Here is a 69675-nt window from a genome sequence, read left to right as displayed (position 1 = left end):
GGGTGGCTCAGCGGGTTAAAGCCTCTGCCTTCAGCTCAGGTCATGATCCCGGGTGATCTCTGTCTGTCAAATAAATAAATCTTTATTTTTTTATTATTTTTTTAAAGATTTTATTTATTTATTTGACAGAGATCACAAGTAGGCAGAGAGGCAGGCAGAGAGAGAGAGAGAGGAGGAAGCAGGCTCCCTGCTGAGCAGAGAGCCCGACGTGGGGCTCGATCCCAGGACCCCGGGATCATGACCTGAGCCAAAGGCAGAGGCTTTAACCCGCTGAGCCACCCAGGCGCCCCAAAATAAAATTTTAATAAAATAAAATTTAAATAAATAAATAAAATAAAATAAATTAAATAAAATAAAATTTAAATGAAATTTTTAAAAAAATTAAAATAAAAAATAAAAAATTAAAAAAAAAATTCTCTCTCCCTCTTCCACTGTCCCCCTTCCCCCACCCCCACTTTCTCTCTCTCTTTCTCTAAAAAAAAAAAGAAAAAAATAAATTATTCCTAAATATTACGACTTTCATTGCTATTGTAAATGTTATTGTTTTTTAATCTCATTTTCAATTGTTAATAACTGATGTATAAAAATACAATTCATTTTTGTATTTGGGCCTTGAATGCATCTGTTTTGCTAAATTCACTTGTTCAGTTTCGCTTCTCTGCTGAAATTACCACATCATTTGCATACAGACAGTTTTATTACTATACTATACTAGTAATATACATATACTAGTCTATGACTTCCCTTTTTTAAAAAAAAATTTAAAAGTTTTTATTTATTTATTTGAGAGAGTGCTTGCGCACAGGCGGGAGAGAGGGGCAGAGAGGGAGAAGCAGGCTCCCTGCTGAGCTGGGAACCCCGTGCAGGGCTCGATCCCAGGACCCTGAGATCATGGCCTGAGCCAAAGGCAGAGGCGTAACGACTGAGCCACCCAAGCGCCCTTCTGTTTTTCTTTCTTTCTTGCCACGTTGCCATCACTCAAATCTCCAGTATGTAGTGCTTCACAGAAGTAGCGAGAGCAAGCATCTTGCCTCATCCCGTCTTAAGGAAGCGGTCAGCATTTTACCCTGGAGTATAATGTTAGCTGTGGTACTTTTGTAGATGCACTTTCTCAGATTGATGAAGTTCTCTTCTGATCCTAGTTAATGGAGAATTTTTGTCCTAAAATAGATGTTGAATTTTACTTAGAGCTTTTTCTGCATTAACTGAAATGATGCAGTTTTTTCTCCTTTATTGTGTTCATACGGTGAGTAACCATGATTTTGGATTTTTGTATCTGCTTTTCATTCCAGATATATGGCCTGTTTGATCATGATCTGTTATCTCTGTTCTATACAGCTGGATTTTGTGTGCTAATGTCTTTTCAGGCTCTTTGTATCTGGGTTCAGGACTGGTACTGACCTATATACTTCTATTGTCATCAATAAAGACTTTACCCCCGCCCCCCGTTAATACTATTTAAAATCTTCCCCTGTCTTCATTAGTGGCAGGTCCATATTTTCAGTTGCCTAGGCCAGAAACCTCAGTCAAACTCAATTCTTGTTTTCCTCTGACGTCCCTTGTCTCATTCCCACCCCCACCCCCACCCCCGCCACCTGTGCTCAGAGTCCGTACCTAACCACTTACCAGTTCCGCTGTTGCCCTCTGGTCAGAGCCACCGTCATCTTCCTGGTCTCTACTTCTCTCTTCCTTCAGGCTGTTCCTAATGCAGCAGCCAGGCTTAACCCTGTTAAGTTAGATGATACTTATTTTCTCAAAACCTTCCCATGGGTTCCCATCCTAGAAGCATCACTGTGGCTTACGGGGCCGTGTGCTTGCCTGTCCAGTTCATGCTCACATCTTTACAGTTCCAGCCGGATGGCTCTCCTGGTCCTGTGAGTACACCTGGCACGGTTTTCCACAGGAGCCTTTTTGCATTGACTTTTCCTTTTTTCTAGAACACTCTTCTTCCAGATACCTGCATGACTTGGTCCCTTTTTTTCTGTCAGGTTTTTATTTAAACTTACTCCCCTCAGAATGAGGCCTTCCCTAGTTACCCTGTATAAAATTGAGTTCCTGCCACCACCACACAGCTCCCTTCTTAACTCCCTCCTCTGTTTTCTTTTTCTCCTTGGCATGAGTCCCCTTCTGCATACTGTGGTTATTTTGTCCTCCGTCCCCTTATCCCTAGCACATCAGCTCCATGGAAGGACGGGGCCTTGTCGGTTTTGTTCTCTATCCCAGCCCCTAGCCTAGTGCTCAGGATCCCGGAGGTGCTCAACGTACATTTGCAGACCGGGTAGATGGCTTGCCTTGTGGCGGCCCCTTCTGAGCACCTTGCCCTTCATTCCCAGATCCTGTACAACCGCACCATGGTGCAGCTGGGCATCTGTGCTTTCCGCCAAGGCCTGACCAAGGATGCGCACAATGCCCTGCTGGACATTCAGTCGAGCGGCCGGGCCAAGGAGCTGCTGGGCCAGGGGCTGCTGCTGCGCAGCCTGCAGGAGCGCAACCAGGAGCAGGAGAAGGTGGAGCGGCGCCGGCAGGTGCCCTTCCACCTGCATATCAACCTGGAGCTGCTGGAGTGTGTCTATCTGGTGTCTGCCATGCTCCTGGAGATCCCTTACATGGCTGCGCACGAGAGTGACGCCCGCCGCCGCATGATCAGCAAGCAGTTCCATCACCAGCTGCGGGTGGGCGAGCGACAGCCCCTGCTGGGTGAGTGTGGGCCCTGCAGTGCAGCGGACTTGCTCACTCGTCCCTTAATGCCTTTTCTTTAATTTTTTTTTTAAGATTTTATTTATTTATTTGAGAGAGAACATATGTACACAAGCAGAGGGGGAAGGAGAGAGGGAGGGGGCTAAAGCAGGCTCCCTGCTGAGCCTGGAGCCTGATGCGGCGCTCGATCCCAGGATCCTGGGACCATGATCTGAGCCAAAGGCAGCCATTTAACCAACAGAGCCACCCAGGTGCCCAGAGGCTTTGTTTTATGCTAATTGGAAAATTGAGAAAGTCTGTATCTCCAGCATCGCTTAGGGCTCTCTGTCTCACTGCAGTCCCTGCCTCTTTATGACTGCCAGGGGTCAAAAGGCAGTTTCTAGTTCGGGTCTGTGCTACTGTTGGTTTTGTAGGGAAATAGTCTTTGAGCCTCTAACTTTGTCTCTTTTAAAAGTGACAGAGTAGAAGCTGATCGGAAGGGTTGTGTTCTCTTCCTTACACTTACCCTTATTCATACGTTATTCTCTGGGGCTGATCTGTTACACCTTCGAGCTTGCTCCCTGTGCTAGGGCCTGCCGTGTTCATGTTTCTTTACGCCTGCCATCCATTCCAGTCGTAAAGTTTTTTGCACTTTTGTTGTCTACTCTGAATTCCAGTTACTCTTGCTTGCCATGTTTTCTTTTCCTGGGTTGTCTTTAAAGAAAAACAAATTGAAGCAGTGATACACAGGTATGGTTAAGTCATGAAGAGGGGGGTATAAGAAGGAATGAAGTTTGGTTGATACAGTTCCAGCTGAGATACTAGAAAATTTTTTTAGGTTGGGACGCCTGGGTGTCTCCGTTGGTTAAATGTGTCCCAACTCTTGATCTTAGCTCAGGTCTCGATATCAGAGTCCTGACTTCAGCCCCCATGTTAGGCACCATGGGTATGGAGCCTACTTTAAAAACAAGAAGGAAAGAAAAATTTTTTAGGTCTAGGGAAATGAACCTCTGAGGATAGACACAATAATTGCTGTTGTTTTCAAGGGGCTCACCAATCCCCTGAAGCATGTCATAGACTGATTTAGTCTAAATAAGTGTATTTTTTTTTTTTAAAGATTTTATTTATTTGACAGAGAGAGAGATCACAAGTAGGCAGAGAGGCAGGCAGAGAGAGAGGGGAGGAAGCAGGCTCCCTGCGGAGCAGAGAGCCCTATGCGGGGCTCGATCCCAGGACCCTGGGATTATGACCCGAGCCGAAGGCAGAGGCTTTAATCCACTGAGCCACCCAGGCGCCCCTAAATAAGTATATTTTGATATTAAGTGATTTATACAATCACGTGGCTATTTAATGGAGAGCTGGGAGAGTCCCAGTCTCGTTGGTTGCTCTCCTGTCCCATGTTCCTCCTTGAGTGGTGCCTGAGGCAGGAGCCATGGTCCCATGCTTACCCCAGGCCCTGCCGTATTCCCAACCTTTCAGGTCCTCCTGAGTCAATGAGGGAACACGTGGTTGCTGCCTCCAAGGCCATGAAGATGGGCGACTGGAAGACCTGCCACAGCTTTATCATCAACGAAAAGATGAATGGCAAAGTGTGGGACCTTTTCCCAGAGGCTGACAAAGTCCGAACCATGCTGGTTAGGTGAGCAGAGAGGAGGGCCTTGGTGGGTAGGGAAGAAAAGGTCTCCTTCCCTGAAGATTTACCCCCTTTATCCTCTTCTCCTCCGCAGGAAGATTCAGGAAGAGTCACTGCGGACCTACCTCTTCACCTACAGCAGCGTCTATGACTCCATCAGGTAGGATGGGCCCTGAGATGGCAGAGGGGCCCCAGCCTTGTGGTCCAGGCTCCTGATTGCTCCCTGCTCTCTGCCTTTTTTCTCCCCAGCATGGAGACTCTGTCTGACATGTTTGAACTGGACCTGCCCACTGTGCACTCCATCATCAGCAAGATGATCATTAACGAGGAGTTGATGGTAAGGGCCAGGGCGGAAGATGGGCAGGTGGATTTGTGGGGAATTGGGAGTGGCGATCTGTGTCATGGCCGTCCTCGCCGCGCTTCCACCAGGCCTCCCTGGACCAGCCGACGCAGACGGTGGTGATGCACCGCACCGAGCCCACCGCCCAGCAGAACCTGGCCCTGCAGCTGGCGGAGAAGCTGGGCAGCCTGGTGGAGAATAATGAGCGGGTGTTCGACCATAAGCAGGGCACCTACGGTGGCTACTTCCGAGGTCAGTGGTTCTGTCCCTCTGTTCTCCCAAGGTCCTGGCCCCCTTCTCGCCTCTTTGTGGTCATTCACGGCCTCCTCCCCTTCCCTCTCCCCTGCAGACCAGAAGGACGGCTACCGGAAGAACGAGGGCTACATGCGCCGGGGCGGCTACCGCCAGCAGCAGTCTCAGACAGCCTACTGATGGCCTCGCTTCTGTGCCTCCGGCCTCTCGGTCGTAGTACAGGCCCCGAGTTATTAAAGTTCTGTTTAGAGTCGTTACAGTGCGTGCTCATCTGCATGGCGCCACAGAGGTGGGTGGGACACAGGCGTTTGCTTATTCTGTTTCTGAACTTCTACCACATGGTAGGCACAGGGCTCAGGATACGGAGATGACTTGTGCGTATCCCTGACTTAAGCGAGCCTGCTGCTCTCTGACTGTGACAGAAAATTGTAGTAGCACGTGAGAAGTTCTGCCAGGGGCTTGGACGGCAGTGGGTGCTTTGGAGTGAACTGCATAGAACGTGGAGGAATGGGCAGTGGCTGTGTAGACGAGGACGTGACTCTGGAGGGTAAATATCAGGAACACGTAATGGCGGCAGCGGCGGTGGTGGGTTGCCCTTGCCAGGGCCTGGCTGGCAGTTCTCCAGGCGGGGGAAAGGGAAAGTCAGTGTTGGCCTGTGAGAGTGTGGTCCTTGGACCGGTGTGATCTGCTGTTAGCCTGGACCTGATGAAGACAGGCAGTGTAGTGAGGAGTCAGCGCTGAGAAACACGCCGTCCCTATGACATGGAAATGTGCTCGCGTATTTCTTTTCTTTTTTTTTTTTAAAAGATTTTATTTATTTATTTGACAGACAGAGATCACAAGTAGGCAGAGAGGCAGGCAGAGAAAGAGGAAGGGAAGCTGGTGCGCTGCTTCGCAGAGAGCCCGATGCAGGGCTCTATTCCAGCACCCTGGGATCATGACCTGAGCTGAAGGCAGGGGCTTTAACCCACTGAGTCACCCAGGTGCCCCTGCTAGCGTATTTCTGATTTGTAACGTGTTTCCAAAAGTAGTGATTCCCGGGAAACTGGAGAATTTTTGTAAATGGTCCTCCACCGCACTTGAGAAGCAGGGAGGTAGGCAGAGGAGAAAGAGCAAGCGCAAAGCATGGAAAGGGTGACGGGATAGCGTGCTTGCTGTGGAGTGTGTGCGGAGGGCGTGCCGGCAGCTGGATGGGCTCGCCTCTCAGAGACTTAATGCCTTGGGCTTCTGGAAACAAAATACAGGAATGGATCCAGTTTAAAGAAGAGTCATGGAGTAGCATTGTAGACTATGGGATTGGAGGCCGGAGAGCCAACCAGAAAGTAAAAAACATCTGAAGCCAAGGTGGTTAGATCTGAGCTGAGGGAGGGGTCAAAGAGGGATGTGTGGAACCAGCTGCGGTGTCTGCGGCCAGTTGAATATGGGGGTGTAGAAGGCAAGAGCGAAAGGCCTTCCTGGGTGGGAATAAAGAGCTATGATAAGGCTGTTAACAAGAAGTACTTGGGAAGTCTCTGTTCAGGAACATACAAACAGCAGGGTCTGTGAGGCAGACCAAGAGTGTGGTTAGATGTTAAAATGTTGAGTTTGAGACCAGTTTGGGACATAAGCGAGGCAGCTGGAGATTAAGAGTTTGGATTGCATATAGGCTAAGTGGCTGTACACAAGGGGATTCCAGAACAATGATTCAAACAAAGCAGTTTACTTCTCATGTGACAGTGCAGAGGTAGGGGAGTGGTCCAGGCTTGGGGTTAAGCCGTTGTGTTCCACAAGGTCATCTAGGGACTCGGGGGTCCCACTCCCTTACTGGTCCACCATCCCCTGGGTGATGGTTCTCATCCACATGATGAAAGCTGGTGCCCCAGCCCCACATCCTTGTGCAAGCAGATGGGGGAAGAGGAAGTGGGAGGCCTGGAAACTGCGCTGATCCCATTGGCTAGTACTTAAGTCCCATATTCTTCCCATCCTGTGGGGAAATCTGAAATACTTTCGGCTGGACAGCTGTGTGAGTTCATTCAGACCTAGGGAGTCCTCGTACTAAAAGAAAGAAGGGGCAAGTGGACATTGGGAGACCTTTGTTAGTCTATCATGGAAAAGAACGGGAGATTTCGAAGTGAGTGTTTTATAAATGATTGTCAGAAATAGAGCAGTGGATAACATTTGTCAGAGCCAACGTTATCGACCACTTGTATGCTGGCGTTTTACATGCCTCACTTCATTGAATTCTCTTGAGGAAATTTCTGTTATTTCTATTTTATAAATGGGGAAACCGAGGGCCAAAACAGGTGAAGTGATTTGCCAGAGATCCCAGAACTGGGAAGTGAGGGAAATAGATGCACAACAGGGTAGCCTGATTCTGTGAGCCTGGCTTTTAACCATCAGTGCTAATTTTCCTTCTGGAAAGAGCGGCATAGAGGAGAGGGCTAAGGACTGAACTCTGAACACGTGAGTCAGGGGGTTACAGAGAGGTAGAACCAGGGAGGAGAGGCAACAGAAAGGCTGAAGAGGCTTTGCATCTCTGCTGTGCTGACTTGTACTAAATGTGGCCCATTGCATTCCTTAGCGGAAGGCAGGGCCCTTCACTGCATTGCCCACTGCCCTGGCTCCTTTTTCCCTTCTGGGGTCTATGCGTGGTAACCGCCTGATGGTTAGAGCCAGGGCTAGATAATATTTTAAGCTTTGTGGGCCACATATGACCTGTCACATACAAGTTTACTGCCTTTTCTTTTTTTCTTTTTCTTCTTTTTTTTTCTTTTTCTTTTTTTCTTTTTTTTTCTGAGAGAGAGAGAAAGCAACGGGTGGAGGTGAAGGATGGGGCAGAGGGGGAGAGAGAGAGAGAGAATATTATGCAGGCTCCATGCCCAGTTGGAGCCTGACACGGCTTGATCGCATGACCCTGAGATCATGACCTGAGCCAAAATCAAGAGTCAGACGTTTAACTAACTGAGCCGCCCAGGAGCCCCAACTTTGCTTTTGAACAGCTCTTTAGAATTAAAATCTATGCTTGGTTGATTGTACAAAAACCGTCCACAGACCAGATTTGCCCCAGTCCCTGCCCTTGATACAAAGTGATCGGTGCCCCCCAGAATTGCTCAGTAGGGCATTACCGACCAAGGCCTACAGTATGTTGGGTGTTGTTTTACCTCTGCTCTGGCATTTTGTAGGGAAGAAAACGAGATGACCTCTCCCGATGCACACCCTTCAGTTTTTGTAAAAAAACAAATTCACACGTTTTTTCCAAAAGAAAATTTTCAAAGTGTTTTTTAAAAATACCTGAAACAGTAGCTTTTGTAAGCAAAACAAAAAGTTTCAGATTTACAAATAATTTTCCAAAGAAACCTAATGTGAATTTGAGCACTTTAGATGAAATGTAGCAGTTTTTATTTAAAAAAAAAAAACAAAAACAAAAACTCAGATGCACAAAATCTTAAAAGTATCTTCCCAACAAATGCTTACACAGCAAATTTAGATGAAAAAACATTTTAAAAACAGACTCTGAAGTAACTTCCCAATGTGAGTTTGAGCTTATCTGGCTGAAACCTGATAATTGTACAAATGAGCTCAGATTCAGAAGTTCACAAAATGAACCTCTCAGGGTCAGTTAATTGTACAAATCTAGCTGAAACAGTAGTCTTCTATGAAAACAAGATTAAATTCAGGAGTTTTCAAAACTAACTTCCCTTAGAGGATCAGAAAATTTTTTGTTAAACTCCAGAAGATCATCTCAGAAATACATTCAGGCAGATCTGGGTGAAATAAGAATGAAGCAGCTTTGAAATTTAAGCTCAGATTCATAAACTATCAAAACTAACTTTGTGGGGGGGGGGGGGCGCCTGGGTGGCTCAGTGGGTTAAGCCTCTGCCTTCGGCTCGGGTCATGATCTCAGGATCCTGGGATCGAGTCGCACATCGGGCTCTCTGCTCAGCGGGGAGCCTGCTTCCCCCGCCCCCCCGCCTCTGCCTGCCTCTCTGCCTACTTGTGATCTTTCTCTCTGTCAAATAAATAAATAAAATCTTAAAAAAAAAAAACTAACTTTCTATCATGAATTTGAGAAGTGGAGCTAGTGACAGCTGTTTTTGTGAAAGTAAGCTCAAATTCACTAACTCTGAAGTGTAGCATCCCAGCATCAGTTTGAGCAAAGTTAGATAGGAAACAACAGTAGTTGTGAAACTGTGTGAAAACACAGGTTCATGAGTTTTCAAAATTTGCTTCCCATCTTCTGATACTGGTCGAAAGTTAAACCCAGTAGACCCTACCTCCCACTGCTTACCACTAAAAATGAGGGGTACAAAAAGTTACTTAAGGCCTCTGAAACATAAAAGCAGACATATCAGGGAGGGGAGTTAAAACTTAAGCCCTGTATACAAGAGTGAGATTCCTTTGTTCATGGCTTTTACCTCTGAGGTCAGGCCACAGAAACCCCAGAGGGACCCATCTTAGCTGTGGTCACAGGACGAGGGTAAGGGAACCTGTGATCAGAAAACATAATCAGAAATTCCATTTCTTGTTTCTCCCCCCACCCCACCCCCCGGCCTTCCCACAGGGACAGGTGAAAGTTACAAGGCTGCAGTAGAGAGGCTCTGATAAGCTAAAACTCTTGTCATCTAGAAACCACGGAAAGGGGACAGGAGGTCTGAAGAAGGGAGTCACCATTTTCTTTTTCTCCCCCTGTTTGGGCCCAGGGATGCCCCTGTCGTAGAGCTCTCTCTCTCCTAGCGGCACAGGCAGTTAAAACTTCCACAGAGCCCTGTTTTCCTGCCCAGAGGTTAAAGTGCCTGCTGAAACAAAAATGTTCATGAGGGGACTTTAACAGAATCCAGAGTCTCCCAACATAATAAAAATTGTTGAGGATACAGTCTGGAACTATTCTCCGCATGACCAGTCCTCAGGGGAGACATCCATTGACAGATGACAAAACCAAAACATTTAAAGCACCTATCATAACAGTACTGTATGAAATGTAAACACTGTAAGTGAATGAAAAGCTAGTTCTTCACATAGCCTCCACAAAACACAAGCCGATGAAATCTGACAGTGTATATCCTGCACCATGGCCAAATGGATTTATTGCAGAAATGCAAGGGTGGTTCAACATCAGGAAAATCCATGTAATACACCACATTAGTAGAATAAAGGAAAAACTCATAGGGTCAGCTCAGTTGATGCAGAAAAGGCATTTGACAAATCCAATGTCCTTTCGTGATAAAATACTAGAAAACTAGGAACAGAAGGAAGTTGCTTAATGTGACAAAGGGCGTTTGTGAAAAACAGCTAACATACTTACTGGTGAAAACCAAAGCTTTTCCCCCAAGATCAGGAACAAGACTAAGTTCTCTTTCAACATTGTACTAAAAGTTTGAGCCCAAGGCGCCTGGGTGGCTCAGTTAGTTAAACATTTGCCTGCAGCTCAGGTCATGATTCCAGGGTCCTGGGATCCCAGCCCCGCGTTGGGCTCCCTGCTCAGCCAGGAACCTGCTTTTCCCTCTCCTTCTGCCTGCAGCTCCTGCTTACGTGTGCGTGTGCTCTCCCTCTACTAAATAAATAAAATTGAAAAAAATAAAAGTTTGAGCCAAAGAAATTAGACAAAAAAAGAAATGCATCCAAATTGGAAAGGAAGAAGTAAAACCTTTATTCACAGACATGATCCTGAATATAGAATATCCCAAAGGATCCGCAGGAGAGCTACTGGAACGAACAAGTTCAGCAAAGTTATAGGGTAAAAAAAATCAGTTGTTTGTGCATCAAAGGATATCAGCCGAATGAAAAGGCTATCTACAGGTTGGGAGAAAATTCTTATAAGTCATATCTGATAAAGAGTTAACATCTAGGGGCGCCTGGGTGGCTCACTGGGTTAAAGCCTCTGCCTTCGGCTCAGGTCATGATCCCGGAGTCTTGGGATCGAGCCCCGCATTGGGCTCTCTGCTCAGCAGGGGGTCTGCTTCCCCCCCCCACCCCCCCCCCCCCCCCCCCCCCCCCCCCCCGCGCGCCTGCCTCTCTGCCTACTTGTGATCTCTCTCTGTCAAATAAATAAATAAAATCTTTAAAAAAAACAGTTAACATCTAGAATATATGAAGGACTCCTCCCATCCAAGTACTAACCAGGCCCGACCCTGCTTAGCTTCCGAGATCAGACAAGATCGGGTGCATTCAGGGTGGTATGGCCGTAGACTAGGAACTCCTACAACCCAACAACAAAACTGGATTTTAAAACGATTGAAGGACTTGAAGACATTTTTTCCAAAGATAACAAAGTGACCAGTAGGCACATGAAACATGGCTAATTAAGGAAATGCAGATCACAACAATGAGATACCACTTCACACCCATCAGGATGGCTACTAGGAAACAGTATTGATGAGGATGTGGTGAAATTCACACCCTCCTGCCTTACTGGTGGGCACGTAAAATGGTGTGGCTGCTGTGGGTAGCTTGGTGGTTCCTCCAAAAACTAAACAGAATGAGCATGTTATCTAGCAATTCTTCTAATTCTATACCCCAAAGAACTGAGAACAGGAGCTTAACACAGGGACAAAAGGTACCCCATAGAGAATGTAGTCAGTGGTATTGTAATAGTGTTGTACGGGGACATGGTAGCTGCCCATGTGAGCCCAGTATGTAGGGCTGTGACATCACTGTGTTGTACACCGGAAACTAGTGTAACGCTGGGTGTCGACTATGCTTCAGTAACAAAAGGAAAATGGACTGAAGTTGCTAGCTGTATACCAGCATTCACGGCAGCCTGTCCACAAGAGCCAAAAGTTGGAAACAAGCCAAGTATCCATCAATAGAGAGATGGAGAGACAAAATGTGGTGTACACATGGAACATTGGTCAGCCCTGAAAAGGGATCAAGTTCTGATACGTGCTACATGCAACGCAGATGAAAACATGCTAAAGTAAACCAGACCAAGGGCATCTACATTGTATGATTCCATTTGGAAGTAGTATCTAGAATGGGCGAGTTCATAGAGACAGGAAATAGAATGGAAGTTACCAGAGGCTGGGGCACAGGCAAATGGAAAGTGCTCGCTCATGGTTTACACGGTTTCGGTTTTAGGTGGTGAAAGGTTTTGGAAATAGATTGCGGTGACGGTTATACAACAGTGTGAGTGTATTTAAATGCCACTGAGCTGTGTATTTAAAAATGGTTAAAAATTACCACTGTGCACGTATTTAAATGACCAAAATCCAGAACACTGAAAACACCCAAGTGCTGGCTAGGGTGTGAAGCAGAAGGAAATCTTACTCATTGCTGATGTGAATGGAAAATAGTACAACCGCTTTGAGAGACATCTGGGCAGTTTCTCACAAAACTAAACATACTCTTACCATATCATCCAGCAATCATACTGCTTGGTATTTAGCCAAAGGAGTTAAAAGTTTACATCTACACAAAAATTTGCACGTGGGTGTTTATTGTAGTTTTACTTGTCATTGCCAAAACTTGGAAACAACCAAGATACCCTTTGTGAGGTGAATGGATACATAGACTGGTAAACCCAGACAGTGGAGTAGTACTCAGTGCTAGCATGATCAAGCCGTGAAAAGACATGGAGAGGGGCACTGGGTGGCTCAGGCACTTAAGCCTCTGCCTTTGGCTCAGGTCATGATCCCAGGGTCTTGCAGTCAAGTCCTGCATTGGGCTCCCTTCTCAGTGAGGAGTCTGCTTCTCCCTCTCCCGCTCCCCCTGCTTGTGCGCTACCTCTCTGACAAATAAATAAAATCTTTTTTAAAAAATCTAAATGGACATAATACTAGTGAAGAGATTGAATCAGCAATCAAAATCTTTCAACACAGGAAAGCCCTTGGACCTGAGAGCCTCACTGAACATTTACAGAAAAACTCACACTAATCCTTCTCAAACTTTCCCCAAAAACTGAAAGGAGAGAGCACCTTTAACTCATTCAATGAGGCCAGCATTGCCCTGATACCAAAGCCAGATGAAAACACTCCAAAAACACTAAAGTCCAGTATCCTGTATGAACACTGATGCAGAAATCCTCAACAAAATAATAGCAAGCCAAATTCAGCAGTGTAGTGAAAGGATTATATCCTATAACTAAGTGGAACTTAGTTCCTGAAATGCCAGGGTGGTTCAACATTTAAAACTCAATCAGTGTGATACACCACATTACCAAAACCAAGGGAAAAATCCACAAGATCATCTCAACTGATACAGAGAAAGTATCTGATAATATTCAACACTCAATGATAAAAATAATTTCACAAACTGGGAATAAAAGGAAACTACTTGGGGCGCCTGGGTGGCTCAGTGGGTTAAAGCCTCTGCCTTCAACTCAGGTCATGATCCCAGGGTCCTGGGATCGAGCCCTGCATCCGGGCTTTCTGTTCAGCAGGGAGCCTGCTTCCCTTCCTCTCTCTCTGCCTGCCTCTTTACCTCCTTGTGATCTCTGTCAAATAAATAAATGAAATCTTTTTTTAAAAAAAGGAAACTACTTAAACATAATAAAAGCCATATATGAAAAACCCACAAAGAACAACATGGTCAATGGTGAAAGATGGAAATCAATTCATCTAAGATCAGCATCAAGGCAGGATGCCTGCTTATGCCACTTGTAATTAACATAGTTTTGAAAATTCTAGCCAGAGCGTTTAGTCAAGAAAAATAAAGCATCTCCAAACTAGAGAAGTAAAATTATCTCTGTTTGCAGATGACGTGATCTTATATGTGGAAAACCCTAAAGATCACACACACACACACACACACGCACACGCACACACACACACAGTATAAGCTAATAAAGCTAATAAACCAGTTCAGCAAAGTTGAAGGATACAAACTCAACACATAAAAATCAAATTGTGTTTCTACATACTAACAGCAATTCAAAAAAGATTAAGAAAACAATTCCATTTGTAATAGCATCAAGAAGAATTAAGTACTTAGGAATAAACTTAACCAAGGAGGTGAAAAATTTGTACACTGAAAATTCAGTACAAAATATTGCCGAAGTTAGTAAGACATGGATAAATGGAAATACAGCTCATTTTCGTGAATTGGAAGAGGTAATATTAAGATGTCAATACTACCTAAAGCAAATTACAGATTCAATGCAACTCCTATCAAAATTTCAACAACTTTTAATTTGCAAAAGTAGAAAAATCCACATAAAACTCAAAGAATTCCAAGGGACTCCAAATATCAAAAAAAATTTTTGAAAAAGAATAAAGTTACATCATCGGTCTTGTGTACTCCACATACATTGTTATGCCATAAATGGAAACATTTTGGCCCAATTTCTGGAGGAGGAGGAGAACAGCTCTAATGAGGCCTCCCCTTCAGGTCCTATTATCAAGGCAATGTCTCCCTATTGAAACCCAGGATGCTGTAAGCTTTTAGGTCTTTCTCTTCACTGCCCTCAATTTCCAAGAACCCTATCTCTCCCCAGGTTGTCTGCATCTCAGATGAAGGGTTCCAGACAAATGGACAGAAATGTTCATAACAATAGTCCATCTTGCTCTTTCCCTTTCACACTCCTCTAGCTGCACCCCCATCCTCAATTCCCCACCCCCCACCATCTCCTTGCTCCCAATCCAGGTATCTACAAGGAAGAATACCACTCTTTTCTGCCACTTCAAAGGTTTCTCTGCAGTAGGGGACCTTCAGGCCTGGTGGCTGTGGGATGGGAAGGAACACCCAGGAATGATCGGTGCTGGATTCCCCACACAGACCTGGAAAGCACCTTTGACCTGGAGCTGCCCTATGCCTGACTCTACAGCCCTAAGATCAAGGGACTGAGTTTACTGTCACATGGTCCACCCAGCCATGCGGCATCCCCTGTGGGGGATAACTCTGGTTAAAGTTCAAAAAAAGTGCACAGCTGTTCACTGAGATTGCAGAAGAGGTCAAAGAAGATATGGAAAGGTCAGCAAAGAGTTCACAGAAGGTACAGAGCATGGAAAAGAGGGCGACACAAGATGGTCTGGATTGGGTGTTTGCAAAATAACTTCTCTACTTGGAATTTCTCCTTCTCCAGGGCCTGGAAGCATAAGCAGTCAAGACTGTAAACTCTCAAAAGTATCCTCTCAACTCTGATGCCAGCTCTAGCTTTTATCATCTCTCCTTCCTTTGCTTTGTTGCCAAATGTATAGAGAATACACAACTTTTTTTTTTTTTTAAAGATTTTTATTTATTTATTTGACAGAGAGAAATCACAAGTAGGCAGAGAGGCAGGCAGAGAGAGAGGAGGAAGCAGGCTCCCCGCTGAGCAGAAAGCCCAATGCGGGGCTCGAACCCAGGACCTGGGATCATGACCTGAGCTGAAGGCAGCGGCTTAACCCACTGAGCCACCCAGGCGCCCCAAGAATACACAACTTTTGAACACTTAGTGTGCACCAGACACTTTCTTCAGAGCAGTGGTCCTCAAAATTTTGGTGTCAGGACATCGTACTCTTCATTAAGGGACCCCAACAAGCTTTAGGTTATCTGGGTTATCTCTATGATGTTCATCCCCCTGGAGATAAAAATGAAGAAATTATTTAAATGTCAGTTTCTCATTTAAAAATATCAGTAACAAACTATGTTAACAGAAATAACATGGAGTTAAGTGAAAAAACAATATTAAAAAAAAAAACACAAATTTACCAAGGAGAGCAAAGTGTTCTACATATTTGTAAGTCTCTTTAATGTACGATCTAATAGAAAAAAGCCAACTTCTCATATCTGCTTCTGCATTCCACATGGCTTGATGGGTTGTTTTGGTTGAAATATGGAAGAAAAAAAACCAAACTTATACAGATATATAGTTGGAAAAAGGAAGAGTATTTTTCAGATAATTATTTATATACTTTTTTGATACCACGCCAAAATGTGACAGAATTTTTTCAAGATTAGTTAAAAATGTGGAATGTCTAATCGTATCAATGAATGTATCATACTCTGTTACGGTCTATCTGCCACCAATATCATTGGAAAAAATCTTAGTGTATTGAGAAGCTGTCAGGATCTTGACAACAGATATGTTTTCAAAAATTATAATTTTCACTTAAAAGTTAGAATTTTATCATTGGCAAGAAACATCAGTTTTTTCCCTTGGTGTGACAAGCTTACTTAATTCATTTTTGGAAAAAAGTCTGCTAGAGACAACATAACACTATATATAGAAAACACTAAAGTCTCCACCAAAAAACTACTAAAACTGATAAGTGAATTCAGTAAAATCACAGGGTACAAAATCAATATATAGAAATCTGTTGCATTTCTATACACTAATAATGAAAGAGCAGAGAAATTAAGAAAACAGTCCCATTTAAAATTGCACCAAAAATTATAAAATTCCTAGGAAAAAACTTAAAGTGGTGAAAAATTTGTACCCTGGAAACTATAAAACAGTGATGAACAAAATTGAAGATGATGCAAGGAAAGATATCATTCCATACTCATGGATTGGGATAACAAATATTGTTAAAAATGTCCCTACTACCCAAATCAATCTACAGATTTAATGCAATGCCTACCAAAATCCCAAGAGCATTTTTCACAGAACTAGAACCAACAATTCTAAAATTTGTGTGGAATCACAAAAGATCTTGAATAACAAAAGCAATCTTGAAATGAATAAATCTGGGGGGTATCACAATCCCAGATTTCAAGACATACTACAAAGCTATAGTAATCAAAACAATATGGTACTGGCACAAAAATAGACACACAGGTCAATGAAACAGAATACCCCAGGAATAAACCCATGATTATATGATCAATTAATCTATGACAAAGGAGGCAAGAATGTGCAATGGGCCAATCTCTTCAACAAGTGGCATTGGGAAAACTAGACAGCTACACGAAAAAGAATGAAACCGGACCACTTTCGCCACACCACAAACTCAAAATGGATTAAAGACCTATATGTCAGACCATAAAAATCCTAGAAAAGAGCACAGGCAGTAATTTCTCTGACGTCAGCCATAGCAACATTTTTCTAGTTATGTCTCCTCAGGCAAGGAAAACAAAAGCAAAAATTAACTATCGCAACTACATCTTCTGCACAGTCAAGGAGACAATCAAGAAAACAAATAGACAAGCTACTGAATGGGAGAAGATATCTGCAAATGACATCTCTGATAAGGGGTTAACATCCAAAATATGTAAACAACAGATAGAACACAACACTTAAAGAAAACCCAATTTAAAAACGGGCAGAAGACATGAACAGACATTTCTCCTAGGAAGACATATAGATGGTCAACACACACGTGAAAAAATGCTCAACATCACTCGTCATCATTGGGGAAATGCAAATCAAAACCCCAGTGAGATCCCACCTCACACCCGTCAGAATGGCTAATATAAAAAAACACAAGAAACAACAGGTGTTGGCGAAGATGTGGAGAAAAAGGGACCCCTCATGCACTGTTGGTGGGAATGCACCCTGGTTCAGCCACTGTGGAAAACCGTATGGAGTTTCCTCCAAAAGTTAAAAGTAGAACTACCCAACAATCCAGTAATCATACCACTGGGGTATTTACCCGAAGAATACAAAAACACTAGTTCAAAAAAATATATGCACCCGTGTGTTCATTGCAGCATTGTTTACAATAGCCAAGATAAGGAACCAACCCAGATATACATCAGTAGATGAATGGATAAAGATGATGTGGGATATATTACTCAGCCATAAAAAAAGAATGAAGTCTTGTCATTTGCAAGAACACCGGTGGATCTAGAGGGTAGAATGCTAAGTGAAATAAGTCAGCTGGAAAAAGAGAAATACTAGGGGCGCCTGGGTGGCTCAGTGGGTTAAAGCCTCTGCTTTCGGCTCAGGTCATGATCCCCGGGTCCTGGGATCGAACCCCACATCGGGCTCTCTGCTCAGCAGGAGGCCTGCTTCTCTTCCTCTCTCTCTCTCTCTCTCTGCCTACTTGTGATCTCTGTCTGTCAAATAAATGAATAAAATCTTTAAAAAAAAAAGAGAGAAATACTATATTATTTCACTCATATGCGGAAAGAAAGAAATGAACAAAGAAAAAAAGAGACAACTCAAAAGCAGACTCTTAAATACAGAGAACAAACTGGTGGTTACCAGAGAGGAGGTGGGTAAGGGTGAGTGAAATAAGCAAAGGGAATCAAGAGTACACCTGTAGTGGGTGCCTGGTGGCTCAGTCGGTTAAGTGTCTGCCTTCAGCTCAGGTCATGTTCCCAGGGTTCCAGGATCAAGACGCACATCAGGCTCCCTGCTCAGCAGAGAACCTGCTTCTCCCTCTCCCTCTGCCTGCTGCTCTACTTGTGCTCTCTCTGTATCTCTCTGTCAAATAAATTAAAATCTTAAAAAAAAAAAAAGTTCAACTATCTTGATGAACACTGAGTAATGTATAGAATTGTCGAGGGGCACCTGGCTGGCTCAGTGGGTTAAGCCTCTGCTTGCTGCTCAGGTCATGGTCTCAGGGTCCTGGGATCGAGCCCCACATCGGGCTCTCTGCTCAGCGGGGAGCCTGCTTCCCCCTCTCCCTCTGCCTGCCTCACTGCCTACTTGTGATCTCTCTCTCTGTCAAATAAATAAATAAGATCTTTAAAAAATTGTTGAATCACTATGTTGCACACCTGAGACTAATATGACACTGTATGTTAACTACACTGGGATTAAAATAAAGTCTGCCAGGTAGATACCCAATTCTAGATAAAATAATCTGTTCTTCATTTTTTAAAATTTTATTTATTCATTTGTCAGAGAGAGAGAGGGAGAGAGAGCGAGCACAGGCAGACAGAATGGTAGGCAGAGGCAGAGGGAGAAGCAGGCTCCCCGACGAGCAAGGAGCCCGATGTGGGACTCGATTCCAGGATGCCGGGATCATGACCTGAGCCGAAGGCAGCTGCTTAACCAACTGAGCCACCCAGGCGTCCCTGTTCTTCATTCTTATGAGTAAAAATGGTGCTCCATAAAAGAAAGGTTAGTGCAACTCACACCTCCATCTCACACGTGTCTTTCCTTGAGATAACCATTCTTCATTATGCAACATGACAGCTTCATCCGTACTCCCCATTTTTTTTTTTACACATTTAGTTTTATTGTAACAAAGCAACTTGTACACTTTTAACGTTTAAAACTGAGCATCATCTTTCCTTTCCAGTGAAACAAAAAGAAAATTTAAAAATAAACAGGAACAAAATTACAATAGAGAATGTCAATTCCAAATAAGATCCTACAAGTTCTGCTGATTCTCCCATCGAGTGGCAGGGCTCAAGTCATCATTAGGAGAGAGTTTTATTTTAAAAGTGTCATCTTAAACTGCAAGGATGTCCGTTAAACATCACAATTAAACATGCCAAAGGAGAAGCCATGTTGTCAAAATGCCCACTTAACCCACCCAAACATCTCAAACCCACCCTTTGCTGACCTTCTATAACCCCATTTTTTTTAGTTTTCTTTTCTTTTTTTTAAACAAGAGAAAGTAGACAGGTACATGTTGGTAAATGCTAACTGTCCATATTCACATAGAGACACAGTGTAATCTCTGAGCCCAATATACAGAGAAAGGAGGAAAAAAGCTAGAATTCTATGCACTACTACACAGGGGCCTAGCACCCTCCAGCTTCCAGCAGAGCTAAGGGAGCAGAAGGTTTTTCTTTTTTCCCACAGAGCACGGTGGTGTTGATTCCATAAAGTTTTTGTTTTTGTTGAGACAGGAAGGGACAAAAATGAATTTGGAACAAAAAGGGGTAGAGATTCTTTTCCCACTGTATTCTGCTCAAGGTATTTCCCCCCAAAATAAGCTGAGAACCATGGTATAAAGGGAGAGAAAAAGGAGACTTCAAAAAACAGGGCAAATGAGCACGAGAGGAGAAAAGAAAAAGAAAAAGGAAAAAAAAAAGACGGCAACTTGCTCCCAGGGACTGAAGAAAATTAAAAAAGGAAGGTTGGAATCCATCAGTGTTCCATTAGTCATCTTCTCCTTCATCCTCCTCTCCTTCCTCCCCCTCATCATCATCTTCATCTTCTTCACCTTCATCCTCATCTCCTTCTTCATCAATATCTTCCAATCCTTCTTCTTCTTCATCATCATCATCATCCTCTTCTCCTTCCCCTTCTTCGTCATCCATATCGGGAACCAAGTAGTACTGTAATGGATTTGGCCAAATATCATCTTTGATGACCTCTCCTAACTCATCTGCACCTGCATCAGAATGGTCAGTAAACCAGGTGAAGAAGCTCTCTGGTTCCTCATGCTGTCTCTTCCTGCTGGCTTTATTCTGTGTTTGACTTGAACGTTTCGTCAAATCCTTTCCAGATTTCCATTTGATTTCAGTGGACTTTGAAGATGGATCACCACTCTCATTCAGATGAAATTCTTTGGAGAGAACTTTATTTTCGAAGTAAGGGTTTTCATCAAAATAAAAATCTATTCTGTAACCTGATTTAATATCTTCAAATTCTGTCACTTCAACTCTTGTCAAATAATGCTGCAGAATATTAATAAGATATGTATTCAAGGGTTGAGATTTAATAAGATGGATAATTTTGATTGTTTCAACAAGAACATCCTTAAGGGAAACTGTCCTTTTTTTTTTCTTTTTACTCTAAGTCCATGCTGGTGAAAAAGTAGATGGCTAACAGTACAGTGTGCCAGTTAACCAGTGTATTGCCTCTTGATTCCGAATCTATTAATTGCTTTGCTTGCTACTGGGGTTGGAACTGGTAAACATTTTTTCTTGCCAGTAGAGGGCGTTAGAGGAATACCTTAGGAAGTAGGGGCTTTTCTTGTTTCCTCTGTGTGTGTGTGGTGGGTTTGTTGTTTGTTTTTGTCGTTTGTGTGTGTGGTTTCGTTTGTCGTTGTTGTTGTTCTGCTGGTTGTGGTAGGCAGCAGGGCACGGGACACCCAGTGACATTGAACTGCCAGCTTGCCAGTCCCAGTTGGTGGTTCCCTGCCTGACAGCCTTAGCAACCAGCACTTCAGTAGATGGGTTTCCCCGCTTACCCTACCAGCCCCCGCACCCTCCCCCCTCAACCAGCCTCCACCCACTGGCTATGGGTCGCTCCGCCCTGGGGCAACCCAGCAAACTTCTCTCGACCGTCCACGGTGCTGCGGTCACATCTCTCCAATGAAGTCTGAATCCCAGCTGGGAGGAGGGCACCCACTTTTTAACTTTGTTACTTTCTTCGGTACTCTCCTCAGCCTTTGGTATTTTTTGAGTTCTCTCTCTCTCTCTCTTTTTTTTATTTTATTTTATTTATTTATTTGACAGAGAGAGAGAGAGAGATCACAAGTAGGCAGAGAGGCAGGCAGAGAGAAAGAGGGGAAGCAGGTTCCCCGCGGAGCAGAGAGCCTAATGCAGGCCTCTATCCTAGGACCCTGTGATCATGACCTGAGCAGAAGGCAGAGGCTTCAACCCACTGACTGAGCCACCCAGGCGTCCCTTGAGTTCTCTTTTATTCATACGTAGTAATAATCCCATGTAAATAGTTCATCATTCGTATGTAAAAACTTCCCTGTTTAAATGACTCTTTCTGCCTCATGATTGAATCCTGACTGATAGAGAATTAGTACCAAGAGAGGTGCCTGGAGATAGACCCACAAGTGTGGAATTTCGGGATTTGTTTGGTCATGCCATTGGGTTGGAGCTCCTTGAAAATGGGAAATGGGGGTGAGGGGTATCCCTCGGTGCTCAGTGGGTTGAGGCTCCGGCTCTTGGTCTCCAGTCAGGTCATGACTTCAGGGTCATGAGACTTGAGTAGGACTCCACACTCAGTGGGGTGTCTGCTTCAGACTCTCCCTCTCCCTCTGCCCCTCTCCTGCTCCTGCTCCCTCTCTCTTTCTCTCAAATAAATAAATAAAATCTTTTAAAAAATGGGAAATAGGATATTAATAATCCATGATGTACAGTGGTGTTACAGTTAATCAAAATGTCACCTATGGCTTGTCACCTATGGCTGATTTGATGAGTACATATTAACTAAAGCATGTGTTTTTGGGGCGCCCACGTGGCTATTCCACTTGACTGTTGTATCAATAATGATAACTATGAGAACTGTACTGTGGGACGAGCCCTTCCAAGTGCACTGGTTGTTTACAGAGGGAAAATGACAAACTCGGGTCCTTTAACTCCCAGGTCCTTGTCTTGGTCTCAGGACCAGAGAGCTTCCATGACAACTCTAAAATTATCTATTATTTCCTGTAGCCACAGTGTTGATTTTGCTTAAAATCAGAAATAAAAACTGTGTGGAGGATTTCTGCTTTCAGCCAAGATGGAGTAACAAGGACCAGAATTACCATCCCCAGAAGAAATAAAATTCTTTTTTTTTTTCCCCACAGAATACACAAATCGTCTATGTAAAAAGTCCAATGAAGTCTGCAAAAGCGCTAGTAGAACCAATAAGGGCATTTAGCAAGGTTATAAAACACAATATCAACATAAAAAAAATCAGTTGTACTTCTGTATTCTAGCAACAAATAATTAAAAATTAAAATGTTTAAAAAACATTTACAAAAATACCAAACAATGAAATGCTTGGCGATAAACCTAACAAAAGATATGAAAGACATGTGCACTGAAAACCAAGAAGAATGAAAAATGAGTACTCTCAACAAACTGAGAGCTATACTTTGCTCATTGATTAGAAGACTCAATATTGTTAAGATAGCAATTCTTTTTGGTCTATGTGATCCACACTAAATCCCAACACTTTTTTGTAGAAATTAACAAGCTGTATATGGAAATGCAAAGGACCTGTAATAGTCAAAACACTTTGAAAAAGAAGAACAAAGTAGAGAGCTACCACTACAGTGATCTCAAGTCTTGTTATAAAAGAGTAATTGGGGCACCTTGGTGGCTCAGTCGCTAAGCGTCTGCCTTCAGCTCAGGTCATGATACCAGGGTCCTCGGATTGAGCCCTACATCGGGAAGCAGGGGAAGCCTGCTTATCCCACTTCTATTCCCCCTGCTTATGTTCCCTCTCTCGCTATTTCTCTGTCAAAATCTTTTTTTTTTAAGATTTTATTTATTTATTGGACAGAGAGAGATCACAAGTAGGCAGAGAGGCAGGCAGAGAGAGAGAGGAGGAAGCAGTCTCCCCACCAAGGAAAGAGCCCGATGTGGGGCTCGATCCCAGGACCCTGGAATCATGACCTGAGCCGAAGGCAGAGGCTTAACCCACTGAGCCACCCAGGCGCCCCTCTCTGTCAAAATCTTAAAAAAAATAAAAGAGTAATCAAAAACAATGTAATCTTGGGACACCTGGGTGACTCAGTTGGTTAAGCGTCTACCTTAGGTTTGGGTTGTGATCCTAGGGTCCTGGGATTGAGTCCCACATCGGGCTCCTTGTTCAGCAGGGGGCCTGCTTTTCCCTCTGCCTGCCACTCCCCCTGCTTGTGCCCTCTCTTTGGTAATAAATAAAATCTTTAAAAAAAAACACAATAATTTAATCTTGTAAAGACAGGCAAACTGATCAGTTAAATAGCATAGGAAACGCAGAAATACACACACATATATGGACAACTGACTTCTTCTTTTTTTTTTTAAGATTTTATTTATTTGACAGAGAGAAACACAGTGAGAGAGGGAACACAAGCAAGGAGAGTGGGAGAAGAAAAAGCAGGCTTCCTGCTGAGCAAGGGAGTCTGATTCCTGGCTTGATCCCAGGACCCTGGGATCATGACCTGAGCCAAAGGCAGACACCTAATGACTGAGCCATCCAGACACCCCTGGACAATTGACTTTTGTACAAATTCACTAAAGTAATTCAATGGAGCCAAGGTACCCTTTCAACAAATTGTGCTGGAATAATTTATCCATATCCCCCACCAAAATACTTTGATCCATATCTCATTCCATATACAAAAAATAACTCCAAATGCATCCTAGACCTTAATATAAACTCTAAAACTATAAATCTTCCAGAAGAAAACACAGGAGAAAATCTTTGTGACTTTCAGTTAGGGCAAAGACTTCTTAGATTCAACACCAAAAGGACAATCCATGAAAGAAAAAAAAATGTTTAAGTTAGCCCTCACCAAAATAAAAAAGTATACTTTTCAAAAGGCAGTTTAAAAAAAAATTACTCATTTAAGAGGGAGAGACAGAGGGAGCATAAGCAGGGGAGGAGGCAGAAGGAGAGGGAAAAGCAGGCTCCCCGCTGAGCAGGGAGCCTGACATGGGGCTCAATCCCAGGACCTCGAGATCACAGCCCCAGCTGCCTCCAGCTGGAGGCAGACCCTTAACCAACTGAGCCACCCAGGCGCCCCAAAAGGCACTCAAGATAAGCAATCAACTGGGAGAAAATCCTTGCAAAGCCTATGTCTGATTTAGGATGAAGAACGCTGAAGACTCAAGAGGAAAAGCAAACAATCCAATTAAAAGATGGGCAAAAGATCTGAACAGACTCTTCACCAAAGAAGGTATATGGATGGAAAATAAGAACATGAAAATATGGTTTAATTACAAATAAACCACAATCAGATAGCACTCTATACCTATCAGAATAACTATAATGCAAAGACTGATCATATCAAGCATCAACAAGAATGTGGAGCAAACCGAAACTGTCAGTAGAAATAGTTCAGTAGTTTCTTAAAAAGTTAACATACACTTACCCTATGATCCAGCTATTCCAATTTTAGGTATTTATCCAGAGAAAAGAAATCTATGTCCATGCAAAAACTTACACATGACTGTTCATAGAAACTTTATTTATAAAGCCAAAAAACTGGAAACAACCCAAAGATCCAGCAACAGGTGAATGGTAAGCAAATTGTGATAGTAACATAAAATGGAATACTACCCCACAATAAAAAGGGAGAAACTATTGATATTCAACAACATGGATGAATCTTAAAATAATTGTGCTGAGTGAAAGAAGCCAGATCAAAAACAGTGAAAAGTGCATGATTCCACTTGCATAGAACTCTAAAACGTATATGACTTGTACCTACCTTGACAGGGGAAAAAAAAAAAAGACTGTAAAACAACCATTGAACTCTACCTAATAATATACATGCAGACGTATTTAGGGTGAGGTGTATTGATTTTATTCAGTTAACATTGAAATGCATTGAAAAATTATATGACAAAAAAACTATGATTGATTACTACATCAATAGAAGGATGGATAGATGGGCACGTATGTGGATAACACAAGTCTAGTAAAATGTTTTTTTTTTAAGATTTTATTTATTTATTTGACAGAAAGAGAGATCACAAGTAGGCAGAGAGTCAGGCAGAGAGAGAGAGAAGCAGGCTCCCCGCTGAGCAGAGAGCCCGATGCGGGGCTCGATCCCAGGACACTGAGATCATGACCCGAGCTGAAGGCAGCGGCTGAATCCACTGAGCCACCCAGGCACCCCTAGTAAAATGTTAATGATATAATCTTGTTTGTGGGTACTCAGATGTTCATTAATTCCTTTCAGTGATTTTATATTTTTGGAATCTTTCAAGATACAATTTTGGAGGAAAATGACTAGGACTCTGGGTTTGTATGGCTTATTTTGACATATGCATAGGATCCGAATAGAGATGTGAAGTAGGCACTTGAATATGTAAGCATGAAATTCAGGGTATAGGCTATGGCTTGAGATATATGTTTGTGATTTATCAGTGTGTAGATCAGAGGTTAGCAAACTACAGACTGCAGGTCAGATCTAGCTTCCCACCTGTTTTTGCTGTGAACTAAGAATGATTTGTACAATTTTAGTTGGCTGCAAAAAAGCAAAAGAAGAATGACATGTGAAAATAATATGAAATCCAAACTTCAGTGTCTATCAAGTTTTATAAGAATATACACACACTGGGACACCTGGGGGGCTCAGTACATTGAGCCTCTGCCTTTGGTTCAGGTGATAATCCCAGGGTCCTGGGATCGAGTCCCAGATCGGGCTCCTTGCTCAGTGGGGAGCCTACTTCTCCCTCTGACTGCTGTCCTTTCTGCTTGCACTCTCTCTCTGACAAATAAATAAACAAAATCTTTTTTAAAAATACACACTTTATTTTATTTATTGTCTGTTGCTGCTGTCGAATTACAATAGTTTAATTAAGTATTTGGGAAAGAGACTATACAGTTCTGGCACTCTTGTTTCTTTCTTTCTTTTTAAAGATTCTACTTATAGGGGCGCCTGGGTGGCTCAGTGGGTTGGGCTTCTGCCTTCGGCTCGGGTCACTCAGGTCATGATCTCAGGGTCCTGGGATCGAGCCCCACATCGGGCTCTCTGCTCAGCGGGGAGCCTGCTTCCCCCTCTCTCTCTGCCTGCCTGTCTGCCTATTTGTGATCTCCCTGTCGAATAAATAAAATCTTTAAAAAGAAAGATTCTATTTATTTATTCGACAGAGAGAGAGAGAGCATAAGCGGGGGTGGGGTTGCAGCAGAGGGAGAGGGAGGAGAAAAGAATTCCAAGCAGACTCCCTGCTAAGTGCAGAGCCTGGTGTGGGGCTGGATTGCAGGACCCTAAGATCATGACCCTAGCCAAAACCAAGTCAGGTGCTCAACTGACTGAGCCACCCAGACATCCCTCAAGAATTAACTTCTATGAATAATCTGGGTGGAAGAATGACAGGAAAAAATATTTTTAAAGAAATTAAGGAAACACTAATTCATTACAAACTGAAGTGGAATCTGCTAAGATGTGTTACACTGATGTTGGTAAAAATCTATGTGGAGTAGAAAAAGTCTTAGTTGGACAAATTTACAAAGCTTGTGACAAATGTAAAGTGTTTAAAGCCTGGAATTATTAATTGTATTTCATCCACAGGTACTTTGCCGAAATGATTTGAATGCGTTATACGAACTTAATTTGTTCTTGTGGACTTTACCATTATAAACTTCTACTAGGCATAGAAGCTGAATATTCTGACTTACCCTACCACATAGCAATTTGATGTCTTAGCAATATTAACCTTCTGGTGGGGTTTTTTGAACTCAGGTTTTAGACTGAAATTTTTCTGAATGAGAAGAACCACACTTAGTTACTACTGTCAAGCACTGAATGGTTTTGGTAACTAGCTTTTGTTGCAGACTTGACAACGTTTCTTTTCTTTTTTTTTAAAGATTTTATTTATTTATTTGACAGACAGAGATCACAAGTAGGCAGAGAGGCAGGCAGAGAGAGAGGGGAGGAAGCAGGCTCCCTGCTGAGCAGAGAGCCCGATGCGGGGCTCGATCCCAGGACCTTGGGACCATGACCGGAGCCGAAGGCAGAGGCTTTAACCCACTGAGCCACCCAGGTGCCCTTGACAACGTTTCTTAACAAACTCAACCTAAAATTATAAGGCAAAATATTACTTATATACATAACTTACACTGCTGTAAAGCAATTTCGACAACATTGTTGGAATTAAAACTAATGGCAAGCTGCTTTATACACAGGATGTAAAAAGTTAAAACAAAAAGATCTCCATTCCCCAATAAATTTGAAATAGCTGTCTATATTTTCCAAACTCAAACTACAATTCCAGCAGCAATTTTAGGACTTCAATACAAGTATAAAGGAAGTTTCGTATTTCAAAATCCGTTTGTGTGATTAAAGCAATTCCATTTAACCTTCAGTTGGAAGTGATCAAACTGCAATGTGGCAACATGCTAAAAAGCAACTATCGAATGAGAAATCTAATAGAATTCTAGAAGTGTTTTTCAAATGATGAATATGATTAAGTAAAATCATACACTCATGGATTGACATCTGTATTTGGCAGTAGCTATCTGTGTGAAAGACTTTTTTTGGTGAAAGACATTTTTAAACATCATGTTACAAATCAGAATTAACAGATAAAGGTTTGTGATAATTTATTTATTTATTTATTTTTGTTTGTCTTGTTTATTTGTTTGTTGTTGAATATATAACAAATATATAAATTTGTTATTTATATATTTATTTATTATTTAAAGATTTTGTTTATTTATTTGATAAAGAGAAATTACAAGTAGGCAGAGAGGCAGGGAGAGAGAAGGGGGGAAGCAGGCTCCCCTCAGAGCAGAGAGCCCAATGTGGGGCTCGAACCCAGGACCCTGAGATCACGACCTGAGCCTAAGGCAGAGGCTTAACCCACTGAGTCACCCAGGCACCCCAATTTGTGATAAATTTTGATGAGAGGGAACACTAACTTTGAACATCAGGTAGACAAAATGTTATAGAAACTTCATTAGTAAACTTATATCATAAAAATTGTGCTCAATTATTATTCTATTCCTAATCTCACCAATAAGAAATTGTTTTCTCTCTTGTTATACAAATACCTATATAATATCTTCATTTTTGCCTATTGTCCACACCTAAAATATTTACTATTTGGCTCTTTACAGAAAATATGTGCTGGCTCCTGCTGTAGATAATGCAAATAATCCAAAGTGACAGAAAGCAGACCAATGGTTGCTTGGGGATAAAGGAGTTCAGAGAGGGAGAGATTACAAATGGTGACAAGGAAACTTTTTGGCATGAAAAATATGCTCACTATCTCTACTGTGGTGATGGTTTCACAGGTATATGAATATGTCAAAATATATCAAATTTTGCCCTTTAAGTATGTTCAACTTCTGTATTTTAATTGTACCCTAATTAAACTGATTTTAGAAATGAATTGTGTGAGGCAGTGCCTTACAATAACTGTCTCACAAGTTTCTTATGTGCAGTTCTAGGCACTGACTGAGAAGGAGCGGGATCCCGAAACTTGGAATAAATATTCCCTATTGAACTATGATGAAACTGAAAATCGTGAATACCTGTTTTCTGAGTGCTTGCCAGTAGAAATAGCTTGCCTTCCAGTGTCTGGGGAGACGAGTGTTCCTTGCTTGAAAACTGCAATAACCTCCCCTGGGACAGCTTCCTTGGGAGAGGAACAATCACAATCACAACCACTTCTTGTCACCATTAGACCTATAATAAGATCAAATCTCGCTGAACCCAAAGGATTTAGGTGCACACTATTACCCAGGAGGAAATAAGTTATGTAGCAAAAGGGCTACAAGACTTTGCTAACATATATCAGCAAAATACCAAAATATGTATGGAAGGGGATCCTGAGGGTATTAGGCCAAGTGAGAAAATATAGCCTAGGTTGGGTCAAATTCTTTGATGTAGGTGCCCTTACTAGATGGTCTGGGTTTATTTAATTTTTAAAAAGATTTTGTTTATTTATTTGACACACAGAGAGAGATCACAAGGAGGCAGAGAGGCAGGCAGAGAGAGAAGGGGAAGCAGGCACCCTGCTGAGCAGAGAGCCCGATGTGGGGCTCGATCCTAGGACCCTAAGATCACGACCTGAGCTGAATGAAGGCAGAGGCTTAACCCACTGAGTCACCCAGGCGCCCTGACAGTATGGGTTTAACGTGTTGGCTCATGCAGTTGGATGTGGCTCTAACAGTTTACTTAGTGTGCTGACTGAAACTCAAACTCAACACTGGCCTACCATGATGAAGCTGAGATGCCCAACCTCCCTCCCTGTTGTGGAACAAAGACTCCAAGGGCTTAGACTGATAGGAATATTGGAGCAGGCTTATCACGTGTGATCAACATACTTACCTCCTAACTGCATTCCACAAGAAATCCTAGAAGACATTTCCTCCACTAAGGCGTTGAGAAATACATTGGTGAGGAAAGCACCAGCATTACTGGAAAGCTCTGTCATTGCTCTGATTAACCATGCCATAGGTTCATCACATGGGAGGACTGATTGCAGTGAGGATGATGGGAACCTGAGTAGCAGAGGCTAAATGACTGTGTATTATCACCAAAGATAGGATCGGTACCTCCGCTGGAAAGGGCAGCAGGGACATACCAGTAATCAGAATACGTCAGCCCACAGCCGACTTTGGCGGTGGTCATTGGTCACCATGTTCCTAAGAGCAAATAGATGAATGGCCCTACTAAAAAGTTGCTTGATCTATATAATGGGGGGGGGGGGAGTCTTGCTTTGATAGCCAAAATATCTAACTTGAGTCCCTATAGTGGAAAGCCACGAACTCTCTCCCAGTTTCTAGACCTAAGTCAGCATAGATTCAGAGCACCTTGATTAAAAGGGATATTGAGGGGTGGGGAGCTGGGTGGTACAGTCAGCTGGGGGCGACTCTTGGTTTGGGCTCTGGTTGTGATCGCATTGTCGTAGGGTCATGGGAATGAGCCCTGCCTCAGGTTCTGCGCTCCATGTGGAGTCTGCTTGGGATTCTCTCTCCCCTCTTCCTCTGCCCTATCCCACCACATTCTCTCCCCCAACCCTTCAAATAAAGGTTTTCTAAAAAGGGTCACCTGGGTGGCTCAGCCAGGTAAGCGTCTGATCTCGATTTCAGCTCAGGTCATGATCTCAGGGTCCGGGGAATGAGCCCTGCACTGGGCTCAGCAGGGAGTCTGCTTCTCTCCCTCTCCCTCTGCCGCTCGCCCTGCTCTTGGGCACACATTCTCTAGTAAATAAATAAATCTTTATTTATTTATTTATTTATTAAAAAATTTTTTTTTTCATTTATTTGACAGATCACAAGTAGGCAGAGAGGCAGGCAGAGAGAGAGAGGAGGAGGAGGAGGAGGCAGGCTCCCTGCTGAGCAGAGAGCCTGACGTGGGACTCGATCCCAGGACCCTGAGATCATGACCCGAGCCGAAGGCAGAGGATTCAACCACTGAGCCACCCAGGCGCCCCAATAAATAAATCTTTATTTTAAAAAGAAGATTGAGGGGCTCCTGGGTGGCTCAGTGGGTTAAAGCCTCTGCCTTCGGCTCAGGTCATGATCCCAGAGTCCTGGGATCAGCCCCGCATCAGGCTCTCTGCTCAGCAGGGAGCCTGCTTCCCTTCCTCTCTCTCTGCCTGCCTCTCTGCCTACTTGTGATCTCTGTCTGTCAAATAAATAATAAATAAAATCTTTAAAAAGACGGAGATTGAGTCTCCTTGAGAAAAGAACTGTGGACTGCTTACTAGAATGTGCATTAGAGAAAAGAAAATATCCAGACCTTTGAGAATTACTAGATACTGAATCAATGCCAATTCCTGGGGGATCCAATTGCACTATGGCCCACGAGTCAAGGTGGGGGCTTATGGTGGTCAGGTAATAGATGGATTTTTAGCTCAAGTGCAACACACAGGGGGCTCAGCTGATCCACAGCCCCAACCTGTGGTTATTTCCAGTTAGGAAATTAATAATTAGGATAGACATCTATGGCAACTGGCAGGATCTCCACATTGGCTCTTGGACCCTTAGAATGAGGACATTATTGCAGGAATGGCTAAGTGAAAGCCCCTGGAACCCCTACATCCTATTAAGATAGTTAACCAGGGGCACCTGAGTAGCTCAGTCGTTAAGCCTCTGCCTTCAGCTCGGGTCATGATCTCGGGGTCCTGGAATCGAGCCCCACATCAGGCTCCCTGCTCAGTGGGAAACCTGTTTCTCTCTCTACCCCCTCCCCCTGGCTTGTGCTCTCTCTCCCCCTCTCTCTCTCTCTCTCTCAAAATAAATAAAATCTTCAAAAAAAAAAGATAGTTAACCAGAAGTGCAGAGATTAACACCATCCTTGAAGACTTGAATGGGCAGAAGTTTGACCTGTGCTGGTATCAGGTAGATCTTCAAATTCTTTCATCAGTGTTTTATAGTTTTCAGAGTACAGGTCTTTCACCTCTTTGGTTGAGGGTTTTTTTGTTTGTTTGTTTGTTTGTTTTAAAGATTTTATTTATTTATTTGACAGACAGAGATCACAAGTAGACAGAGAGGCAGGCAGAGAGGGAGAGAGGAGGAAGCAGGCTCCCTGCTGAGCAGAGAGCCGGATGCCAGGCTTGATCCCAGGACACTGAGATCATGACCTGAGCTGAAGGCAGAGGCTTTAACCCACTGAGCCACCCAGGCGCCCCTCTTTGGTTGAGTTTAATCATAGGTATTTTATTATTTTTGGTGCAATTATAAATGAGGCTGTTTTCTTAATTTCTCCTTCTGCCGTTTCATTAATAGTATATAGAAATGCAGCAGATTCTTCTGCATGGATTTTGTAACCTGTGACTTTACTGAATGCATGTATCAGTTCTAGTAATTTTTTTGGTGACGTCTTCAGGGTTTCCTGCATATAGTATCATGGCATCTGCAAATAATGAACGTGTTAAGGCTCCTGGGTGGCTCAGTCAGTTAAGCGTCTGCCTTTGGCTCGGGTCATGATCCCAGAGTCCTGGGATCGGGTCCCACTCGGGGGTCTCTGCTCAGCAGGAAGTCTGCTTCTCCCTCTCCATCTGCCTGCCACTCTGCCTGCTTGTGCTCTCTCTCTCTCTCTCTCTCTCTCTCGTCAAATAAATAAATAAAATCTTTTTTTAAAATGTTTGATAGAATTCACCTGTGAAGCCATCTATTCCTGGACTTTTGTTTGTTGGGAATGTTTTGATTTTGATTCAATTTCATCATTGGTAATTGACCTGTTCAAATTTTCCATTTCTTCCTGCTTCAGTTTTGGTAGTTTATATGTTTCCTTTTTTTTTTTTTAAGATTTCATTTACTTTTTATTATTATTTTTTAAGATTTTATTTATTTATTTGACAGAGAGAGAGAGACAGCAAGACAGGGAATACAAGCAGGGGGAGCAGGAGAGGGAGAACCAGGCTTCCTGCTGAGCAGGGAGCCCGATGCAGGCTCGATCCCAGGACCCTGAGATCATGACCTGAGCCAAAGGCAGACACTTAACTGAGCCACCCAGGAGCCCCAAGATTTCATTTATTTATTTGAGAGAGAGACAGAGAGGGAGAGAGCACAAGCAGGGGAGGGACAGAGGGAGATGGAGAAGCAGGCTCCCTGCTGGTGGGGAGCCTGATATGTGACTTGATCCCAGGACCCTTGGTAGTTTATATGTTTCTAGGAAATTATCCATTTCTTCTAGGTTGTCCAATTTGTTGGCATATATTTTTTCATAATATTTTCTTATAATTGTATTTCTGTGGTGTGTAGTTTATTTCTCCTCTTTCACTTATGATTTTGTTTATTTGAGTCCCCTCTCTTTCTTTCTCTCTCTCTCTCTCTTTTATGAGTTTGGGTAGAGGTTTATCTTTTCAAAGATCTGAACAGATCATTGATCATTCTATTGTGGGTTTTTTTTTTTTTTTTAGTTTTTATATCATTTATTTCTGCTCTAATCCTTATTAGTTTCTTCCTTCTGCTGATTTTGGGTTTTGTTGTTGTTCTTCTTCTAGCTCCTTTAGGTGTAAGGTCAGGTTGTTTACTGGAGATTTTTCTTGCTTCTGGAGGTAGGCCTGTATCACCATAAACTTTCCTTTTAAAATCGCTCGTACTGCAGCCCAAAGATTTTAGACCACTGTGTTTTCATTTTCATTTGATTCCATGTAACTTTTTTTTACATTTCTTCTTTGATTTCTTGTTTGACCCATTCACTGTTTAGTAGCGTGTTATTTAACCTCTGTGTATTTGTGCTCTTTCCAGACTTTTTCTTGTGGTTGATTTCTAGTTTCATAATGTTGTGGTCAGAAAATATGCATGGTATGACTTTGATCTTTTTGAATTTGTTGAGACTTGTTTTGCCGCCTAAGAGTGCGATCTGTTCTGGAGAATGTTCCATGTCAAGATCTCTGGCCATCCTGGCAGAAGCTGATTGGAGCTGAGAAGCGGGTCCCCCATTTAGACAGTTGCACGCTCTCCAATTTGTCACAGGTGCCTCCTTGCTCCCCTCCTCTTATTACCAGGCTTTGCCATGTACATATTTGAGCTTGGGACCCCTCCTCTGTCTATTCCAGCCTCCCCTTTTACATTGAGACTAGGGTCGCAGAGGTCCAATTGTTTGCTTGAGTTGGAAGAACTAGTAAGAGAAAAAGGCAGAGCTAGAATTTTTGTCTGCTGGGACACATCCTGTGTTCTTTCTGCTACCAGATGCTGCCTCTTCTTGAAAAATGTTTGAGGCATCTGGGTGGCTCAGATGGTTAAGCATCAATGAGGTCATGATCTCCGGATCCTGGGATCGAGTCCTGTGTCGGGCTCCCAGCTCAGTGGGAAGTCTGCTTCTCCCCCTCTCTCTGCCTCTCCCCCTGTTTGTGCTCTCTTGCTCTCTCAAATGAATAATTAAAATTTAAAAAGGAAAAGAAAAATGTTTTGGCATTTATGAAGGAAAATTGTCCTTGTAGGATGCATGTTGGGGAGATGCAGTCGAGTTGACCTTTATAGGGAATGTCCCATCTTGTTGTCCCAGACACTCTCTGACATGTCTTAAGTGAGGAATATGGCCTTATTGTTTTGCGTGAATGGGGTCCTAGTATCATTTGAGCCTCAAACTGGAATGACTCAGATACATTTGGATAAAATGTAGTGAACACTATGGTGCTCCCTCAGGGAACTCTGGAGAGCTGAAAACTACTCACCTAATTTATCAATGAGTTTGTGCGTGTTCAGTATCTATAATTAGGTGGTTTACTCTTACTCCATTCTCTTACTTTAGGGGTATCAAATAATTTTTACTTATTTATACGTAAATTCCTTATTCTGAAAATAATTTCAAACTTACAGGGACATTTAAAGACCACCACAGGGGCGTCTGGGTGGCTCAGTGGGTTAAAGCCTCTGCCTTCAGCTCAGGTCATGAGCCCAGGGTCCTGGGATTGAGCCCCACATCCGGCTCTCTGCTCTGCAGGGAGCCTGCTTCCTCCTCTCTGCCTACTTTGATTGCTGTCTGTCAAATAAATAAAATCTTAAAGAAAAAAAAGAGCAGGTTGGATTATCATATTCCCTTGCTCTGTAATACTTCAGTGTGTATTTACTAAGAATATACTTTTACTAAAAACTAAAAGTAGTTATCACACTCAGGAAATTATCATGAATGTTTTATAGTCTATATTACAAATTCGTCAATTTCCCCCATAATGTCTTTTTTTTTTTTTTTTAAGTTTTTTTTTTTTTTTTTAGACAGAGTGCATGCAGGGGGGGGGGGGCGGGGGGGGGGGAAGCCGACTTCTCACTGAGCATGGAGCTCCACGTGGGCCCTGAAATCATGACCTGAGCTGAAACCGGGAGTCGGATGCTCAGGCACACCCCCCATCAATGTCTTTTATAGCAGTTCATTTCTGGATCTAGGCCAGGATCAAGTTCATTTATTGTTAGTGACTTTAGCCTTCTTCAACCTAGAGCAATTCCTCAACCTTTCATCTTTCATGCCCTGGAGCAGTTTTGAAGAATACAGTCCTGTTATTTCTCCTGTATGTTTCTATTCTTTATGTGTGTGTGTGTGCATATTTATACCTATTAAGAGTTTGGGTGCATGGATTCTTCTTTTGTTCAATGGATTATAATCTATTATTATACTTCCATATTGTGATACACAATTATGTCAGAGTTGGCCTCTTTAAGCTGGCTCCCATGTCTCTTTAATGCCCTAATACTTTTTTTTAGCACTTATTTTCTGGCACAACAAAATATTCCAAACTCTCCTGGTAGCTTCCTTGCTCCCGCCCAAGCTGGAATCAGGAAGCAGCCCTCAAGGGGCCCTGGACCATGGAATTTTCTGTGGAATATTTAGAAACCAAGATCTGAGAGCTAGGTATGTGTAGATCAATCAATCTATCATCTTCCGGCCCCCATAACTTTCCCATAACACTGATATGTCCTGTTCCAGTCCAGCCCCACGAAGTTCTTGCTCACTTCTTTCATTCCGTATTTGTTCTTCCCTGCTTCCCAGCAACATCTGTACGTTTACTCGCACATTCAATCCCCACAGACTCAGAATAATTTCAGAATTGCCACGCCACTACCACTATTGCAAACTTACTAAGAACTCAAGATTTGCAGTTCTTCTTCTTTTTTTTTTTTTAAGATTTTATTTATTCATTTGACAGACAGAGATCACAAGCAGGCAGAGAGGCAGGCACAGAGAGAGGAAACGAAGCGGGCTCCCTGCTGAGCAAAGACCCCATGCAGGGCTGATCCCAGGACCCTGAGATCATGACCTGAGCTGAAGGCAGAGGCCTCAACCCACTGAGCCACCCAGGCGCCCCTGCAGTTCTTCTTTCTTTAGAACAGAGGGTACCCAAAAGTGACTTGAATTGGTTCTATTTTTCCCCCTTCCAGGGGGTTAGTTTATTCATCTAAAATTGAGTTGGGTTCATTTATTTATGTCTGTATTCTATTGTTTACTTCCACAAGAATGTGAACAACAAGAACAACAACTAAGGAAACTTCATTTACCCCAACCCTCATAGGTAATCAATTTTATTAGTGAGAGTTTTCACTTATGTTTTTCTTTCCTTTTTTCAAAAAGATTTTTATTTACTTATTTATTTATTTATGAGAGAGAGAGAGAGAGAGAGAGAGAGCAGGAGCGATGGGGGTGGGAGGAAGAGGGGTAAAAGGAGAAGAAGCAGGTTTCCCATCAGCAAGGAGTCTGATGCAGGGCTCCATCTCAGGACCCTAGGATCACAACCTGAGCCAAAGGCAGGCACTTGAAACAACTGAGCCACCCAGGCACCCACTGTTGTGTTTTTCTTTGCCAAAATTTGCAGATACGTTTGTTTTCTTATTTTCCCTTCTTCCTTGAACAAGAGGTAGCATAGTTTAGACTATAAACTTTGCTTTCTTCACTTAATAATATATCCTGGAAATCAGTCCATATCAAATCACAGTGATATATATCATTTCTGAATTGCATATAAGACAACATTCTATTCGTTTACCAAACAATTTGAGTGACGGCATGCCAGCCACTGAGCTAGACATGAAGGACAGGAAAATGGGTAAATATAATCCCTGCCCTTTACAACCGCAGACTTCATATGAGGAAAACCATTCCAATGTTCTGGGAGCCTGGAGGAGTGAGTCAGTAACAGGATGTTCAAAAGGACTGACCCCTGACCTTGAAGAATGAGAAGGTAAGTGAAGAAATAGCACCTGTAAAAGAAGAGTTGAAAATGAGCAAAGTGTGTCATGGAAGTGGGAGTTTCATGAGGCTAAAACTTAGAATTTGAGGGTCGGAGCAGAATGTGAGTGGGGGAGAAAGCAGCACCCAGAATGAGGTGGCAGGGCACTCAGGTGGCGGGAGTCCCAGGAGAATGCTGAATTGTGTGACTTAAGCATCCAGGAGACATGATCTTTAAGACACCACTCAAATCCATTCTCTTCACAATGATTTATTTTTTTATTTATTTATTTTTTTTTAAGATTTTATTTATTTATTTGACAGACAGAATTCACAAGTAGGCAGAGAGGCAGGCAGAGAGAGAGGGAAGCAGGCTCCCTGCCGAGCAGAGAGCCCGATGCGGGACTCGATCCCAGGAACCTGAGATCATGACCTGAGCCGAAGGCAGCGGCTTAACCCACTGAGCCACCCAGGCGCCCCAATGATTTATTTTTTATTTTTAAATTTTAGATTATTTATTTGACACAGAGAGTGATCACAACTAGGCAGAAAAGCAGGTGGGGGGTAGGGGGAGCAGGGACCCCGCGGAGCAGAAAGCCTAATGCGGGGCTTGATCACAAGACCCTGAGACCATGACCTGACCCTAAGGCAGAGGCCCAAACCACTGAGCCACCCAGGCACCCCTGTCACAAGGATTTAATTTACTACCCGCATTGTGCTAGGTACTGCTGGAACAGTAACAGTGAGATCCCAACCCACAGGGAGTTGACAGAAGCAAGAAGAATTAAATGAGCTCTTAGAATGAGGTGGGGTAAATTTTCAGGCCAAGCCTAAAAGGAGCATAGAAGCCTGGAGTGAGATAGGATTGAAGGAATACTTCCTATAAAGTAAGACCAACTTTTAGCTATGTATGTACGGGTTTGTGGTAGAGGTTTGGGAAGGGTTCCAATGCTAATGCCTGGAGCCAAGGGAGATTGAGATATTGGAAGTTTCACTGTGATTGAGAACACAGACTCATCGCTGCTCTACTCCCTAAAATGCAAATCTCACCTCTTTGTTTTCTGTGAAAGGCTCCCCAGTACTTTGAGGACAATGTCCAAGTCTCTTTAAAATCAAGTCCCAGGGGGCGCCTGGGTGGCTCAGTGGTTTAAGCCTCTGCCTTCAGCTCAGGTCATGATCTCGGGGTCCTGGGATCGAGCCCCACATCAGGCTCTCTGCTCAGCGGGGAGCCTGCTTCTCCCTCTCTCTCTGCCTACTTGTGATCTGTCTCTGTGTCAAAGAAATAAATAAAATCTTTAAAAAAAATCGAGTCCCAGGTTCCTTACCTCTCCAGTCTCACTTTTTCCAACCACTTTTATACTTCTGGCACGCTGACGTTTTCCTGATTTGTCACATCCCCCGCCTAGAAATTCATCACCCAGCGCTGGGTTCGGTGTCTCTCCTATTCGCTCTCATGGTGCCCTATGGTGACCTAATAGATCTCATCTAATCGTCTGAGTCTACCACTAGCTGGAACTTGGGGAGGGCAGGGAGAGGCTGAATTATGGTTGTGTCCATTGCATCTAGCTTAATGTCCTAATGCCCAACTAATTTTGAATAAATGAAGGCTGGCTTCATTGCAGAGTTGAATGAAGAATTTTCAACTAGACCTTAGGTACTTTGGCCTTCAGTTTCTTTGTTACTATAGTTTAAGGGTTCGTTCTAGGGCATGGAGAAACCAATTAGGTATTAAACCATTGAAACTTACAATGATTTCGGATTTAGCATAGATTTATCTGCAACATGCTGAGTTTCAAACCGGTAACTTTAATGTCCATCAGTCTTTTATTTGAAGCAGACAAGGTCAACAGGAGCTTCTCCTGAAACCTACCATACGACTAAGAGGAGCAGTCGCGTTGTTTAGACCCGGGATTTCTTTGCACTTAGACTCCGCCCACGGGCCCCTAAATGGCGGAAGAACTGCACGCTACGTCGTGACATCTCACACAACTGCGGAGGTATCCCGACGCTACGCCACCGGTGAGGGCGGGGCGGCCGGTTCTTCCTTCCTCACGGCTACTTCGGCTCCTCCCCCAGCGCTTCACACGCTCATTGTGAAGCGACAGCGGCAGCCAACCTCTAGGACTGTTTGAGACCTAGAGACCTTAAATCTTCGGCGCGCGTGAGCGCCCGCGCTGCTCCTTCTCCCCTCCAAGGGCTAGGGGCGCGAGACTCGCCTCTTTTTATTCTCTCCTCTTCTGCCCGGAGCCAACCGCCCCGGTGCGCGCGGACATCTCGCGCCGCCGCTCCCTCCTCCCTGCCCCTCCCCCTTCGGGAGCTCCCGCCCGCGCGCTCCTCCTCCCCTTTCCCCGGCGACGCGCACGCGCGCCAGGCCGGCTCGCGCCCTCTCGCTTTCCTCTGGCCCGCGAGACCCCCTCCCCTTCCGCCTCGCGGCGCTTCCTCGCGCCGCGGTCTTCTCTATCCACCCCCGACATCGCGGGGCTCCCCCGCCCGCCAACGGCGGGTCCCCGGCTTCCCAAGCCCCCTCGCTTCCCGCGCTCTCCAGCGGGGGCCTAGCCCCGGCCTCCTCTCTCCCTCCCTTCCCCCTAATTCCCCTTCCGGACGCTGCCATCATGTTGAAGCCTCAGCCGCCACAACAGACCTCCCAGCCCCAGCAGCCGCCCCCCACGCAACAGGCCGTGGCCCGCCGGCCTCCCGGGGGCACTAGCCCTCCCAACGGCGGCCTCCCGGGGCCCCTGGCCTCCACCTCGGCTCCCGCAGGGCCTCCCGCGGCCGCTTCTCCCTGCCTGGGGCCTGCAGCCGCCGCCGGGAGTGGGCTCCGCCGGGGAGCCGAGGGCATCTTGGCGCCGCAGCCCCCGCCGCAGCAACAGCATCAGGAGAGGCCGGGGGCAACGGCTATCGGCAGCGCCAGGTGAGGAGGGGTGGGTTTCCGGGCGCTGGAGCCGAGGCTGCGGGGCGGCTCGGCTCGGCTCCGGCCCAGCGGCCGGGACCTGGACACCGCGCGAGGCGGGAACCTAGCCCGGCCACCTTTGCGGGGCGCCGGGAGGAGTGGGGAACTCCCGTGAGGCTGGGGCTGGGTCCCCTCAGGTCCTAACAGGTCAGAGGGAAAGGGTCCCTGGGCTGCCACCGGGACATTTGGGGGCCGTGCTCAGCTCTCAGAGCCTAGTTGGGCCTTGGGGCTCCGGCCTTAAGGGCAGGCGGGGCGCATCCAGCCAGGGCCGTCAGAACGAGGAGTTGGGGGGGCGAAGAGGATCGGGGTCCCCGGCTCCATTACCACGAAGGGTCTCGCGGTCCCCGGCTTCAGCCAATGGGGAGTCAGCTGCGGGAAGGGGTCCCCGGCCGTAGCCAATGGAGGGGGGCGCGCGGCCCACAGTTTGGCCAATGGGGAGGGAGGGACTTGGGAGCGGGTTGCTACCTCCTCCTTCCCGGTCTGGCCAGTAGGAGGGGAGCGGGGTGGGCGGGGGGGACGGAAGGAGGGACAACTGGGAGGACTGCGGGCAGGGAACCTCTAGCGCGCGCGCTCTTCCCGTACGTGCGCGCGGATGCTCTGTCTTATGACCCGGGCATTCGTGAGCCGCGGGTAACCTATAGGGCAGGGTTTGGGAATGTTCGTGGAGGGGCTCGCCTGGTGTTTGTGGATGAGTGGTGGACACCCTGCTCGGTTTCTTCTGTGTGTGGCTTAATGGAATTGAGAGTGGCGGTACACGCAGGCGCAGTGGGTTCTGGTCGCGGGAGGGGGGATTTGGAGGCCCGTGGGCTTTACTGCGCAGGCGCAGACCGGGCGAGGCCTCCCGGTGGATGGCTTTTGCGGCTGCGCTGTACCCCAGCCCCGCCAACGGCCCCCTCATCGCCCTCCTCAGCCGACGGTTACATCAGCCAGCGAGGAGCTGGGTACCGGGCGATCGGTGACCCCTCCTGGAGTGGGTAGCATTGAATGATTAAAAAAGGTCGAGAGGGTGGGTTGTAAAGGGAGTACCCTCCTCCCAGAGTTTGGGGCGTAAGGCTGGTGAAAATGATTGTCTTTTCTGTTTGAGAGGTAATGTGCCTAAGCTACGTGGTTCCGAATCTGCGTTCCCTGAGCTTTCGCCTTTATGTCTAGGGTGGTTTGTTGGCTAACGACTACTGTAGCGTTGCTTTCTTGGAAGCATGGGGCCCTGGCCCCTTGGAGAAAGTGAGAAGGTTGTGTCGAATTGACAACCATTGTTGATTGAGGTCTGTTGTTTTTTTTTTTTTTTTTTAAGATTTTATTTATTTGACACACAGAGAGAAATCACAAGCAGGCAGAGAGGCAGGCAGAGAGAGAGAGAGAGAGGAGGAAACAGGCTCCCTGCTCAGCAGAGAGCCCGATGTGGGGCTCGATCCCAGAACCCTGAGATCATGACCCGAGCCGAAGGCAGAGGCTTTAACCCACTGAGCCACCCAGGCGCCCCGATTGAGGTCTGTTTTAGTAGCGTTTGGTGGAAATGTGTTCATTGGCTTTTACGGTCTATACCTCTCTTCTTCTGTAAGGTGAGAGTTTGAAAATCTTGTCGATAATTGGTTTGTAGTCTAAATCAGCCATCTTCACAGGGTATGTGGTTCTAGAATACCAAGTTCTTTGAAATGAACTGTGTTTAAGAGGGATAGAATGTGTTTAACTGGGGCGCCTGGGTGGCTCAGTGGGTTAAAGCTTCTGCCTTCGGCTCAGGTCATAGCCCTAGGGTCCTGGGATCGGGCCCTACATCGAGCTCTCTGCTCAGCGGCAAGCCTGCCCCCTCTGCCTGCCTCTCTACCTACTTGTGATTTCTGTCAAATAAATAAATAAAATCTTTTTTAAAAATATGTTTAACTAGTTTCTTGTTTTCTTTCTCATAGGGGACAGAGCACAGGAAAGGGACCCCCACAGTCACCGGTGAGTGCCACTCTCCACCCTCAAAGCACAGAGGTCCATTTGGGCATATAGGACAGATCATGTGCACAAATAGTCAGTTGAGCTTAGAAGAGTAGGGACCCAGCACATGCAGAGTGGGTGAGTGGAGTGTGGGTATTCAGAAGGAGGGTGATCTGTTGACTGGCTGTTGAATTCTTTGTTGTTGGTAGGTGTTCGAGGGTGTCTACAACAATTCCAGAATGCTGCATTTTCTTACAGCTGTTGTGGTAAGTGGGTATCTAACCCCTAGTTTGTTTGTGGAATGTAATGCACCAGTTTGCTGGAGACTCTTCTTTTTCACCATTCTTTCAGGGCTCTACCTGTGATGTAAAGGTGAAGAATGGTACCACCTATGAAGGTATCTTCAAGACTCTGAGCTCAAAGGTTAGTGTACTCAAATTAGCTGATTTTTGGAATTTCATGAAAGGAGGAGGAGAATGAAATAGGCTAATTGGAGATGTGCGTTGAATGGTGTTGGACAACATTGTGTTACTCATTTCTCTAGGCCTGTCTCAGAATAGTGCTAGAAGCAATAAGAAATGTGGGTTGGAATTGGAAGGCTGAATACTTGAACATTAAAATACTTATTCCTAGGCTGATACTGAGAAGACTGTGTGACATTGTGGTGTTGGGATGAGGTTAAAAAGGGTAAAAGAAAAATAGTCCTATTTTTACCATCACATTTCTTGATACTGACTCTTTACTATTTGGAAATGGGACTTCTTTAGTTTGAATTAGCAGTAGACGCTGTACACAGGAAAGCATCTGAGCCAGCAGGTGGCCCTCGTCGGGAAGACATTGTGGACACCATGGTGTTTAAGCCAAGCGATGTCATGCTTGTCCACTTCCGAAATGTTGACTTCAATTATGCTACTAAAGGTATTGATTGTATTGGGTCTTCATGTCAGACTAGAGGGCAGAGAGCAGTTACATAATGACTTGAATTTTTTTCTTTCCCCTTTACCATCTTTTTTTTCTGAGGAGGAGGGCTATGTTTTTCTTTTCTTTCTTTCTTTCTTTCTTTCTTTTTTTTTTTTTTTTTTTTTTTGAGAGAACAAGAGCATTAAATCATACGAGCAAGGGGAGGGGTAGAGGGAGAACCAGACTCCCTGCTGAGCAGGGAGCCCGATTTGGGACTCAGTACCAGGACCCTGATAACATGACCTGAGCTGAAGGCAGACACTTTACCGACTGAGCCACCCACACCTAGGTTTTTCTTCTTGAGAATATGTCTTGATGTCTAAGATACAGTGGGGTGTATTCCTGCCTGTGTTGTGGTCCTTCATGTTTCCGTTGCTTTGCTTTCAACTCCATAGTCCTTTTGAACTCTTTTTTTTTTTTTTTTTTTTTTTTAAGATTTTATTTATTTACGTGAGAGAGAGCATGAGAGGGGGAGGAGGTTAGGGAGAAGCAAACTCCCCATGGAGCAGGGAGCCCAATGCTTTGGGCTCCCTGCCCAAGCCTGGGACTTGATCCCAGGACTCTGGGACTTGATCCCAGGACTCTGGGATCATGATCCGAGCTGAAAGCAGTCACTTAACCAACTGAGCCACCCAGGCACCCTGGTCCTCTTGCACTGTTAAGATGAGGCTTCTTGTGCTGTACCACGCACACCCTATCTCTCCCCCAACCCTGACGCACATTTTCCTTTGTTTCCCAACTACTTACTGGGGGTAGGGGTGTTGGAAGAGGTTGTGGAATAATCCCCTGACTCCTGATCTTCGACTCCACCCCCACAGATAAATTCACTGATTCAGCCATTGCCATGAACTCGAAGGTGAATGGGGAACACAAAGAGAAGGTGCTTCAGCGCTGGGAAGGGGGCGACAGCAACAGCGATGACTATGACCTGGAGTCTGACATGGTACGGCCCCCCTTCTCTGAGAGCCGGGCATGCTGCTGCCCCAGTGCAGGTCGTTGACTGTGATGTCACTCTTGGAACCAAGAGTTGCTTCTGGGGAGCGGGGAAAAGGATTTTTTACTATGGCCTGTTGATGGCTGTCAGATTCCAAATGAAAAGCTGTAGAAAAGAACAAAACAAAAATACCTGTTCTCCCACCATCTGCAATTGACAGCTGTTAACATTTGCTTCAAGGTTTTTTTCCCCTTCGATTTAACAAAGCACAGACAAGATTGGGGGCTGTGTAATAGACCCATGTCCTTCCCAAAACAAGGACTTTGAAACATTTAAGATTTCTCATGAGTTAATGCATTATTGTGGTATATTTAACTTGCACAAGAATTTACTTTCCCCCCAAAAAAGAATTTACCTTCCCTGATTCTTGTTTTCGATTTTTTTTTTTAAATATTGGTATATAGATCCAGTCATTGCTTTCACCTGTTTTGTCTGGTTCTACTTATATATATATATGTGGGTTTATAAATAACAGTAAAACGTATTTATCCTTTTCCTTATTGATAGGTATTTGTTACCATTATTTTGCTATTAAAAATAGTGCCTTACTGAACTTTAGACTATGTCCCCATAGTATAATATATGTATAATATATAATATATAATAATAGACTTATGTAATATATAATATATGCCAAAATTTTCTAGGACATAAACCTGGAAATGGACTCATTAGGTCTTAAGACTTTGGTTTTACTAGTGGTTGCCAGTCTGTACTACAATTGGAAGTACTAGTTTATATTTCTGCCACCCTTGTTCTTATTTTTCCACTCTGGGTTTGGTCAGATTTGTGTGTTTTTCAGCCTTGTGGAGGAGAATGACGGGTCATTGCTGCTTTCCTTACTGCGTTTTAAAACATTCTCCTTCCTCCCTCCTTAGTCCAATGGATGGGACCCCAACGAAATGTTCAAGTTCAACGAGGAGAACTATGGTGTGAAGACCACCTATGACAGCAGTCTTTCTTCTTACACGTGAGTTTCTTGGTACTTCCCAGATGGTGTAATTTGAGGCATGGGGTCGTGGCATGTGTTCATGCTTTTCTGGGTGTCCAGGTTGCCCTCTCCCCACTTCTGGTCTGCCTTCGTCATTGTCCCCTCAAAATACCAGGCCATCTCATGGGTAGAATTAGCTGCTTTCTCGTCCATTCACCCATTCTTTTCCTCTAGAACTTAAAACATACTTACATATGAGTGTAAGTAACCTGGTTCAGAGATTGGCCTTGTTGCCCGACGTGAGACCTCGTAGATTGCCCGTTAAATGCACGCTGAGTTGTTGAAGAGGCTAAACATTTGCACACCTGCGCTGCTGATGGGACTCAAAGATGTTTCTCCTTTTTCTTGTCCCCTGGCACTGGGGTGGTGGTCTGTGGTGGTCCTTTCAGGGTGCCCTTGGAGAAGGACAACTCAGAAGAGTTTCGTCAGCGGGAGCTGCGTGCAGCCCAGTTGGCTCGAGAGATTGAATCGAGCCCCCAGTACCGCCTGCGGATCGCCATGGAGAACGATGATGGGCGGACAGAGGAGGAGAAGCACAGTGCAGTGCAGCGGCAGGGTTCAGGACGGGAGAGCCCCAGCTTGGCATCTAGGTGATTGCTGGGGGCGGCCTGCTCTGTCTGGGGCTCTGTACAGGCCAGGGCTTGGGCCAAGAGCCTTGTACACTCCTGTTTAACCTTCACGGCCATGTAAATGTAGGTTGGCACAGAGTTATTCCCAATTTTCAGGTTTAAGAACTGAAGCTTAGAGCAGATAAGTAGTTTGTCCAAGGTAACAAAGCTAAAGCTTTTGGTAGAAAAAAGTTTTTTTGAGTTTTGATAGTCTTTTTTTCTTCTGTATATTCATCCATAAGTATGCCTTCATTTCTCTGTTTATAAAAACAAAATTAGGGGCCCTGGGTGGCTCAGTGGGTTAAAGCCTCTGCCTTCCACTCAGGTCATGATCCCAGGGTCCTGGGATCGAGTCCCGCATCAGGCTCTCTGCTTGGTGGGAAGCCTGCTTCCTCCTCTCTCTACCTGTCTCTCTGCCTACTTGTGATCTCTGTCAAATAAATAAAATCTTTTTTAAGAAACCAAAGAAAACCAAAAAGCATACCCACTATTTAGTGACACGTAAAAGCTATGCCTTGAACTACAACGTGATACTTCTCCTCTCGTAGGTGAGGAGTGGTAGAATTGTAAACCTTTGACCAGGTTGGTCAGGTCAGGGTTGACACGAAAGGTCATAAGCCTCTAACTACAGAACATTAACCAGAATAGATCTTAATGTGGGGATAGTGCAGAGAGCTGGAGCGTGTGTGTGTGTGCACGCGCCCGTGCGTGTGCGTGCCTGTGTGTGCATGTACATGCACTTTAGAAGGAAAGGCTTCATTTTTCCAAAATGTGTGGGTTTTATGACTAATTGACCTTACTTGAACTCTCCCCCTAGGGAGGGAAAGTACATCCCTCTACCCCAGCGAGTTCGGGAAGGTCCCCGGGGAGGAGTTCGATGCAGTAGTTCCCGGGGTGGCCGGCCTGGCCTTAGCTCTTTGCCACCTCGTGGCCCTCACCACCTTGACAGTAGCAGCCCCGGCCCGGGTTCTGAGACACGTGGTATCAATGGAGGTGAGTTCTGAAGCGGGCTTTTGTTGGGGGGTAGGGAAGAGGATAGGAAGGAAGCAGGAAGGATAATTGAAAGGATGGGTGGTCTGGAAGGGTGATGCGTTGGTGATAATGTAATAGCAGATACTCTGCCTCTTTTTTCCCATCTTAAAAAAAAAAAAAAAAAATAGGCCCTTCCCGCATGTCCCCTAAGGCACAGCGGCCCCTGAGAGGTGGTGCCAAGACTCTGTCTTCACCCAGCAGTAGGACTTCTGGAGAAGCTTCTGTTGCACCTCCTCCTGCAGGTAAAATTCCAGCAGTGTTATATGAAGAAATAGAAATTCGTGGGGAGCTGTAAATGTCAGTTGTTGGAATGCTGGGTTGGGAGACAGTTTTAAAATAAAAGAGATGTTTGGGGGGAGGTTGGATTTATGCTTTTTAGGGAAGAATTTGTTTCCCTCAATGTAGCAATGCCGGCGCAGCTGTCCATGGGTTGTGTTTGGCTGGCGCATGTCTTTTGTTTATTAGTAATCAGGGTGCCTGGTGGGCTCAGTCAGTGGAGCAGGCGACTCTAGATCTTAGGGTCATGAGTTCAAGCCCCACATTGGGCACAGAGCTTACTTCAAAAAAAAAATAATAACGAGCAACTTTTTAGTTGTCAACATTTTGAAACAGGAGGCATAGAAAATTCCCAGTTTCTTTGGAAATAGAGAAAGTTCTGCAAACACCGAGTGTGTCTTGCAGCATAACACTAGTTTGCTGGACTATGTTGTGAGGGCCTCTGTAAACATTCCAGTCTTTTATGCTGCCCGTGAATGTATCTTACCCGCTCATGTTACCTCTTTTGCTCTTTCGGGCATGTAGGTTTGTGACCTTGCATATAAGAAAGGGGATAAACTTTTCCTCGGTCTTTCTGGTAGGTTCCCTATGCCTCTTACTCACCGAACAGCAGTAACCATTGTACAGCTTTCCCTTTTCTTCCAGTGGGCCGGATGTACCCCCCCGCGCTCTCCCAAGTCGGCTGCTCCTGCCCCAATCTCAGCTTCCTGTCCTGATGCCCCCATGGGCTCAGCAGTACCGACCTCTTCAGCTTCCATCCCTGTGACATCATCGGTTGTGGATCCTGGAGTAGGCTCCATTTCCCCTGCTTCTCCAAAGATCTCATTGGCCCCCACAGATGGTAAGAGCCAGGTAGTTGAGGGCTTGTGGACAATATGAAGTGTGGTTCTGGACAGAAGGACCTTCAGGCATATGTCTCTTCTTGCTCAGTAAAAGAACTTCCAGCCAAGGAACCTGGGAGAACTCTGGAGTCCCAGGAGCTGTCCCGGATAGCTGGGAAAGGTGAGAATTGGTTGGGGTGGTGGGGGTGGTGGTGTTGGTTTTTTGTTGCTTTATTTAAGATTTTATTTATTTGACAGAGTGGGTACAAATGGGGAACAGCAGGGGAAAAGAGAGAAGGAGGTTCCCTGCTAGCTAAGCAGGGAGCCCAACGGGCACTCGATCCCAGGACCCCGAAATCATGACCTGAGCCGAAAGCAGATGGTTAACTGACTGAACCAACCAGGCATCCCCTTTCTTTTGTTTTTGTTTTTCTGAGGTGTGATGTCCTTTTGATGAGGGGACCAGTTTAATTAGTAATAAGAATTGTGGGGGTTCAGAAACAGTGCCTTGTCAGTTGTGTAATTTTAGTTCTATAGGATTCTTAAGAGCTTTTTTTCTCCCCCTTTGTCATTTGGGGTACTGGCATTGTAGCCACCTTTAAGAAAAGTGTGTTTCCTCCTTTTTTCCCTGTTTCTTATAGTTCCTGGCCTTCAGAATGAACAGAAACGCTTTCAACTGGAAGAACTGAGGAAATTTGGGGCCCAGTTTAAGGTGAGGGGAGTGTGGGAGTGAGCTAGGGTGTTAGGATGAAGAGGGGTGAGGGAGCTTAGAGAAGCAGCGCAGGACTGGGACCAGGTGAGTTTGAAGAGAGGAGCGAGCACGGATGCAAGAAGGGAGGCCAAGCCTGGGGTCCGGACTGTTTGGGGACTGTATGTGTGCCGCTCTCCTTCCAGCTGCAGTCCAGTAGCGCCTCTGAGACCAGCCTGGATCCTTTTCCTCCCCGGATCTTAAAGGAGGAGGCCAAAGGAAAAGAGAAGGAGGTTGATGGTCTATTGACTTCAGAGCCAGTGGGGTCCCCAGTCTCCTCGAAAACAGAGTCCGTATCAGATAAGGAGGACAAGCCAGCACTGCCGCTGGCGGGAGGCACGGAGGGCCCAGAGCAGCCCCCGCCACCTTGCCCAAGCCAAACTGGCAGCCCCCCGGTGGGCCTCGTCAAGGGCGACGACAAGGATGAGGGCCCGGTCGCTGAGTGAGTAGGGTGGGGAGCTGGGTGGGTGTCAGGTGGGGAGAGGAGCAAGCCACAAGGACTGACTTTTCTTTTTCTCTCTTAGACAAGTGAAGAAGTCAACACTGAACCCCAATGCCAAGGAGTTCAATCCCACAAAGCCTCTGCTATCTGTGGTGAGACGGGATGGGCAGATGAGGATTGGTTTCCCTGAGGGAGGCTTGGAAGTGGGGTGACAGCACAGGGGAGGCGCTCTGGCTGTTGGCCCGCTCTGGGGAGAACAGGTGTCACTTGGGGGTGAGGGGTCATAATGTGTCTGTTAAGTGTTACCTGTTTCTCCCTGAGGTTTAGCATTCAGCTTGGGGAACATATGTTGGGGTAGTTGTGAGCATGGGATTCATTCAGGCCCCTGATTTGGCTTGAACTCCTGTACTTTAAAAAAGTTTGCTGATCACGGTCAAGCCATTTAACTTTTCTGTCTTGGTTTTCTTACCTAAAATTTGTGAGTACCTGTCCCAGGGACTCCAGTCAAGGCTTAACCAAGATGCCGGGTAGAACGTGTCTGGCAGGCAGCACTCCGCTGTGTTGCTCTCAGAGGCACAGGAGAGGCGTACAGAAAGCAAACTTGCGTGTCCCCGCCTTGTCTCTTACAGAATAAATCCACCAGTACCCCCACTTCTCCGGGGCCCCGGACTCATTCTACTCCCTCCATCCCGGTGCTGACAGCAGGCCAGAGTGGGCTCTACAGTCCCCAGTACATTTCCTACATACCTCAGATCCACATGGGACCAGCTGTTCAGGTGAGAGGAGGGGCTGAGCAGCTTCAGGCTGAGGCTGGGCGGAGCGGCTGAGGACCAGGTCAGGCCTGTCAGGTTCTTCGTGAGCTAGCTGTTCAGCTTCATCTGTGTTCTCATCCCTAGGCCCCTCAGATGTATCCGTACCCTGTATCCAATTCTGTGCCTGGACAGCAGGGCAAATACCGGGGAGCAAAAGGTGAGCAGAGTCGGCAGGGCTGGTCAGCAGAGCTGCATGGTTGCGTCCTGGCAGATGGAGCTTGAGCTCGGTCCTTTCTCCCCTTCCACGCCAGGCTCCCTGCCCCCGCAGCGCTCAGACCAGCACCAGCCAGCCTCAGCCCCTCCGATGATGCAGGCCGCTGCCGCGGCCGGCCCACCTCTGGTGGCTGCCACGCCGTACTCTTCCTACATCCCTTACACCCCGCAGCAGTTCCCAGGCCAGCCCGCCATGATGCAGCCCATGGCCCACTACCCCTCGCAGGTACGTGATGCGGAGGATGGTGTTGGGGGCGGGAGGACAGAGCGGAGGGTCACCTGTGTTCATCACCCAGACTCATGCTTCTTTCCTGGCTCTGGTAGGACCCATAGCAAGGCACCGCTATCCTCTGAAGTATAGATCACATAGCATCCCCTGGCTGGGGTCGTCGTGAACGGGAGACCAGGTGGTTGTGACAGGACAGAACGGTGCTGTGCACGGGTTCTCAGGCAGCAGATGTCCGACCACCTCTCTCCTTGCCCCTCCAGCCGGTGTTTGCCCCCATGCTTCAGAGCAACCCACGCATGCTGACGTCGGGGAGCCATCCCCAGGCCATCGTGTCGTCCTCCACCCCTCAGTACCCTTCTGCAGAGCAGCCCACCCCCCAAGCCCTCTATGGTGAGTTCTGTGTCCTTCTCCTTGGACCTTGCTCCTTAGCCCCGTCTGGTGTGCTTAGCACTGATTGTCCCTCTTTCCTGCTGTAGCCACTGTTCACCAGTCCTATCCACACCATGCCACGCAGCTCCATGCCCACCAGCCGCAGCCGGCCACCACGCCTACTGGGAGCCAGCCGCAGTCCCAGCATGCGGCCCCCAGTCCCGTCCAGGTGCCTGCCATGGGAGATCTGAGTGGTTGGGGCAGGAACGGGTGGCTGGAAGAGGGGGATAGAGTTGGAGGGGTCATTCCCCAGTGGAAGAGGATCAGGGGTCAGTGGGTGGTAGGCCTGGTACCTGAGGACTGGGGTGGCACTCACCCTTCCCCTCCCCCTGACAGCACCAGGCGGGGCAGGCCCCACACCTGGGCAGTGGACAGCCACAGCAGAATCTGTACCACCCAGGGGCCCTGACAGGCACGCCGCCTTCTCTGCCACCGGGACCTTCTGCCCAGTCCCCTCAGAGCAGCTTCCCCCAGCCAGCCGCTGTGTATGCCATCCATGCCCACCAGCAGCTGCCCCACGGCTTCACCAACATGGCCCATGTTACCCAGGTAAGAACCCAAGGGATCTGCTTTCTGGGGCTGTCCTGTTTCTGAATTCTTGGTGCTCCTTTCTGAGTGCTCTTAACACCAGGATTCTCAGAGCCCACATCTAGCTTCTGGGGTGCTCACGGTTGTCTTTTGTTCTTTGCAGGCCCATGTCCAAACTGGAATCACAGCAGCCCCGCCCCCTCACCCTGGGGCTCCCCACCCGCCCCAGGTGATGCTGCTGCACCCACCCCAGAGCCATGGGGGCCCCCCCCAAGGCGCGGTGCCCCAGAGTGGGGTGCCTGCACTCTCAGCTTCCACACCCTCACCCTACCCCTACATCGGACACCCCCAAGGTGAGCAGCCTGGCCAGGCGCCTGGATTTCCAGGAGGAGCCGATGACAGGATTCGTGAGTTCTCGTTAGCTGGGGGAATTTGGCATGGAAGAGCTGATGGGCTGCAGGTGGGGCAGGATGCACGGGTTCTGGGAGGGGAGTGAGGGGTCTTGGAGGCAGGGCTGTCCCACAGGGCGCCCGCCGACCTGCACCTGTCTGTGAAGTATGTAGGGTGGGCAGAAGCCACAGTCGCCGCCGCCAGGGGCTTGCTCCTGGCTCTGTCCTTTGCTTCCCTCCGTCCTCGCTCAGTTGTGATCCAGCAGCCCCCCTCCCCACTGCCTCCCCAGCTCTCAGTGACCCCGACTGTCTCCTGACTTAGCCGAGGTAAGGTCAGCGCAGCAGACAGGGCCAGGCTGGGGTGTGGGGGGCTGAGCTGGGCACACGAGTAAGGGCTCTGGCTCACTGGGAAACAGAGATTGATCTGTGCTTCTGACAGCCCCATGAGACACCTTGAGGAGGCCGCTCCTACCCAAACACTCCCCCACACCCCACACTGGACGGCATTGGATGAAGGGACAGCTGCTTGGGTTCTAATGCTCCTGCTCTCTTCTCTTTCCCCTCCAACCAGTTCAATCTCATCCCTCCCAGCAGCTCCCCTTCCACCCCCCGGGGAACTGAAGATTGTCCTGGCCGCGACCTGAGACCTCCATGAGTGGAGGGAAGAGTGATCTATGTCTCTTCCCCCAGCAGCTCGGACCAGTCCCAGCCCCCCAATCCCCCCTTTCCCCCCCGGGGGAGCTGGGGAATTCCTGCCAAGCACCTTGAAGGGGAGGGGCCTCAGAGTGGGCAGGGCCAGGGTCCAGCGGGGGTGGGGGGTTCCTGCTCTGCCCCTGCCCATCCCCACCCCATCTTGCCCTCCCATCCTCTCATCTATCCCCCGCTGGAGATGGAAGATCTTTTATTTTCTATTATTTATAACCTCAGACTTGGGCCCCCTGTTTCTTTCTTCCCCATTAACTTGAGTGACCTGCGTGAGAGACAGACAGATGCCCCACAAGGATGGTTGGACAAGGACTTTTACTTTTTATTACATAAAAATATTAAAAAAAAAAAAGTTAAAAAAAATAAAATTTTAAACTAACTTAACCTGACTCTGGCTTCCTCTGGAGAACCGAGTAAGATGGTAGCTGTCAGGTGTTAGGAGGCCTGGGGTGGCTCCCGACAGCAGGGAAGCCCAGCGGTCAGCCTGAGGGTGCTTGTGCCCTGTCCCTGCCACACGCCCCCAGCTTCCCGGGAACTTTGCTCTCACCTTGCTGCTGGTCTCGTCTTCAGGTGCAGTTTCAGGTTTTTATTGCTAGTATAAGTACTTTATGAATTTCTTCTACCTCCCTGCACCAAGAAGCTCCTTAGTGGTTTTGGCCCCTGGAAACAAAGGCCTGCACAGAGCACAGCTGAGGTGTTGTGTGCAGGTGGGCGCTGCAGACTAAGCTACTGGCAGAGGGGAGACCTTTGGGCTGAGCCTGGTTTAGGGGAGCAAGAGCTAAACCAGGGGCTAAATGGCACAGAAGTGCCAGGTGTGAGATGTAGAAACGACACATTACAGAAGTGTTTGGTTATTTCCAAGGAAACCGGTTGCAGTTTTTACTGCATGTCCTAAGTGAAGGTCATTTCGCCCTTAGGGCATCGAGAGGATGGGGCTGATACTCGCGGTTAGGTGGGGATGTTTCAGCTGGGACTAAAGCCAAAGAAAATGGGTAGACATAGGGCAGGAAAAGTGAAGGTTACACAGACTTGGGAAGAGATCCAAGGGGTGAGGGTTTAAGACCTGGTAATGGGTGGGTATGCTGTGGTGGTGGGGGCAGCTTATGCACTGGTAATCGAGAACAGGCGTGCAGGGTTGTGGAGCTCTCCTAGAGGATGGCAGCTGGATCCGGGGGACAGTGATGGAGAAAGCAGCAGCGGGGAAGCCAGCCGGGCTCAGGATGTGTCAGGTGCAGGTGGAGACCGGTCTCCTGAGACCTGGTCCTGAGGCTCAGGGGAGGGTCTTAGGAATCTCTCAAAACCTGGCCTCGCCTCAGACGCTAAGGAGAGTAAAGCAAACCTGCCCTATTGCTGGACAGTTCTTATTTGTGAAGCTCTCTTGTCCCTTTCTTGAGCCCACTTTCCTGCCTCTGCTGTGAAGCCACAGACTTGACTGACTCAACAGCTTTCCGGTCGGGCCTAAGAGCCTTCCTGCTCTGGGTCGCTGGTCAGTGCTGAATGTGCTCATTTATTAGGAAGTGAGGTTGAAAGGGGTGCTTGTTAATCCCTGCTAAAAGTTCACCTTTTTGTTTGGGGTCAGCGTCCTGGCCAGTCAAGTTCGAGTTTTTAAAACACCTACTCAGCATTTTACTCCCTACACATTTGATACAGTCCTTAATTTTAAGTCTCAGTATGTGTTCAAAATGCATACTTCAGTTTGTAACTTCTTGCTCTCGTGTTTGGAATCACCATGGAGCCCAGAGACTGACTTATTAAAACCTGGGTCCTCACAAAGTGTTGGCTGTTGGTTCTAGAGGTGAGACACAGTTCCCAGTATCCTAGAGCCTAAGACAAGGAGAGGTGGGCATGGACAGGCTTCCAAACCACTGAGGACAGGAGGTGGGTTTGGCATCGCAGCGGAACCCATGCTTGCTCTGAGGGAGAGGTCCCCAGTTTCTCCCCCAGGACAGCCAACGGTCCAACCAGTGTTTCGTGAGGCAGCCACACCCACTTCACTAGACCAGCTTTCCTCAAGTTGTCATAGCAGTTCTGACTACTTTAAGACAGGAGCTTTTCCAAACGGTATCACAGAGAAACAGAGGGATGTGTCCTATGCTCCATGTTTCTACCCCCATCCTCTCCAGCTTAGACAAAGGACACAAGACACAACATCCCTCACTATTCACAGAACAGTTTATTGACCTACCTCACCCGGCAGGCCCCGGGGCCCCTTCTGGCCAGGGGAAGGGTCAGTCTAGCGCTCGGCTGGGCTGCAGCCCGTGCCCTGGGGAGGGGGCAGCAGCAGTAGCAGCGACAACGCCAGCCAGTGCAGCCTTCAATAGCAGAGTCTGAGTAGAGTCCAGACTCAACTCCACTTCAGGTTCTTGTCTTCCTCGGTCATAGCCGGCGTCTCGGTGACAAGGCCAGTGCCAATGGTCCGGTTGCCATCTCGCAGGGTGAAACGCTGGCCTTTTTCTAAGATCATGGGCTGCCGCAAGATAAGGCTGACCTTCAGGTCCTCCCCAGGCATGGCAAGCTCCTGGTGGGGACAAAGAGAGGGTTCATGCACGGCCCTCGGGGCACCTTCTTTCCAACTGTTTGCTGCCTACCAAGGTTCAAAGTTAGGGAATGAATGTTAACTAAACTGAATTTGAATTAAAAAACTTTTTTTAAGTTACGGGAAATGCAACAGGGAGATGCTTTCTGGAGATCCCAGCTGCCAGACAGATGCAAACAGTCTATGTGAAGACAGGAAAGAACTTGTGACCGGCATTCCTGATGCTCACTCTTGAAAACAAAGTCAAGGAACCCATGGGTCATGCAGTTTTCTTAGTCACAAAACTTCCCTGAGCCACCGTGTTCGATGCAACTCTCAACTGGGAGAATCCTTTTCTGGGAAATCTTTCTGCGGGTAAACACTAACATGGGTGAAGTTTTTTACCTACTTCAGCCCCGGGAATACTAGGTGGAGACTCACTCCCCCAAACCCACCCAGCCAGACCTTTCCATCACTAGCTTCATCTGCACCAGTCAACGAAAAGTCACCCGCGTCGTCACATCTTTGTAATTAGGTGTGAGGGAGAGCTGATACAAAGAGGGTCTCTTCCACTCCTTCACGTTCCCTGTACCCACCATACCTTCCCTGGTGGCAAGATGACACGACAGGCCATGTCCCAAGTCAGGGAGAACATGACAGGCATGAAGTGGGACACAAAAGGCTTGTGGCGGCCACCCTCCTCCTTGCTGAGGATATAAACCTGGAAGAGAGCAACAAGGGTGAAACCGTGCCCGGCTGGGAACGCTGCCTCTGCACCCAACAGTCTGGCTCAGCGCTGCCCATCACCTGGAGCCCTCACCTGTGCCTCCACCTTCTGGTGGGGCTGGATGGACCCGGGCTTGGCCATGACCAGGCCACGCCTTAGGTCCTCTCGCTTCAAGCCTCGGACCAGGGCTCCAAGGTTGTCGCCCGCCTCTGCCCTCTCCAGACTCTTGTGGAACATCTCAATGCCTAGGAGGAAGGAGGAGAGACAAGGGAGGAGGGTGTAGGGCAGAGGGAAGGCGCGAAGGGTCTGCAAAGGGAAATCCTGAAGCCAGCCCCTGGGTCCCAAAGCATCTTTTCTATACCTGTCACCACAGACCGAATGTTCTTGCTATGTCCCAGGAACTCACACTCATCTCCCTTCTTCAAAATGCCACGCTCTAGTGTACCTGTCACCACTGTGCCCCGGCCTGGAAAAAAGGACAAGAAGGACATGAGGGACACTGGGTCAGGCTATATAGCTAAAGAGGGGTGCAAGTGAACACGGTCCTCACCAGGAATTGAGTAAATGGACTCTACAGGCAGCAGAAAAGGCTTCTCCAGGTCTCGGGTAGGTACTGGGATATAAGTGTCCACGGCATCCAGCAGCTTCTGCACAGACTTCACGCCTAGCTCAGGGTCACGTTGCTATGGGGGAGTGACAGGACTCTGAAATTTTCATTCTGCTCCTCTTACTAAAAGACACTCCCCAGGCTTGGAGCATAACTCTGGATGCCCATCCAGCCCATCCTCTGCCAGTAACAGCCCCTGTGTGACCCCGCCTTCACCTCAAGGGCACAGAGGGCAGAGCCTACGATGACCGGGGTCTCCTCCCCTTTGTAGCCAAACTCAGTGAGCAGTTCCCGGATCTCCAGCTCAACCAGCTCCACCATCTCAGAGTCCTGGACAGCATCTGCCTTGTTCACATACACCACAACATGCTCTACTCCAATCTGTGGATGGCAAGGAGGAAGAAGTGGTGTCCTCAATGGACCAACTCCCCACTCTTCCTCTTTCCACCCCTCCCTGGGCTCTGAGTACCTGTTTGGCCAGTAATAGATGCTCTCGGGTCTGGGGCATAGGGCCATCATTGGCCGCCACCACCAGGATGCAGCCATCGAGGGGGGCGGTGCCTGTGATCATATTCTAGGCAGGACAGAAAACAGCCTAGTTTAAGGAGCTCCTCAGCTCCACATCCATCTAGCCAAGCACAGCAGCTGAGGCCCATCTTTCTCGGCCATCTCCTTACCACCCACTTGGAGTGGTCAAGCCCAGAAATCCATGACCTCAACGCATGCACCTTGAATATCCTAACTTCTCCACAAGTCCAACATTTCCCTGGCCCTGTACCCAGCAATTCTCTCACCTTAACGTAATCTGCATGACCTGGGCAGTCTGTGTGGGCATAGTGGCGGACTGCAGTGCTATACTCCACGTGAGCTGCATTAATCGTGATTCCACGGGCTCGCTCTTCAGGGGCGTTGTCAATCTCTTCATATTTCTTAAATTTGGCTCCACCTCCCTCTGCTAAAACTAAGGGGAAGGAGAATAAATCTTTCAGGTAAAGTTCCAGAGGTAGGCAGGCCACACCCCGGCCCCTCCCACCTACTACGCAAACCACAGTCTGGGAGAACACTGCGTCCGTGACCCCCTCTCTCGGTTCCTGCAGCGGGTGTAAGTCGGGTCAGAAGGAAATAGTAAAGGAACTCAAGGTCCAGCCCTGCGACTTCTCTAGGATAAAGCCTCTGCTTACAGGACACTGGCCAAGGCTAGAAAGAGGCCATTCGGACTCCCCAGCTCATGCATCACAAAGTCTTCCACGTCCGGGGGAATGTGTTTCCTGCATCTTCCAACCCACCGCCGGGGACCACAACACCTCCAGCAGCACGTCCCGGGCTCCAGGTCCCGCCAGCAGAGCGGGCGCTTCCGGACGCCCCCGACCCATCCCCGCTTACTCTTCGTGATGGCCGCGGTCAGTGTGGTCTTGCCGTGGTCCACATGGCCGATGGTGCCCACGTTCACATGCGGCTTGTCGCGCACATAGATCTTCTTGGCCTCCACGGCCAGCCCACGGCACAAGCTGGGCAGCACCGGGGCCCTCAGCGGCCGCAAGAGGCCCTGCAGCAGTGGGGTCGGGCCGGTCCCGAGACCTGCCGGGGCAGAGGCCTGGAATCAGGGCGCCGGTCCGAGCCCGGCCGCTCGCGACGACACCCACGTGGCCCCGCGCCGCCACTGCCTTCCCCGCCCTCTCACCGCTCAAGAGGGGCGTCGCGCGCAGCAGGGTGGTGGCCGCCATTGTGGTCGTACTCGCGCCCCGAGTACCCGTTCCCGGGCGCCCGCGCGTGCGAAAAGGAAATGGCACGGGCGACTGGAGGTCATTTCCGGCGGAAGTGACGGTCTGGAGGGCAAGTCTGGGTCCCTCTAGCCTCCACTTTTTATGGCCATCTTACGACTTCCGGGCGTGGAACCGAAGACGACGACGGAAGGGGCTGGCGTCTCGCGGGGAGGGAAGGGAGGGAGACGGTTTCCACCGCGCGCTCGGGCTTCGCGGACTGACGGGGGCAAAGCTGCTGTCTCCGGCGGCGCGGGGGAGCGACGTGGAGCGTCCCGTCGCGCAGCAGCGCCCCGCAGGCTCATGGGCGTTGTAGTTCTCAGGGCGGTGAGTGGTGGTTGCGCTTGGCATGGGAGGCCAGTAGGGCTAAGCCGGGTCCCGAGTGAGGGTGCCGGCCTCTGGAGGCCGAGGCTGCGGCCACGGCGCGGTCTGCGGAGGAGCTTCCGTGGAGTCCGACCCTCTGCGCGGGTCTGGCGAGAGATCTGGCGGCCGTTGAGCCGCCGCTGGAGGTATGACGAGATCCTACGGCCAGGCTGAGAGAGACGGGCTTGGGAGCCCCTCGCGAGTGGGGCGCCAGTGTGACCCATCTCTTCGCGGAGCCTTTGTTTCCTTATCTGTAAAATGGGAACAGTAGTATATACCTTATGGGGGAGATTCTGACGTCTGGCTCTGGGAGGACATGAGCTGGATAGGAGGCAGGAATGGAGGCCAGGGGCCTCCAGGTCCCACATTCCGTGACCCCGAAATACCCACCCTCCTGGCTCACAGCCTGCGGGGACAGACAGCTTTGCCGTCCACCCCCTGGAGCCTCTCTTCCGGCGGACTAAGCACTAATTCCCTTGCTCAGCACCCCACCCACCCACCCAGTTATACAGATGATACAGAGGGTCTGAAGGTAAGGGTCGGTTTCAGGTGCCTGCACGGGCAGCCTGAGTCTGTCTTGTCCCTGCTGTGGCCCCCGCACCGAACACAGGGCGGGGCACCCAGTGAGTGCTCAGGGCATTTGTGTTGACTGAATGAGTGAGTGCAAGGCTAGCAATTGACCTTTAACTCTGACATCCATCATCTCATCACCCAGGGATGAGAACAACGGCTGCTTAACCCTGACTGATCTTTCCCAAACTCATCAGATCCTAAGATTCCATGGACGGTATTTGGTTTCAGATAGATTCGCTAATTCCTCCCTTGAAGATTATGATTCAGGAGGGTCTGGGCACAGACAGGGAAATTGTATTTATTTATAACACAAGCAGTTTCCCAAGCTCGGAGGAGTTTGTGAAACAGAGCTAGAGCTTTGCATGGATTGGGCTTTGTGCAAATGCTTTGTATTGGTTCACATTCAACGCACCCAGTGTTAGTTACCCTGTGTGGTTGGAGCTGTGATTTCCCCCATTTCACAGGTGAGAAAACAGCATCAGGGTGATTTAGGAACCCAGTACAACTGAACTCGGAAAAAAGTGTGCACTTAACCACCACCCGGTACTGTCATTCAGCTGCCAATTTACTGCTCAGAGAAAATGAAGAACTTGCTAAGACTTGAGTCCTCCTGGCCTTCCGGCCCCTCATCTCTGCTTAGGAAGGGCTGTGCCATAGGTTTTCTTTGTCTTGATCCTGTACCTCAGGTATTCCACTCCTGGGGATTTCTTCTGAGACACTATTGGCCACTATGAGAATATAAGATTTTTGGGGGGGTGATACTGAACGAATGCTTTCTATTTTAGCGGTGCTGTATTTATTGGAATGTGTATTGTTTGAAACAAAACTGGGGTGGCAAATACTGAGATTAAACAATGAGTCAACTTAGGGGCACCTGGGTGCCTCGGTTAAGCAGCAGCCTTCTGCTCAGGTCATAATCTCAGGGTCCTGAGATGGAGCCCCACATCAGGCTTCCTGCTCAGTGGGGAGTCTTCCTCTCCCTCTCCCTCTGCTTCTCCTCCTGCCTCTGCTATCTTGCTCGTGCGCACTCCCTCTCAAGTAAATAAATAAAATCTTCTTAAAAATATTAATAAAGAAAAAATAAGTCCATTTAAGAAGCAGTATGTGGTAGATAATATTACGGGAAGTATAAACATATGGCAGATTTGGGGGCAGGTGGTACACGAATGACTGAAGTTGGAGAAACAGCACTCAGAAGAGTGTGAAGGGAGAAGATTTTTTGTAGAGCTGTTGACTGTTTCTTGTAGAGCTATTGCTGTTGACTGTAGTATCATCTGTAATCGAAGTCTTATTTTTTTAAAAAGATTTTATTTATTTATTTGACAGATCACAAGTGTGCAGAGAAGCGGGCGGGGGGTGGGGGGAAGCAGGCTCCCTGCTGAGCAGAGAGCCCAATGTGGGGCTCAATCCCAGGACCCTGGGACCATGACCTGAACTGAAGGCAGAGGCCTTAACCCACTGCCACCCAGGTGCCCCTGGAACTCTTTTTAAAAAGATGCTCTTGAAATCAAATGGGTCCCCCCCCAAGCAGTCTGTGAGCTCCTGCTTAACACCCATGTTTCCATCTTCCTACAGACAGGGCCCTGATTTTGTTCAAGGTGGTCCTTTACCCAGTTCCGGGAATAAATCCTGACAGGCCTCGTCTACTTCTGGTGGGCCTATTCTCCTTGCCAGGGGCTTTGTTTAGGGTTGAGTGTGTGACTTCTTCGGGGCCCGTGATGGGTCAGTGGTGATCTGCTTTGGGCGGGCTTCCAGGAAAGGGTCTCTCACCCTCCAGGAGACACCAAAGAGATGGACTGCCTTCTGACTCTGGGTGTGGCTGGGTCTGGATGCAAAGCCTGGAGCTTCTGCCTGTCATATCTGATCAGTGATGAAGCCAAAATCCAGAAGAGGGCAAAACAGAGGAGTTTAGAAGACCGGACTCCTTACGCCAGACTGTCAACAGTTGTCTGTTTGCATCCAGATACCTCCTAAAAGAGAACCTGTCCCATAGCACTTAATACCCTAAGACATATTTCTTGGTTTCACTTGTCTGAGACCGAGTAGTCTGAGTGGGACCAGGACTGGACTTCCTTTATGTCTGTATCCTCTGCCTGGGCCACTGTCGGGCTCTGTATGATTGTGCCTGAACTACTAATGAGCCTTCCAAATTGAAGGGTACCGCCAAGTGGTGTTACAGACCTAACGTGTCCAAAACAGGACCCTCATTCTCTTCCAGGCTCTGCTTCCACCTCTGAATAAGCAATGCTGCCTTTCTCCCTTCCCCTCAACCCTGGTGTCTAATCCACTTACCCAGTCCTGCTGGTTTTCTGTCCAAAATATGTCTTGGATGTCATCATTTGTCTTTCTCCACTGCTGACCCTGTGGTTCAGTCTGGGATCTTCTATCACCTAGGCTAGCTCACAACCTCTACAATGGCTCTCCCAGCTCCTGTTCTTCTCAATACCTGGCAAACCCATGCCCACACAGTAGTCAAGATCAGCCCTGAAAATGTGGATCAGAGGGGCACCTGGCCGGCTCAGTCCGTAGAGCATGCAACTTTTTTTTTTTTTTTTAAGATTTTTAATTTTTATTTATTTGAGAGCAAGAGAGCATGAGCCGGGGGATTGGAGGGAGGAAGGAGCAGAAGGAGTGGGAGAAGCAGGGTCCTCACTCGATCCCGGGACTCTGGGATCATGACCTGAGCCAAAGGCAGACACTTAAACAACAGAGCCACCCAAGCACCCCAAGCATGTGACTCTTGATCTTAGGGTTATGAAATTGAGGTTCTCATTGGGTGTAGAGATTAATGAAATAAATAGATAAATAAAAATAAAGATTACCTTTCAATTTTTAATTAATTAGTTAAGCTTGGATCAGAAATTAACACACACACACACACACACACACACACACACACACACACACCATCCCTCCCGTGACTCCTTACTACACTTAGAATAAAATCCCAACTCCTACTTTAAATGGGCAAACCGTATGGCAGGGGAATGATACCTTGTAAAGCTGTTATATAAAAATCCAAACTCCTCCCTGTGGCCCACCTCTTTGACCCCATCTAGCATGATTCTCCTCTTAACTCACTGCCAACCGCGCCGGCCATTGTGGTCTGCAAACATCCCCCAGTGGTTTCTACCTCAGGATCTTTGTAGATGCTCTTCCCTCTCCCTGGCATGTTCTTCCTTGTAGCTTTTCCCAGGGCTGTTTGTCCCCTCATTCAGCCCCACCTCCGATATCGATGTCACCTCTTCTATCTAAAGTAGCCGCCCCGTCACCCTCTCCTCACTGGTCCTCTTTGGTTTTCCTCATAGCACCTAAAACAATTTTTTTAGGGTCGCCTGGGTGGCTCAGTGGGTTAAGCCTCTGCCTTTGGCTCAGGTCATGATCTCAGGGTCCTGGGATCGAGTCCCGCATGGGTCCCTCTGCTCAGCGGGGAGCCTGCTTCCCCCGCTCTCTCTCTCTCTCTGCCTGCCTCTGCCTACTTGTGATCTCTGCCTGTCAAATAAATAAATAAATAATAAATAAATAAAATCTTTAAAAATTTTTTTTAAGATTTTATTTATTTATTTGACAGAGAGAGGCAGGCAGAGAGAGAGAGAGGCAGATGCAGGCTCCCTGCTGAGCAGAGAGCTTGACTCTCTATTCTGGGGGCTCTATTCTGAGACCCTGAGATCATGGACTGAGCCGAAGGCAGAGGCTTAACCCACTGAGCCACCCAGGTGCCCCGATAGCACCTAAATTTCTAAAATTATCTTATTTGTTTGCTTGTTGGCTGGTTTGTGAGTTGTTGCTGTTCCCTGTCTCACCAGGTCATGACAGTTAAGAGGTTGTTTTTGTAACTCTGAGCAGTGCCTAACCGACACTCAGGTGAAGAAGTATTTGTTGAAGGAATTATGTATTGAATTATCTCAGTTGAGCATATGTGTCGGGCTTGTTAAGTATCCTGATGTTTTCAGTGGAAAGCAAATTTTGTATTCACAATCACGTTGAAAATAAAGATGAACCACCGTAACTTTTGAAGTCTCTGCTTTATTTTCTATAAAATGGGGATTGGAGTGAGGAAGTTAAACTTTATGATTTCTAAGATTTCTTGCCGCTCTTTAGAGGATGGGGTCTGGTGTCGTTGAAATGAGTACTAGGCTGGTCAGCAACTTAGTAGATGGGGCACTAGGGCTCAGAACTTTGTCCTCAATGCCCCTCAACAGATGTACTGGAAGCTCAAGGGCATTCTTCACTTTTCCCCCACAAGCCAGCCTTGGCAATGTCTTCTCAGAAATCTCACCAGCTATTGTCCTTGCTACTAACCCCACCGTACTGCCCGGGCCAGGTCAGCATCAGCCCCTCCTGGACCACAACCCCAGTCTCTTCTCTGCTGCCCGTCCCCACCCGCCCCCATACCAGCCCTGGATTTGGGGCAGGGGATCCTGACCAAAGCACCAAAGCTGTATTTGACATCCCAGAAGACAAAAGAGGAGAAATCCCCATCTCTTGGGGATGGAGTAGGGTGAGCCTCCAGTAGAATCCCACAAGCAACCACTTCCCCTTCTGTCAGAGACCCTGGTTATCCTCTGAAGAGCTGCCTGTGCTGTGCTCCGCCCATCCCGGTCTCAGACGTCGGGTCTCTGAGCCAGTGTTTACAAGTCAGCAAAATCTATCCCTTGTGATCACACTTGTTGAGTACTAGTGTACTCAAGTTCAGTTCTGGCACTAAGTGCCTGAAGTTAACTCAGACCCCACAGATTAAGGGCTCAGTCCTCCCCAGACTGCCCCCATTTCAGATGAGAGATGTAAGTGGGGTCCCCCAGTCATCTTCACTTCTGACCAACCTGCTCCAGATCAGGGAGTTTCCCATGAGCCCCCAACCCCCTCAGGTGTGATAATTTGCTAGAACAACTCACAGAATGCAGGATAATACTATACTTAGGATTACAGTTAGAGTAGAGAATACAAGTCAGGAACAGCTAAACGAAGAGAGACACAGAGGTTCGGGAGACCTGGTTTCATGTTTTAGGTGTGATTGATTAAGTCATTGCCATGTGACTGAACTCAATCTCTAGATCCCGCTCCTCTCCTGGACATCCAGCTGCTTCAAAATCCCAACCCTTGGGGGTGCCTGGCTGGCTCAGTCAGGAGAACATGTGACTTTTGGTCTCAGGGGTTGTGAGTTCAAGCCCCGTGATAGGTGTAGAGATTAACATACATGCATACATAAATCTTTTTAAAAATCCCAACCCTCTGTATTATGCCGAGCATAGTAAGTCAATCAGAGAAAGACAATTATCATATGATCTCCCTGATATGAAGAATTTGAGAGGCAATGTGGGGGGTTTGGGGGGTAGGGAAGGAAAAAATGAAACAAGATGGGATCGGGAGGGAGACAAACCATAAGAGACTCTTAATCTAACAAAACAAACTGAGGGTTGCTGGGGAGGGGGGGAGGATAAGGTGGCTGGGTGATGGACATTGGGGAGGGTATGTGCTATGGTGAGTGCTGTGAAATGTATAGACCTGGCGATTCACAGACCTGTACCCCTCGGGCTAATGATACATTATATGTCAATAAATAAATCAGTAAAATAAAAATCGCAACCCTCTAGTCACCCGGATAGTCTTTCTGGTGACCAGCCCTTATCCTGAAGCTATCTACAGGCTTGCCATTAGTAACCTCATTAGCTAAAACTTCGGTGGGATCTAAAGGGCACTTTTCTATTACTTGGTAAATTCCAAGTACTTTTAAAGTTCTGTGCCAGGAAGCTGGGACAAAACCCAAATTCTTCATTATACCTGGTGACCCAGGCAGAGCTGATGAGACTCAGTCCTGTTGTGTTTGCCAGAGCCATTGGGAAAGCTATGATCTTTTTCCACTATGACTGTGAAGCTAGTAGGATGTATGCTTGGGGCTGCTGGTAGCCATCTTGCCACCTGTGAGGGGACAATCTGGAAAGCAGAAGAAAGCAGAGCTGAGAGACGGGGACCAAGTTCAAATGCTCGAAGTCATTCTACCCCTGATTTTTCAATTCTGTGAGCCAGAAAACGCCCCCTCTTTTCACGTTGAAGCTCCCTTACATTGGGAGTGGTTTGAGGGTTTCATTACTGATAGCTAAAAGCATCCTGACTGTCACATACCCTGTTCCTGAGAAGCAAGTATTTCTCCCTTTTATGTTAATACCTTGGCTTAATGTGGGCCCTGGATCCTACCATTCCCACCTTCCCCAAACCTCACTCCTTCAAATACTATCCTCTCTACTGGCTCCTTTCCCTTTAGACTTTCCTCATGATCAGGTCCCCCTCAAGCCAGCACTCCATACTCCTCCTCCCGTTTCTTCACCTTCCATTTATTCCTCAGCCCACTACCATTTGGCTTCTGCTTCTACCACTTCCTTATTTTTTTTTTAAAGATTTTATTTATTTATCTGACAGACAGAGATCACAAGTAGGCAGAGAGGCAGGCAGAGAGAGGAAGGGAAGCAGGCCTTCTGCTGAGCAGAGAGCCTGATGCGGGGCTTGATCCCAGGACCCTGGGACCATGACCCGAGCTGAAGGCAGAGGGTTAAACCCACCGAGTCACCCAGGCGCCCCTTCTACCACTTCCTTAAAATCACTCTCACCATAGGGCGCCTGGGTGGCTCAACTGGTTAAGCATCTGCTTTTGGCTCAGGTCATGGTCCCAGGGTCCTGGCATCAAGCCCCGAATCAGGCTCCCTGCTCAGCAGGGAGCCTGCTTCTCCCTCTCCCACTCCCCTTGCTTGTGTTCCCTCTCTCACTGTGTCTCTGTCAAATAAACAAAATCTTTAAACAGCTACTCTCACGAAAGTCCCTAAACAGTGTTAGTTGATAGGGATAGAAGCAGAAAAATATTCACCTCTAGCCCAGAAAACTGACCTAAAGCCTGCATAGTTCTGATAAGGATCAAATACGTGCTGGCTGCTACATTGTAAAGCGTCTCATGACTGTACGTGTCACCAATAGTTAACATCCAACTGAATGATAAGCACCAGAGAAATCTTGCGAAAGTAGTTTTACAGGCAGAAATTCGAAGAAAACATCTATGATCTAATATTCCCCGTACGTCCCCTCCACTTTGAACACGATGCATATAACCACCAGCTTCATACAGCAAAGTTAAGGCTCTTTCTGCTCATGAGTCTTGTCGCCATGCAACAATAAATGCACTTCTTGGCACCAAAAACATCTCAAGAATTTTTTTTGAACGTCCACTCGCGACCCCACAGCATCAGTCACCGATGTTTTAAACAGGAGACAATGGCAATGCCATGGATCCCTTTTTAATCATTTGCTCGTGAGGTGTCTGACCAAGTGCCCCCACGCGCATGCTCTATAGTCCCATACCCCATTGTCTTTGTTGTGTGGTTCCTCTTCCAACGCAGTGTCCAGATTTTTTTTTTTCTGGTTTGGAGGCATGCCCTCAGACTACAGGAGGCTTTGCCTTGATGAACTGACATCTCCAGGAGTGTCGCTTGGTGAACAGCTAAGGCTTGTAGGTATAGGGAACGCCCCGCTCCCTTGTTTCTGGGCAAATCTGACACATATCTTTCATCCAGAGCTCCCCTGTAGGATCAAGTTGAACTTCTCTCTGCCTGAGATCACTCGTTTGTTTGGTTTTCTCTCCTTCCCTCTCCTGCTTCTCCCACTCTCTTACCGATTTCTTCTGGTAGCACTGTTTGACGAAGTCACTTGCACACACATCATCTCAAGGTCTGCTTCTGGGAAACCTGACCCAAGACATCATCTCAGCACTTTCTACTCCTCTTTTGCTGCCTACCTGATAAGTGTGGATTGTTTTCTAGAATGAGGTCCTGGGCCCTATTCCCTCTACAGATAATTGGCTGGACAATCTCGTTCATGTCCATAGTTTCAACCAGTAGCTTCAATTTTCACTTCTGATAATCCCCAAACTGTTTTATGCAGCTCAGACTGCAGCTCTCTCTGCTGGACAGCCCCAGCTAGCTGTCCACAGACAACCCCTGCACTAACACAATAGTCACTAGCCACATGTGGCTATTTTAATTAATTAAAATTTAAATCCCTAGTCCCACCAGCACATTTCAAGTGCCCAGGAGCTACCTATAGCTAGTGGCTACCACCCTGGATAGTGTCAATATAGAACACCTGTTTTATTGGACAGCTTAGACACATTTCCAAACCTAACTCATCATCCCCAGAATGTTGCCTTTCTATAGTCCTCACTGTGTCTCTCTCTTAGAAACAGTGGGCAGAAATTACAGAAACTAGAAACTACAGAGAAAGGGTATATAAGGGCTTCAGGGAGGAGAGAGGGGACCACAGAATTAGAGTCTTTTACATGTATATCTTCCCTGGAACTGGGAAGATGGATGGACAAAGATGTTGACGAAGACCTTAACAAAGGCCATCTGTGAGCGATCTTAGATTGGTTAGAACAGGGGGAGAGCTGGGGAGGAGGGCTGGCTAGGCCAGAACTTGCCCTCCTCAATGAAGTTTTCAAACTCCACCTGGCAGCCTCAGCCTTGAATAAACGTTCTTGTGTGAGTCAGGGCATTTATCCATCTCCAGTCAATAGTGTTCCAGGATGAGTATTTGCTCGAAGCCAACCTGCCGGAGTCAGTTCTGGAAATTTTACTGCAAATCTCAGAAAAGAAGCAGGTTCCTTCTTGAATTCTAAGCTGTTAGGACTTCAGTTTGGCGCCATGGAAAGCCATTTTGCCACTGAGATGGGCCTACCTGCAAGTGAAGCCAAATGCATGGGGAAAGAAGAGGCTAGAGAAGGTGAGCCAGAGGTTCTTCACAGCTTTCGGCTTTTTATTCACCTGTTCCTGAAAAAACTCGATCCGTTTTTTTCCAACTGCTTCAGCCAAGATTCCCCTATTCCTTAGGGCGGTTGGAGCTGGGTCACTGACAGACCTTACTGATCTCATCGTGCTAATGATTTCAACGACTCTCTATACCTTAACGATTCCCAATGTCTGTATCTAGCCTTGATGCCTTTACTGAGCTCCACCCGTGTGTCCACCTGCCCCCTGACGTCCCACAGGCACGTCTAAAGTGATCTCCTTATTTCTGCCCTCTTGTCTTTATTTCCCATCTCAGACGAAACCTCCTAGACCTCCAGTCCCTTTGCTCAGAGACGCCAAGGTCGTAAGTTCAGGCTCCGCCTCTTCGCGGGGCCTCAACCAAGGTCATCCGCGTCTTCCCTCGCGCGGCTCGTTGGGGGCGGTGTCCCGCGAACCCCACGGCCGCAGGGCCAGGCGCTCTAGGCGGCGGCGGGCCCCGCAAAGAGCCTCCTCATCTCGCTGGTTTCCGGTACCCGGTGGCTACTCTAGCCTACAACGGGGGGCCTCGGGACTCTATCCTCTAAGCCGGCTTCTCTTCGCCAGGTTTTCTCCGGGAGGGTACCTGGGGGAACCCCTTGCCACGGTGGCTTCTGCGGTCTCTTTTAGGTGCAACCGGAGAAACCCCTGAGCCCCCAGAGACTCCCCGCCTCTGGGCGCTCCAAGGGTTTGCACGGACTAGGAGGATGGCGGAAGTGAGTGTGTAGGCGCCCTTCTCTCTCGCCGCTCTTCTCTATGGTCGCTTCCTTCGGTGACGGGAAAAGGGGTCCCGGCGCCTGCGCAGAAGACGGTCTGGGAGGTAGTCGCGGAGTGCGGGGGGAGGGGCAGGGAGCGGGAGCTGCCGCCGCCGCCGGAGCAAACCGCGGGGACCGAGATGCAGGTGGGACCGGAACCGGAACCCCCCTCTTCAAGTACCTCTTCCCTCTTCGCGACCCGGCCCCGGCGCCTGAGAGGAGCCCTGGGTGGGGGCGGGCGTAGGGGGGGCAGAGGCAGGAGGGGTGCTCGGCCCCGCAGAGTGCAGCCGACCGGGCTGGTCCCGAGGCGGTTGCGGCCCCGGGGAATGGGCGGGTCGAGGGTGTCCAGGGAGTAGGGTCGGGTCGGAGTGCATTGCCCACCGGGCCCAGAGGGTCCGAGCCGGGAGCGGAGCCTGCACCCTCCACCACCCGCCCTTCGGGAAATTTCAGAACTGAGCCAAGAGGCAGGTGCATCGGGAAAATGTGTCTGAGTCCTGCTTGGCAGAAGAGAAACTGAGTCACCAGCTCAGGAGCCGCAGGGTCAGCAGGCCAGGAGGGGGCTGGGTCTGCCTGTGGTGCAGAGGGTTGGGTGGGCCTGTGTGAGCCGAGGTGGCCTCTGCCTGGAGATTGGTCTCTCTGCTGTGTCTGCACCTCTTGGCTCGCTTCCCCTGTGTTCCATGACTCTTGCATCTCTTGGCTTCTTCTCGTTGGTTTGGAATTGTCCCTGCGGTGGGAGCCATCTGAATGTGTAGGGTCTAGGCCAGGAAGGAAGGGGAGGGGTCGCTGATTGTCAGTCTGAGCAGGAGTCTGAGGTTTGGGGAGACTTTCCTGAGCTGCCCTCTCCCCCATCCCCCCCGCCCAGTCCGGGTGCCAGTCATCTTCCAGTATACTATGGGGGAGGAACACTAACAAAAGAGCCATGGGTTGTAAATGTCATGCCCAGCTCTGCCACTTGCTAGTTGTAAGATCTTGGGAAGCCTCCTCTTTTTTCATTGCTCTCTCAGAAGAATTGGAACCCATAAAGATAGTATTAATGGCGGTGGTTTATTGTGTGCTTACTTTGTGTCGAGCCCTGACATGTTCCATTTAATTCTCCCAATGATTCTATGGGTTAGGGATCATTAGCTCCGCTTTATAGCTACACATCTGCACTTCAGAGAGGACATATAGTCTGTTCCAGATCACCCAGCTAATAGGTGGCAGAGCAGGGATTTCATCCCAAGTCCGACTCCAGATCCCATAGCCTTAACCATCAGGCTAACCAGCCTTTAGGGCACACTCCCCAGTGAAAGAAGAGGAAGTGAAAAAGCTCCCTGTTATGTTTTATTTATTTTGTGGCCAACAGAGACTTGCTCTAACCCAGCCCATAGACTTTCCCCGCCTGGTGCTGCTGCCACTGGGCCTCAGGCTGACGGGTCCCCAAAGAATCGGACTGTGGCCATTCCGAGCCTCTGTCACATCGTGTAGGGGTGCTGGGCCCTGGGGTCTGCCTTCAGGACAAGTGCGGTTTCAATCCATCACCCATTCATCCTCCTTCCTGAGCAGCCTCCCTCCTCAGAGCTGGACCTCAGGACCCATGAGGCAGGGTCTGTAAGCACTACAGGCCTAGCTCCCCTGAGAGCTGGGTCAGTGAGGGCCTGTGCCTGAGGCCGGGGCAGCCAGGCCCTGGGGACGAGTGCTATGCAGTGGGCAAAACCATAGGCTTGGAGTTCGGAAACTGTTCTGGGCTTCGGTTTCCTCATCTATTGTCAAGGTTATTAAAGCCTGTTGCAGGGAAAGGTAAGAACAGCACATGGGAAGCATGTGATAGATCTTGAAGGACCTGTTTTAGAGAAGGGAGGGTGGCGTGAGTGATAAAGGTTCCTTTTTAGAGGAAAGTGCTCCACG

The 69675-nt window shown here is 47.3% G+C and overlaps 5 protein-coding genes across 6 annotated transcripts in view; 3 read left to right on the top strand and 2 right to left on the bottom strand.

Annotated features, from left to right (window-relative positions):
* Positions 1 to 5172, top strand: part of LOC111162217 (eukaryotic translation initiation factor 3 subunit C) — a 21231-nt gene extending 16059 nt beyond the window's left edge. For both annotated transcript variants that reach the window (XM_022526457.1, XM_022526458.1), the window contains exons 16-21: positions 2334 to 2697; positions 4156 to 4315; positions 4404 to 4469; positions 4559 to 4646; positions 4739 to 4901; positions 4999 to 5172. In XM_022526457.1, coding sequence (XP_022382165.1) covers positions 2334 to 2697; positions 4156 to 4315; positions 4404 to 4469; positions 4559 to 4646; positions 4739 to 4901; positions 4999 to 5081 — 924 coding nt within the window. In that variant the 3' untranslated portion in view covers positions 5082 to 5172. The remainder of the gene's footprint in view (positions 1 to 2333; positions 2698 to 4155; positions 4316 to 4403; positions 4470 to 4558; positions 4647 to 4738; positions 4902 to 4998) is intronic.
* Positions 5173 to 19281: 14109 nt separating this feature from the next.
* On the bottom strand, positions 19282 to 39111 carry LOC111162201 (protein SET-like). The gene is made up of 2 exons (XM_022526430.1): positions 39049 to 39111; positions 19282 to 20315 (listed from the first exon to the last, which is right to left on the bottom strand). Exons 1-2 carry the CDS (start codon positions 39109 to 39111, stop codon positions 19794 to 19796), a joined length of 585 nt encoding a protein of 194 aa, XP_022382138.1. The 3' UTR covers positions 19282 to 19793.
* Positions 38829 to 51926, top strand: LOC111162230 (ataxin 2 like). Its single transcript, XM_022526494.1, is given in 24 exon segments — positions 38829 to 39548; positions 41492 to 41528; positions 41717 to 41773; positions 41859 to 41930; positions 42275 to 42425; positions 43286 to 43410; positions 44340 to 44431; positions 44842 to 45042; positions 45878 to 46053; positions 46221 to 46334; positions 47014 to 47027; positions 47029 to 47209; positions 47299 to 47370; positions 47831 to 47901; positions 48084 to 48379; positions 48462 to 48531; positions 49009 to 49155; positions 49276 to 49348; positions 49443 to 49630; positions 49894 to 50023; positions 50110 to 50231; positions 50399 to 50611; positions 50754 to 50943; positions 51574 to 51926. Coding segments are annotated over 24 exon segments (3141 nt in total). The 5' UTR covers positions 38829 to 39249; the 3' UTR covers positions 51624 to 51926.
* A 1910-nt stretch (positions 51927 to 53836) lies between these two features.
* LOC111162233 (Tu translation elongation factor, mitochondrial) lies at positions 53837 to 57324 on the bottom strand. The gene is made up of 10 exons (XM_022526501.1): positions 57215 to 57324; positions 56917 to 57111; positions 56328 to 56494; positions 56003 to 56107; positions 55750 to 55914; positions 55477 to 55609; positions 55288 to 55392; positions 55020 to 55171; positions 54801 to 54920; positions 53837 to 54202 (listed from the first exon to the last, which is right to left on the bottom strand). The coding sequence occupies exons 1-10, from the start codon at positions 57255 to 57257 to the stop codon at positions 54029 to 54031; spliced, it is 1359 nt and encodes a 452-aa protein (XP_022382209.1). The 5' UTR covers positions 57258 to 57324; the 3' UTR covers positions 53837 to 54028.
* An 8589-nt stretch (positions 57325 to 65913) lies between these two features.
* The window catches only part of LOC111162207 (SH2B adaptor protein 1), a 10298-nt gene continuing 6536 nt past the window's right edge, over positions 65914 to 69675 (top strand). Inside the window, exon 1 of the mRNA XM_022526436.1 lies at positions 65914 to 67934. Coding sequence (XP_022382144.1) covers positions 67790 to 67934 — 145 coding nt within the window. The 5' untranslated portion in view covers positions 65914 to 67789. The remainder of the gene's footprint in view (positions 67935 to 69675) is intronic.

The sequence above is a fragment of the Enhydra lutris genome, unplaced genomic scaffold, assembly GCF_002288905.1.
Source record: "Enhydra lutris kenyoni isolate GAN:26980312 unplaced genomic scaffold, ASM228890v2 scaffoldscaffold90, whole genome shotgun sequence".
NCBI lineage: Eukaryota > Metazoa > Chordata > Mammalia > Carnivora > Mustelidae > Enhydra > Enhydra lutris.
This window is presented reverse-complemented; position numbering and strand designations above follow the sequence as displayed.

Coding starts and splice junctions, on each gene's coding strand:
- LOC111162201 (XM_022526430.1), bottom strand. CDS start 39,111: ATGTCGGGGGTGGATAGAGAAGACCGCGGCGCGAGGAAGCGCCGCGAG. Junction 20,316..39,048: donor GCGAGGCGGAAGGGGAGGGG/GTCTCGCGGGCC, acceptor AATATTCTGCAG/CATTATTTGACAAGAGTTGA.
- LOC111162233 (XM_022526501.1), bottom strand. CDS start 57,257: ATGGCGGCCACCACCCTGCTGCGCGCGACGCCCCTCTTGAGCG. Junction 55,915..56,002: donor ATCTATTACTGGCCAAACAG/GTACTCAGAGCC, acceptor TGCCATCCACAG/ATTGGAGTAGAGCATGTTGT. Junction 55,610..55,749: donor CTGCCCTCTGTGCCCTTGAG/GTGAAGGCGGGG, acceptor ACTCCCCCATAG/CAACGTGACCCTGAGCTAGG.